Here is a 72089-nt window from a genome sequence, read left to right on the forward strand (position 1 = left end):
TTCTAAACAAAAAGAAAGATAAAATAGCATAAATATGATTCTATTTTTAGAAAACAATGATAAGGTTTTATATCTATGTACACACATACAATGATAAGATTATATGTATATAACTACAGCTATCATATATTATATACACGTAATCCTATCATTGCACATCCTTCTATATATAATACATTTATATTTGGAAGGATGTGACCATAAAGAAAATGTGAATGGTACAATACAAAGTTATTAGCATGCTGTGGAAGAGTTATTTAATCATTATGTCCCCCTTGTTTCTCCCAATTACTTTCTTATGTTTCCTAACATTTCCTATCTTTGGAGTTAGGTTGGGGCCACATGACAATCTTGACCAATGGACCGAGAGGAAAAATGAGGCAGTTCAGAAATGATGTGTTTCCTGCATTTCTCTCTTCCCTTGCCTTGGAAAACTTGGAGGCTACATGTTCCAGATGGCATAGCTACAAGTCTGAGGAAGACTGCCAATCTACATTAAACTTTGCATGAGGAAAGTTAAACTTATTTTGTTAAGCCTTAGAGATTTTGGCATTTTTCTCTTATGGTAGCTACATTAGTTATCTTAATCCAGTGATTAATATTTTGAGATGAGATGTTGCTGAAATTAAAAATCTAAAATATATGCTTCATATTAGTGTGAAGCCAGCAGTGAGAAAATTGACATCAGAGGAAAGAAAGATAGAAATTGATGTTATCCAGTGTCCACCCCCACCCCCAAGAAAAAGAAAAAGAAAAGGTAAAATGATCACTCGTGGTAACTTGGGCATTAGGCCAGACCTCATGCATAGCAGAAGAGATTAGAAAAGACAACAATTAGTAGTGAATATTGGCTACTGCTAATTGCTTTTGTCAGAATCTTATAAGAAAGTGATGAACTCAGAAAAAAAATTGGCCAATTTTCAAGCAGAAGTTAGAAGAATTACAGAGATGAGAAATTTGGGATCATACAAGGTTGGAAAAACTGATTGCTTATCAACCTCAAAAAGTGTAAGATAGTAACAAAAAAAAATTAAGGTCCTTGTTGGCATAAGTGATCACATTCAGATTTCTCACTTTTGAGCCTGAAAGCCTTTAGGTGGCTATTATTAAGTTGAGAAAGACAAGCGTAGAGATAAGAAAGCAAAGACATAAAGCAGATCTGAAAACTATGCCTCAGTAAGATTTACAGTGTGGTTACTGGCACATGAAACTGAGCAAGTGGATGAAAAGCCTACTATATTTTTTAAGTGTTAAGCCAACCAAGATTTTAAGGAACTACATTGCCAAAGAAACCAGTAGCTTAGACCAACTGTGAGATTTTGATCAAGATACGGAGACTTCTACTTACCATCCAAAAAAAATTACCCTCCCACATAAGACAACTAAGAAACCGAGAAAATATATAAAAAATTGATTTTCAAGACATTAGGCATAAGGCAATGAGGAAAACTGATCTTTGAGAAATGGGAGACAGAGTAGGTGAGCCCTACAATTGTTCCAGCTTAAAGCCCAGAAAAAGTTTCCAATCAGGGCACAGATGAAGGATTACAGGTGGAGCATGGCAGTCTCCCTGAGTTGAGAAGACAGAGATGGGAGCCTGGGTAGTGAAAACGTGGCTAGATTTTGTAGGCAGAGTACTAGAGAGAAGAGAGCTGCACAAAGAGAAAATTCTGGACATCTGTAGAGGGTTCTTCTCAAGTATTCAGCTAACTAATGATCAACACATGCATGTAATGAAATACCCAAGACTGAGCAAAAAGGCACCTGAAAGGATTAGAGGGAAAATCCTGTGAGCAAGAGTGAAAAAAACTCATAATGTACAGAGCTTTGATTAGAGTACTCAGAAGGATTTTGTCTCAAGATAAGGAAAAATTAGTCCCTGACTCAACACCACTATGTCTAACAAAGCTTTAAGCAAGATCCAAAGGATTAAACTGCTCCCAAATAATTTAACAATGTCTCAGAATAAAGCTCAAATATATTTATAGGAAAACAAACAAATGAAAAACTCCCTAGCCATCAACAAAGTGAAATTCACAATGTCTGGCATGCAATCAAATATTATCAAGCATGCAACCAATAATGGCTGATAATATGGAAAAAAGATCAATTAATCAAAATCAAATCATAAATGATACAGATGACAGAATGAATAGGCAAGGATATTGAAACAATTATAGGAAAAGAATCTGAAAAAATATATGTATATAAATGAGTCTCTTTGCTCTACAGCAGAAACTAACACAACATTGTAAATCAACTATACTCCAATAAAATTTAATTTAAAAAACACTGTAAATCAACTATACTTCAATAAAAAATAAATTAATTTAAAAAGCAATTATAAGTACATTCTATATGTTCAAGAAGCTAGAGAAAAGCTTGAATATGTAAATCAGAAACATGGAAGATATAAAAGAGAACCAAACTGAACTTCTTAAAATGAAAATTACAGTGTCAAAGATGAAAAATACACTGGACAGGATTAATGGTAGATTAGATATTGCAGAGGAAAGGATTAGCGAATTAGAAGACATAGCAATAGAAACAATTCAAAATGAATCACAGAGAGGAAAAAAAGTTATTGAAAAAAGGATGGACAGAGCTTCATTTAGTTGTGGTATAATTTTAAGCAACCTAATATACACGTGATTCTAGTCCCCAAAAAGAGGAGGGGAGGGACAGAAAATTTTTAAAAGAAATAATGCTAAAAATAATGGTCAAAACAATTACAAATTTGATAAAAATTATGAAAGCAGTGATTATATAAGGCGAATGATACTTTAAGGCAAGAAATATTATTAGAGATAAAGACAATTCATAATGTTAAAAGGTGCTAGAACAATTGAAAATCCATATGTGTGTGTATGGTGGAGGGATAACTTCCATCCATATACATATTAAAATCACTCAAATCGATCATAAACCTAAGTGTAATACCTAAAACTATAAAACACTCAATAAAAGCAATGCATGGAATCTTTATGACCTTCAATTAGGAAAAGATTTATTAGATATAACATCAAAAGCATGATCTAGGAGCTTCCTTGGCGGTCCAGTGGTTAAGACTCCATGCTCCCAATGTAGGGGGCACGGGTTCCATCCCTGGTCAGGAAACTAAGATCCTGCATGCTGCACAGTGCAGCCAAAATTAAAAAAAAAAAAAAAAAAATTAAAGAAAACAAAACAAAAGCATGATCCACAAAAGAAAAAATTGAAAAATTGGACTTCATCAAAATTAAGAATTTCTGCTCTTTGAACGATACTACTATGAAAAGACAAGCCTCTGGCTGAGTGAAAATGATTAAAAATCACATATCTGATAAAGGATTTATATCCAGAATATAGAAGGAACTCTCCAAATTCAATAAAAAAAGAAACAGCCCAATCAAAAAACGCCAAAGTGTATAAATGACACTTCACCAAAGGAGAGATGCTGATGGCAAATAAGTACACAGAAAGAAGTTCAAAGTCATTGGCCATTTTTGAAATATAAGTCCAAACCACAAGAAGTTCATGTTACACACCTACCAGAAAGTTTGAAATTAGAAAGACTGACCATACTAAGTGTTGTGGAAGTGGAGAAATTGAAACTCTCATATACTGCTGGTGGAAGTGTAAAATGGTGCAATTACTTTGGATAACAGCTTGGTGGGATTTTGAAACTTAAAAATACAGCAACCAGGGCTTCCCTGGTGGCGCAGTGGTTGAGAGTCCGCCTGCCGATGCAGGGGACACAGGTTCGTGCCCCGGTCCGGGAAGATCCCACATGCCGCGGAGTGGCTTGGCCCGTGAGCCATGGCTGCTGAGCCTGCGCGTCTGGAGCCTGTGCCCCACAACGGGAGAAGCCACAGCAGTGAGAGGCCCGCGTACCGCAAAAAAAAAAAAAAAAAATACAGCAACCATATGACGTAGTTGCTCTATGCTTAGGTTTTTAAGCAAGACAAATAAATTTATATTCCCATACAAAGACTTGTTCTTGAGTGTCATAGCAGCTGTATTGGTAATATTCAAAAACTAGAAGCAACCCAAATATCTATTAACAGGGGAATATGACGAAATACTACTCAGTAATAAAAAGGAATGAGATGTTCATGCCTGCTGTACAGCATGCATGAATATCGACATAATCATGCTGAGTAAAAGAAAACAGACCAAAAATAAAAAGTACACGCTATACGTAAAGTCCATGTATATAAAATTTTAGAGAATGAAATGGTCTAGAAAGCACATCAGTTATTGCCTAAGGGTGAGGGGGGTAGAAAGGGGAGGTGGAGAAGAATTCTAAGGGGCTTGAGGAAGTTCTTATATGTGATGGATATGTTTATTGTCTGACTATGATGATTTCTCAATGTAAACATATGCCAAAACCTATCAAATTATATTTTAAATATGGGCAACTTATATATCAATTATATCACAATAAATCTGTTAAAAAACCAGGCAGTTAGGGCCTCAAACTTCTGCAAGCAGAAAGTAGACTGAGAAAGGTATATAGTTCCAAGGACAGTATATTCCCTAAACGACTTTTTCAGGTGTAGACAAGGAGGATGTTCAAAAAAGAACTTTCAGATGGAAAAACAAAGGTTATTGAGAACAGTGGACAGAGAAGATTCAGAGAGCAGAACTGGGGGCTGACCAAGGTGCTGTCCTACACACACATCCCCATGCCAGCTAGGAGGACTTCATATTGCCTGCCCAGAGGACTTCAGAACTTCCGAGGACCAGTGACTGCGGTGTATGTTCCATTTTTCCCTTTCAAAATGGGGGGTGTTTACTGTTCCATTATTTATTAACATCTTGAGCAGCAGGGTTGGGGTATGAAGATGACTTGGGTATTTAGTTCAGAGTTCTCCAGTCTTGATGAAGATACTAATCTACATCCTGGACTCTGAGATGGAGGCAGCACCTGAATAGGACTTTTGTTGTCTCTTTTGAGAAGACATTGACTGTGGAAAGGAAGGAGAAAATGGGCTATTTGTCACAATGACAGTGCTCACTACATACTCCATGAGCTGCCTTGATTTTGCAGCCTGTTTTACAGTTTAGCTGGGCTTTGTGACTAATTCAGCTAATGGTCTGTCAGTAGAATTTGTGTGTCACCTGCAAGCCAAAATAGTTAAAAACTCTTTTCTTGTATAGTGATCTTGAAGGTCATATGTTCCAGATGATATAGTTACAAATTGGAAGAGGACCACCTTACCTTCATCAGATTTGAAATAAGTGACAAATTTTTATTGTGTTGTCCCTGGGATTTCAATAGTGAATACTTTTTAGATTATTGGGGTGGGGGTGAGATTGGGACAGAGGAAAGTGGAGGGAGACGTCAAGAAAAAGAGGAAAATAATTAAGAATATCACTTTAAAATGTATAAATATAATCAATCTAATAATTTCTATAAATATCCAAACATTTACATAAATCAAATGTCCTTTGAAAATAATGGGGCTATAGAAATATTATAGAGAAATATCCCGAATATTTCTACACATATAAGTGCTTGTCACTGTGCACTATAGTAAATATATTATTGTTTATTATATTGTATATAATGTACTGTATAACAATGCTACAGAAACTTTGGACAATTGGGAGAAAAAAATTCCTAAACCAATACTCTTGTTAAAGTAACTTTGAAAGTTTCTATGCATTCTTTTCCAATCTTTATTCATCTGTACATACATTTCACCTAGAGTAAAAACAATGTAATGACACTTGTAATTTATTCACTTTATATTATATTACCACTTTTAGTAGTTGTAATAATATTTCACAGTGTGTATGTCAGCATTTAATTATTTATTTTCCCAATTTTGGATAGCTCTAATGTTTTCAAACTTTTGCTATTGTGAATATCTTCCTGCACATAACTCTTCCCTCATAATTTTTTGTTCTAGGCTAGATTCTAAGAAATGTTTATTAGGTCATTTTATATCTTAACTTCCTAGACTCTGTCACCCCACCACTTTACTCACCATCTTTTTTAATCAAATACATGAAGGCTGACTACCACTTTGACCTATCTACCCTCTCTGTTTCCCAGCTTCAACTTGAACGCCAAACTATTTAGCATTTTGGCACATCTGGCACCCACTTTCCTTTCTTACATCCTCTATCTGAAAGCATGGAACAAGATTTTTTCTTTTTTTTAACTACTTAAACTATCCACCATTTAAAGAAAAATGTATCACTTCCTTTAAGAAGACATACTATATGTAAGCAACTAAAATATATAGAATTTAAAAGAAATTTAGATTCCACTGAGGAAAGGAGAGGTGAGAAATAGATTTATCAAGTAGAGAGTAAGTTAGTTTACTCAGGAAGTTTTCATGAAGAAAATAACCTTGAGTTGTGGATTCATATATATTCTGGACCTAACATATTGAGAAAAATAAAATAAGCAACCAAGTGTACATTTGTTTGTTTCCCCGATCTTTCCTTTCTATTTACCCTGTTTGGGACCCAGCAAAGTTGATGAAGAGATGTTGGTTAAGGAGTGAATTGGAGCCCAAGTCAGTGCAGAGAGTCAGATTGTCCAGAATCACATTCCTGACTGTAACACTCACTAGTTATGTGAAGCTGGGCAATTACCTCATTTCTCTAAGCCCTAGTTTCCTCATCTACAAACTGGGAATAATTATACTTACTCCATATGGTTGTAGTAAGAAGTAAAGTGTTTACATCTGTAAATTGCCAGGCCTAGTAGATAGGCAAGCAACAGCAGGAACGGTATCAAACTCTTCTCCTGGTGTAATGTGGGCTGCATATAAAAAATAAAAATGGTTGATGAATGTCATTGGTTATCAGATTTATCATTCACTATGAAGACTCTCTGAATGAATTACATTAGATCAATTAAATTAGATAAATAAAGCATATCTCACCAGTTCATTCTAGGTATTAACAAAGTCACCAGCTTCCACTAATAGTATCTTTGGGGAAATGCTTGACTTTTGCTTAGTGACTACATGAAAAGTATAAACAGGTGAAAGGGACCACTTCTGGTCTACAGAAGAGTTGAATTCATGGTTATTTTGTATTTCTTTGAACAAAAGGGAAAATAATGACATTTTCTAAGAGTTTAAAAAAATCACATGAACAAAGAAAATGATGTCAAGAGTAGCCATCACAAATCACTTTTTAATCACAAGATGCAATTAAATAGTCATTAATGATTCACTTTGGGCCCTTGATTTTTACCTTCTTAAAGATTTCTAGCTAGTATTGAAAAACTGCCCAGCAATCGGGGGGCCTGTCACTTGGACATTAGGAATGTCAACGGCTCCGAGCAGAGTCTGGATCTCATCCAGGTTCAGTGTCACTGAAATGGGAACCTGACCAGTAGGAAAAGTGTGTTCTTCTCCTGCCTCTGTGGATCTCTACCGTGGTTGGTGGGACAGCTGCCAGGAGCTAACTCTGTGTGTCAGATCTTCATCCCGTTGCCTGCAAGGCAACAGGTAGCACCTTACCTGCAGAACTGAACAGACGGACTTCTCTCGGCAGACTTCCAGACTGTAGCCTCCTACTCTGGCTTAAGGCTGAGAACCGACCCTACCGATTTATTTTCAGATTTCGCGAATGAGAATGAAATTCAAAACACTTTTTAAATTGGATTTGATACACACGCATATGTTCAGTTTTAGTCCCAGGGGAAAACCCAGAGCTTGATAGGTTTTGATGCGCAATAACACCATTCTCCTTTGGAACGCTGATTTCTCTGGCCTCCCCTATAAGCATTGCATGCCTTATCCCTGCCACAGAAATTCCATCCAGGCAGGATTGTGAATCTTATAGATTTTGCCTCCCTTCAGCAGCCCAGGAAAATAAACAGCTAAACTAAATCTCACTGTAAGTTGGCTTCTCCTGAACCATGTAAATATAACAATACATATTTTTACCTAGATGCAGTAAATACATAAACATACAAAGGCTTCTAACCTCCTTGTGTTGCTCCCAGAAGCTGAGTAAATGTTTTCCTGGGATCCGTTTTAGGAGTATGTTGTTTTCAGAGATGTCTTATGCTGACCTGTGTTAGTGATGCTTACCTTTCACCTTGTAAGCTATTTCAGTGTTGTGACATCATTTTAAGGGAAAAGAAAACACCAAACGGTTTTAATTTTTTCTCTCTTTTCTCATGTTTCTACTTCTCCATGTCCCACCTACACTAGTATTAAGTTGATTTCCTCCAGAACCCTTGTGAGTGTCTGTCTTCATTCTAAGTTTTCCCCTCCCCTATGCCGGATGGCTCCTTGGTATTGACAAAGTCTGTGTTCAAGCCTTCTCTGCCCTCCTTGGTTTGCTTGTTTGTATTTTCCTTGCCTGAGGCTGGACTGACTGTAGGGCTTTCCACAGAAGAGGTAGGAGTTTGGATAAGCCAGCAGTTTAAGCAGGTTTTATGACCAGCCAGTGTAATAAAATGCATTCAGGGGTCACCCGAGAAACTTTAATCAGCACCAGGGGTCACTGGATAGCACTTCTAGACGGGGGAGACAGAAATGAGGAACAGAGACTCAAAAGAGAGGACGAAGAGTTGGGGGAGGGGGCTAGGGATCGAAGGTTCTCAAGTTATCAGAAATAACTTTTAAAAAAATCAATGTGTTTTGCAATCAGAAATGGTAAGAAGAGACATAATTGCCCAGCGGAAACTAGGGATCTGCTGCAAATTTAGATGAGAATTTTACCCAAAGACCTAATTTTTTTCCCTTGTGCAGTTTGCATGAAAGTTTGGCCTTATGATTGGTCTCGGGATGGATATCAGATATCTCACCCTGAAGGGAGAAACATTCCCACCAAATCCTTCTCCCCTGAAAGGAAAAAAATTTTTCTGCATCCAATAATCAGAGCCTGGGCAGACAAATTGGCACCACCTTTTTTTTGCTCTCCAGCCTCCCTTTTATTTTCTGCTAGAAATAAGACTGCAGACTTGAGTCACAATTCACAAATATTTGGTAGTATTATGTTGTAAGGAACTGGGGCAAAAAAAAAACCCGGAAGAAGGTAATTCTTAAAAGCTTTGCTTTCACTCATGCAAACAAACTTTATGCTTCTCAATAAATCTCCTGTTTTGTAAGTGGCCATTAAAATAACAGATCATTTGATTAAAATTCTGTTTTCACAACAGTCCTTTGGAGTTCTGGGGAACCTCCAAATGTGGTCTTGGCCATGATGCCATTAGCATTTTATTAATGCATTCAAAAGGTTAAAAGCTCTTACTTTTTATAGGACTTTTAAAAGCAAACATTTGATTGTCTCTTGCATAAACTGACTCTGAACCCATTAAAATGTGACAACTTCAGAACCGACCGGATTTAAGGGTAAAAAATTGATCAAGGGTTTGCCACATTTTTAATTGCTTTGAATGAGGTGGAAACTGAACTGAGGCCAATATGTTGGAATGGAAAGAATTAAATCCAGTCCAACACCTTTTGATATAATAATGATATCTTTTAAATTAGGGTTTTTCCCTTTTAGAGTTGAATGATTCTTTATGGCACAAAAATAGTTCATAGTTTGAAAGGTTTATTTTTTCCTCTTTTAGTCCAGTCATAATGCAGTTTGTCATTAGAAATAAGATGGAAATATTTTTTTTTAAATATGTTTCCGGTGGTTTAGCCTAAAAAAAAAAAAAAAAAAAGCTCAGGGCGGCAACTGTAAATCTACCTTTGTTGTTCATTTGGATGAAAAAGCATGTGTGTGTGTGCAGATCTGAAATGATGTTACCAAAAGTTTAGGCTCTTACTTGTAAATTAGGCACTTTTGGGAATTAGGTAATAAACCCACAATAAAATAATAAAACCAGTGGTCCTGAAGCCATTTATTGTTATTTTCCATTTTGTCTCATTCTCATCACATATATTTTTAGGTTGGAATACCCCATTTTATTGAATGATATTTTGTATGCAAAAAAGAAACTTCCTGCTCCCCCAACTTCTCCTCCAAATGAAAATGTCCATTCTTATTATTTCCTACTTTTACATCACTGATTGTGAAGAGTTTTCAACTTACCTTTATTGTTTTATTCCTTTATGTTTTAGTGACTGATCACATTTCTTACTCTAGTACATTCTGTTTTTCCAGAGTACATTAGGTCTTTATTTTTTTCTCCTTCACAAATGAACTACTGAAAAACCATCTCCCTGGGCCTTTCTTTTTTAATTGCTTCTGTGTTCTGAGGCATTGGGGGAGCTACATAACTAGCAGAAGTAGATCAGTAGATAAGCTTGCATAACACGCACTTAATTATACAAACAAGTCTTTCTGGAGAAAGTCTTCTGACAATTACCTCCCGAAATAAATATACCTCAGTGACTGTCAATAGTAATAAAACCCGCACAATCATTTCTTAAAGCTTTTATTGTTTGCCTGTAATTAGCATGCTGATGTGATTAAAGCTACTTTTGACTTTTGATAAACCCCAGACTCCTATAGATAACATTTCCAGCGGTTCGAAGCTGCTTTCATTAGAAGCGATATTTATCTGATTTGTAACCAATCAATTGGAAATAAAACTTTCCTGTGGCATGCCGTTAAAACGCCTGCAGCAGCCCTGGTTTCCCGAATCCCCTCTCCTCGTCTATGTCCTTGAGTGAGATGGATTCCATATGGTTTGGCGCAGGAGAACTGGCAGGGATTGAAAAGGTAGGGAATGCGGCTCTAAGGAGAGCCCCTCTAGACGTCCTGCCTTATTTCTACTTGTTGCTATTCGAAGGCACGGGTAACTGCTGTAACCAATTTTCTTGAAAAATATACTTTTGTGTAGCAGCAGAAAAGCCTGCAGAACTGGGGTTTGTTAAGGGCATTTTGCGATGTTTACTCTGCTTCTATATTTTTAAGTTTATGTTGGATTCTTTTATCAGACCCCTTCAATTCTGATCTTAATTTTGTCCTTTTTGCCCTCCCCCCAAATTATTTCTCCCTCTGTTTCCATACTATTATTCTCATTTTATATCTCCTTTCTTCCTTTCTTTCTGATTTTTGTTTTTGTGTTTGTTTTCTATAACATTTGACTTGCAACCAGTTTAAATTTCCTTGTTCAAAATTACAAAGCACTGAATTTTGAAGTTTTGAAAAGTAGACAAATAATGACTTTCAACAGTTTATCTGACCCAGCAAACATGCTGAATACTTTTTAAATGTTCATAAGCGATAGAGGAACACGGAGCTAATAGTATTTATACATTATCACTGCAGTGGTGTTACAGCCACCATCTCAGTTTCTGTATAATTTCTCCTCTGCACTAAACTACTAATCTATTTATTCTTGTTCTCAATAGGAAGAAGAAAAGAAAGAAAAAGAAAGAAAGAAAGAAAGAAAGAAAGAAAGGGAGAAAGAAAGTGCACCTTCAGAATCTATGTATTTATTTAAAGCATTTCTTCCGTCTTATCCTCCACATTCACCAAACATTTCATACTTTTAGAAATGTAATAGAGAAAGGAAAATATTTTCCAAAATATTTTCTAAAATGGAGCCAGTGTTGACATGCAAACTTTTATGGATTTCCAGTAATGGATCATTAAAATCTGTCTTTAAATATATGGTAAACATGTGCATAAATGCTATATATGCCATGCTTTTCAAGTTGAGTTTTAAAGTGAGTGTACATAAACAAAATATTTTATTGCTATTAAAATGAAAACATGAAATCTATGTCTGTGAAGCCACTTACACCAATCTAGACATGTTCAAAGGTTTTCAATTTTTATTTAATTATGTGGCTTCTCAGTGCCCATTTCAAGTGTTTTCTTGAACAATGTAATTTATAACTTTATAAATAATCCTATACAATTCCAACCTTAATTAAGTACATGTATGTCTTTGCACAGATAATTCAAGTGTATTGTTTTGAAAACACTGATTCTTTCTAATCTTAAGATGACCTCAGTTATGACATTTAATATATTGGAAATGAATGCCATTTCATGTACATATTACCTAGAGGAAGTTGCATTTAAAACTTTAGAAAATAAGATGAGGAATTTTTCCTGTAAAATGAATAACTAAGAAGATAGCAAGATTGGGTGTGACAAGTATGTCTCTACTGGTGGGGGGTTTATGAACGTGCCTTATAGTTAGGAGAATTTCTGGAGACTGGCAGGCTCAGGGAAAAGGTTAGTAGTATGTTATGTGCCTTTTGAAAGCAGCTTTTATCAAACAGCTTAAACATTTTCTTTTCCATTTATTTTAGAAAATGTTTTAGAAATCATTAAATATCCATTTGAAATAAGTCAACTGTAAAGTGGTTCTTCACTTTAAATACATTCCCTTATTTCCCTATCTCCCAATTAAGAGACATTAAGGTAAGTCTGTTGGCAAATACATTATGCTACCAAAACACAAAATATTTATTCTCATCTTGATTTTGAATCCTTTAACGTAAGAATATTAATCATGTGTTCTTTGGATACAATTTTATTTCTGTTGAAAAAACAGTAAGCATATTTTAGAAACTGAAGCTGGGATTTTTTTTTTGCACATAAATTGTCTTGTATTTCAGCAACCATATGATCACTAAAATAACAGAGAGGCTCAGAGCATTCTGGATTTGAGCAGTGCCTTTAAAATATACTCTGCCCATAACTGAAACCACAGTGACAATATTTCAAGTGATAGAAAGAAAAATGGTTTGCAGATTTACAAAGAGAAGTCATGTACTTCTGCAAAGTTTTATTCTCATAGAAGTTGTCTGGTGTATGGACAAATAAGATTGAGATAACATCACAACAAATAACTAAAGGTAGAGGGAAAATCTCACTTAACTGGATTTTTAAAAATTGCTCTTTGAGTGTATGTTTGCACCTGTGCGTGTTATGTGTTTGTCTATAATAAAGACACATAGGTGACCATGGCACGATGATTTAGCTGTTTACTTTATGTATCTTCCCTATAATTTACTTCTCTTGAATTACCTATCATATATATAACTTTCAAACTTTTTTTTCTGGTAAACATACACTTATCTAGCCATTGACTATAGCTACACAATGACAAATATCAGAAGGAAAACTGAAAAATCTGAATTGTTTCCCTTTACAATGCCAAAGAGCTGAGTGTCTGAAAAGCATCAAGGCACTGGTGTAATGGTTTCAGTTTTTACCCAAGTGTTTGGCATCATGTAGACATGGTCACAGGCTCATTCCCTCCCTGATGAGGGTGCTTTCATCTGTAGATAGAGGATATTTCAAAAGTACTCAGTAGAGCAACTGCAGAAGTGATTGAAATGACATTCTCCAGGCTGCATACTCAAAGAGGGTAAGTTTTGAACACTTTTTCTTGCAAGTAGCCAAGTCATTCCAATTCACATCTCTCATTTTGTACCTCAGATGATTTTCTCCCACAACAGTCTTTGCACCTGTGTGTGTTGATCCCTTTATTTTTGTTTCCTGAAATTAACATGATTATTTTTTAAAATCCTATACATGATGGAGATTTAAATTTTGTTCATAAGTCCTATGCACATCATCAACAAATGCCTCTGTGTTTCTATGTCTCTTTGAAAAAACTGCTCCTAGAGAGGGAAAGAATCTTCTTATTTCAAGTTTTACCTGAAGACAGAGTGGGCTTCATGCTTCAGAGTTAATTCTTTCAAAGAAGCTGAATGTCCGTGAACTTGGGAAGGGTAAGACAGGAACAAATAGGCCAATTTCTATTGTCTCATTAGACTACAGTGCTGATTCAAGTTTAAGTAACTCTCAATTTGTTAAAGGCATTGACTTGTCTTTCATTTTTTTAAAAAATTAATTAATTAATTTTTAATTTTTGGCTGCATTGGGTCTTTGTTGCTACGCCCAGGCTTTCTCTAGTTGTGGTGAGCAGGGGCTACTCTGTTGCAGTGCGCAGGCTTCTCATTGCGGTGGCTTCTCTTGTTGCGGAGCACGGGCTCTAGGCACGCGGGCTTCTGCAGTTGTGGCTTGTGGGCTTCCTAGTTGTGGCTTGCGGGCTCTAGAGTGCAGGCTCAGTAGCTGTGGTGCACGGGCTTAGTTGCTCTGTGGCATGTGGGATCTTCCCAGACCAGGGATCGAACCCATGTCCCTTGCATTGGCAGGTGGATTCTTAACCACTGCACCACCAGGGAAGTCCCTTTTTTTTTTTTTTTTTAACATTCCTGAACCAACGCACACTTATGAGTGTGTTCTGATATTGTGTCCTTTCCAAAGGCTGATCACACATTGCTAGAAACAGTAACACCAGCTGAATCCACTCCAGCTCCCCAGACAAAATGAATGAGAACAAAGACGTGCCCTTACAGTGTGTTGCATTTTATATTCTGTGTATTCATGATGCTTTTTAAAACTTACTCCATATTCAAACAAAACTTGTTTGCTTAAACTTAGATTTAAAACAACCATCTTCTTTTCAGGTCTCTATGTGGCTGCATGGCTAGTGTGTTTCTGTTTTTCCACAACTTGAAACATGTTGTGACAAAGCCAGTTAAAAATGAGGTCCAATAAAATGTAATGGAGTTCTGTAAATACATGAATATCGCAACCTCTACACTCTGGGTCTCAAAATCCTAGTTCTTAAAAGCAAAAGCAGCTTGGAGAATTCCTCTGCAGGAAGTCCTCGACACAAAATGGTGCCATTGGGCAAGTCCACTCACAAGAGAAGGTGGCGGGGGAGCTGCAGGCTCTTGCAGAGAAGTGAGTCATGGGCAGCGTGCACGCGTATCATTTGCATTCGTGAACATGTCTCTGTGCCCCTCACTGAGCTGCTCTTTATGTGTAGTAGGAAGGCCTGATGGAGGGGGACAGAGTGGGCTCCAGAGACACATACCTCCTGTTTGCTCTGGTCTTAGTAATTATTGCAGAGTCACTGCAGAGCCCAGGAGAAAGAACACAAAAAAAGAAGTTTTAAAAGGAAACAAAAGAAAAAGAAGAGAGGAAGAAAAGAAGAAAGTACAGGCACTCTCTGCTCCAACGGAAGCTATGCCAAGAAGCAACTAACTAAAAACAGACAGAGCAGAGGGGAGAAATGAGGAAAGAATAAAATGGTTTGGAGTCAGGCTGACAAATGCACGAGAGAAAAATTCACATGGTTTCAGAGCAGTACTTGGCATCTATCTCAGAAATTCATGTGTGTGTATAGTTTTTCATGTTTATTTCTGGAAGAATATTTTGCAATTTCTTTTTACTGAAAAAGATGAGTTATTTTCATTCTTCTAGAATAGTGGAGAGAGCACCCTTATCTTCCCCCCAAAAGGCTACCTCCTCTAACTTAACACATTTTTTAAAAATGGTGTGTGTGTGTGTGTGTGTGTGTGTGTGTGTGTGTGTGCTGACTCACTAGATGACTTCCTACTTTCTATAACCAAATAGAGTGCTAAAACCCAAATGTCTGGGCCTACTGTCTTTCAACTAGTATCCTAACACCCCTTATGAGTAGACAGAGGCTCATTGGCTTGTTTCAAAAGAAGGCAGGGTGTAACTCGGGCCCATTTGACTTTGCATTACTTGAATAGTCTAACCAGCCCCAGGGCTGAGGTCTGCAAGTATTTGGCTTATTCAATCTAATCCACTGATGGCTTGTGTGGTAATGAATGTCTGAAATGCTTGTCTCTGATCAGGAATTTTTAATGCTGTCCTCATGGGCTCTGCTGAGCTTTCCTGCTTGTAAACGGAGGCTTAACACACTCAAATCACCCATGGAACTGTGTGAGCTGGCAACACCCAGAGAGAAAACTTGCCATTGTGATGCTAATTTCCTTCTCACCTTTGACCAGAAGGGGTAATTACATATAATTTGTGGAAACAGTTCCTCTGGAGTAAGAACACCTAAGGGAAACACGGAAGTTTTTTTAAACTAAATTGAATACATTATAGATAAGAAATACAAATGCAGTTTGAACTGGATTGTTCATCTCTGTCCCAGGATCAAAACTGAGGAATTTTGACTCCTCTGAAAATCACAGCCGTACTATGGACATTCCTATTTGGACCTCTCTCTGCAAAGCTACAAAGACTGAACTTGATGAAGCAAAGAACCTTAGAACAGCTGCCAGGGACTTTTGTTCTTTTGTTTTCTTCTATGGCAGACATGTTCTAAAGGCACTGATAGTGATTAACCATAAATGATTGTCTAAAGGGTGGTGTTTAAACATCTATTTTCTTGCCACTCCACTCCGCCCCGCCCCTTTCCCCCCCGACATCAACCTTAAACTAGTTTTATCAGGATAGACACACCTGGAAAGTCATTCTGGAGAAGTGTGTGCATGGCTCCCACCTCTAGGGTGGTCACCAGTGTTGCCCTGAGAACACTGGTGTAGCATGCTCTAAGAGAAGTCTCTTGAAATACGTTTCAACTTATGTGTCCCAATTTCCAGTATTTTTTCCATCAGAAGTGAGCTCCTCAAAGGGGTGAACGTTTCAGTGGTGCAGTAAGAAGCAGTGCCTAAGCAGACTGTGATGTGGATAACAGCGATGATCCACAGGTGCAGCACTAACCCCCTTTCTGGGTAAATGATGGTAGTTGGGGGACATGTATTTTAACCAGCGTCAATTTAGGAGCCAGAATATTTGTATGTTAGTACTGATTGAAATACTGTTTCTATCTGTTTCTACTGTTGACTGACAGTTGCAGATAAGTGAAAGTCAAATCTGGCCATTCCCATGTAGTGGAAATAGCACGAGCTTTAAAGTCGGACGGGTCTGGATGCACATATTAACGCACTACATGTTAACCTTGCACCCTTGACTTCCCAGATCCTCAGTATACTCACCCTTTAAAAAGAACACCACCTCAAGGGATTTTTAAGATAAGATGCAGAAAGTGCTTTGTACGTTTAAAAAACAAACAGGGAAAAAACCAAAAACAAAACCAACAACGCTCAATGAAAGTTCTTTCTTTTCTCCTAAAATTATAACAAAACCACAATTTTTGAAGTGAACCATTTTTGGTACAAATCACTCTGAAGTCTAGTTGTCACCCTCTTTAACAGTTGATGACCTTGCTATAACCATGATAGATTAGAGTAGTTGCAAAAGTTAAAGGAGACACGATACACAATGTCTTAAATGCTTAATATTATGTGTCATCTGTCTTTAGTACCAAATATCCGTAGGCAGTTTTCTTATGCTGTAATAATCATAATCATAATATCGTTTTGAACATTGTGAGAGCTATAGATATATTCTTTCATTTATTTCACATAACAATTTCATGAAGTGGTTATTCCTGTTTTACAAATGGGACAATTAAATCTCATTATGTGCTACCACACAAATAGTGGAGGTGAGATTGTAACCCAGTTCTACTTGGCTCTAAATCCCAAGCTCTTAGCCGCTGTGTATACTACCTTATGCTATTCAGCCACATGGTACAGAATTTCACCATAGCATCACTGCAGACAATCATTTAGATTCTGCTCAAATACTCTGATGACATGAAATCTACTTTTCCATCTAGGTAACTCATTCCACTTTTTAATAGTTCTGTTTTTCTATAGTTATTTACTTGGAATCTGATGACCATCACTGTGAAGCTGAGAAGGACATTCAAACAATCGTATGAAAAGAAATGTGTTGTAATACAGGGTAAAAAAGAGAAGAAGCTGGTGAATTCTCTACAGGTCCCTTGGCCATTATCCAGTTTCTAGTAATATTCCCAGGGTCATTAAATGTTATTTTCCATTTGTTGGAACATTTTCATGATCAACATTTTAGAACTGCACTTGCTACATGTGGGTATTAAAAACTTGAAATGTGGCTAATATGGCTAGTCCAAACAGAGATGTGCTGTGAGTGCAAAATACACATCGAATTTCACATAAAATTTCTCATTAATTGCTTACACATTGATATGATAGTATTTTGGATATTGCTTAAATAAGTACATGATTAAAATTATTTTTACCTGTTTCTCTTTACTTTTGAAAATGTGGCTACTGGAAAATTTCAAATTACATATGCACAGACTTAACATTTGTAGCTTGCATTACATTTCCATTGGACAGCAATTGTTCTGTACCCTCAAGAGGAAATGTACCAGACGTTTGAAATGTATCAAATCCATACCTTGCCCCAAAGAGTCTCAGAGAACAATAAAGGCAAATGCTTATTTATCTTTCACTCTACACTGTTTTAAAGCTCTGAGTACAAGGTACTTTGTATGCACAGAGAGATCATTTATCTTTTGGCATTTAGCTAGTGCTACAGTGAATATCCCTTAATCATCCTTGTTTAAGTTTGACAAGAATTATTTCTTTATTTACACCAGAAATATTGCTCTTTGTGTTGTAGAGAAATGCATGGCCTTAGTTCTTAAAAACCGTGGAGTTAGCATTGGAAAAATTCGGGCATCTGTCCTCAGTTTTGCTGGGTGTGGGAAGGTGGGTATGAAGGGAAGGTGTGGAGCAGAGAACAGATGGAGAGCTCTCCTAACTAGACACCACGATGAACATAAAGGTCTTTCCAAATCCTGAGTCCTCCACTTGAACACAACAGAATATTATCCAGAGTAACCAACCATGGATGAAGACCTGAGTTGACTCTGATAACTGTCCCCTGGGAAATCAAATGGTATTTCCACCCTCCCCACCTAGAAATGGTTTGTTCAAGTCACAAGAGGAGGCTACAGCTGATTTCCATCTTGGAGGAAGGAATTGTTCCTGTCAGCCTGCCTGCCTGGGATTGCAGCTGAGCCATATTTAGCCTCTAAAGCTAGATGTTTTAGTGCCTGGCTCTTTTTAACTGGCATATGTTAAGAGCTTTGAATTAACAGGTGCATAAAAACTGTCAAAACACACTTAAATCTCAAGACAGACCGTCAGTTGTATTAAAAAGTATGGTGTTACAGAAACATGCACTCTCAACGCATCCAGCATATAACAGCTTGGAAAGTCCTTTCTCCCTGCAAGCAACCCAGCAATATTAATCCATCCCATGAAACAAAAGGCCATGGTCCTTTAACCTCTTGATGGAGGATGGTGTGTGTGTCTGTGCACACGCACGCGTACGTATTGGGGGGATCAGAATCAAGCACAAAGTCTTTCCTTCTGCAACTGAATCTTCTTTCAGTTTCCAAGATCCCCATTTATAAACTAATCTAATTGAAAGGAAAAAGAACTCCCAGAGCTCTGGAAGGCACACTTGAAGTTGTTCCTTTTAAGGAAAATAAATTGATCATGTAACATGGTGAAATTTAAATTAAAATTATCACAGGGTGGCAGGGAGAGAAAATGCATCACTTAAAGCTGCGTGAATTATGTGTAAAAGACACTACTTGGTTAAAATAGGCAGAATCAAGTAAGATCCAGTACTTGATCAGAGGATAAGCAGAGGATAATGTTTGCTGCCGTGATATTAAGTTCCTTTATTATATTTGTAAAAGCAATAGTTATGTATCACTAACTCTAAAATTGGCATGAAAGAACCTGACATTTCTCAGTTAATTACTTTCTTGCACATAATATGTACCATAAAGCATTTTAATTTAATCAAATTAGAAGTTTAATATGACCTTGGCTCTGTGTTTCATAGTGACATCTTAGATTCAGCACTAGGCCCTCATCTACCAAATAGCTGGGGGACCATAACCAAGTCAGTTACTTTTTCAAAGCCTCATTTATTTTTTTAAATTGTAATATGATGGTGGATAGAAGTGGGATGGGAGAGAAAGTCTCCTTAACATTCATTTTGGTTCTAAAAAGAGTAAAATCCTATGATTTACAACATTCTTCCTGGATTAAGAGTGTCACTTCTAGATATTCCTGTGTACAATACTAGGGCCACTATACTGAAATGATGAGGCAGGGTATTATTTGTTTGTTTATCTTTTTGTTTTTTCTATGTCCTAGCATTTAAATTGTTTTTGTTTTTTCATTTTTAATATACATTCCAGAAGGCTGTCAAAGATCAGACTTCTCAGAAAATAGAGTCTGGGATGGAGATGTGTGTGCCAAAGTTTATTGGAGAGTATGTTTGAGGACAAGGTCTGTAAGTGGTCAAGGAAGCAGGACTGGGTAGGGAGAGCCTTTGGGTGTGATACAGACACAACAAAGGCCTCAGCCGAGTTCTGGCCCCAGTTCTTCCCAATTGAGGCATGGGGGCCAGTTCTTTGTACCCCCATAACTCTCAGACTTTGGTTCCAGGCTTCCCCCCAGGAAGGGGGCACAAACTTTGGCAAGACCACTCTCTTTAGCCTAGGGCAATTCCTGAAGAAAGAATCTCCAGTGAGCCATTAACAACCAACACTTTTCACAGCTGGTCCTGAAAGGGTCATCTGGGCAGTGCACCACTGTGACCGTTACAAAGACAAATATAGGATCTGTTCTCATCGTTCTTTTGGAAGCTTCTCTCCTACTAGATGTATGACCTTAGACAAGATGGCTAATTTTTGTGCCTCTTAACTCATGCTTTGCTCATTCACAAATCGTGGATAATAACAGAACCAGATAAAGTTATAATGAAGACAAAAAGAAATAAAATTTTCAAGCATCTAGCAGAATGCCTGACATGTAATGGGCTCTCTTTCAAAGTGAGTTTCACCTTCCTCTCTTACCAAATGATAATCCTTTTTTCATGTCTAAGGATAGTTTCAAAAAATAAGGGAGATCTAGCAAATAGCAGATTGTCCTTGAGGTTAATCCACAGATGAAAATGTTGTCATGTTGTAAACTGCCTTGTTCCTGGAGGAGTGTTGACATTTTGGAGCAGGGTTGTGCTTTCTGCCCCTGGAGGATGTCACTCTTGTCAGAGGAAAACAATCAAATGACATAATGCCCTTACCCCACCACCACGTCATCCCATTTCAACACCATCCCTGGTATTAGCATTACTCAGCATTAACTGTTAATGCATTAGGGATTGAGATAGGAAGTATCCTTCAGAAAGGCTATTTCTGCCCTACTTATACATTCATTTGAGAAGCTATCACTAAGCATCCTGCCAAATTCCTCTGACATCAGTTTATTAAGCTGCATAGGGTTTGGATAGGATAGAACAGAGGTAGACAGAAGCATCTAATTATTTTGCCAAATCCCCTTTAAAATATGAAACCAAGCCAAGAGCAGATAGCATGCACAGTTCCCAACACTGTTTTCCCATTGGGAAGGTGTTAACACTATTGTTATTGTTTTATCCTTATTGATTGGCAACGACAAGTTCCTTTCTGTAATGAGTATGGAGGAGAAAGGGTTTTTGCCAAAAAGAACTACATTCTAAGAAAGATCAAAGCGTGGGTGTTTCATCTGATACACGTTTCCTCCGTTTGGATACTCAGCCCTGCAGCCTGTTTTGAAATTCCTGTGTGCACGTCAAATAGTCAGGGATTGTTCCTCTTTCTTGCTCTCTCTCTCCTTCCCTCCTTCTTTGCCCACAGAGGTTTCCTCCTGGCTTTTCCCCGGCTCACCACCAGCCCGTCTGATGAGCTACCCCAGCAGACCGAAGAAGGAGATGCGATGTTGTACAATCAAACCCTGTTGGTAAATATTTTCATTTCAGAAAAGCTAAAAAACAATTGTTATTTCAGAGGTTGAAGGGCCAAGTCCAGGAAGGAAATTCCTGAAAAGGGACCTGGCCCTGGCATTGACAATCACTTTAGCTGGGAGATATTTTTATCTTTGAATATGGAACAGGAAGATCATTTTCTCTAAACGTTAGAATGAAACTGAATCTTGACCAGCCTGCCAGCAACTTATAACAGAAAAGAAGAAAATTACTTGAGTCCTAATCATGGAGAAGTTAAAACCACAACAATAAAACAAACTAAAAAGACGCAAACAAACACAAACCACTTTTCATTCCACTGTGTGAGCTAAACAACCCCATCCCTCAGGGTGTATTGATTTTTATTTTAGTTTATTTACATTTGGACATCCTTTTTGCTTCTCTTCAAAGGAGGCTGAGGTGTCTTAGGGATGCAGATTAGGTTATCTAGGTTATTTATATTAGCAGTTTTCATTGTGTCATGTTGATGATTATATAAGACGTCAGGTTTTTTGTTTTTTTTTTCTTCATCTTTAAAGAAAGTTTGGAACAAGTCCCTGAGAAATAGTATTCAATTAAAACTCTATTCATATCAACTCTTCAGTTCTGCTAAAAAGAGATGATCAGGGGCCTCATAATCGATTCATACCTGACACCTTGTCAAATTTTAATGGACAGTGTTTATATAGCACTAACCTCAAAGAAAACCAAGTCTTGTGCTGAATTAGGTAGCCCTGCGGGGTGGGGTGAACAAAAAGTCTCAAACCTACTTGACCAGTTTACCATGGTATGAAAAAGGACAAAATGACCCTGGTGTCTTTTCTTTGTGTTATTGTTCTATTTCTGATGACACTTGAAGAAGAAAGTCATTTGCTAATAGAAATAAAGCAGTCATTCAAAGGTGAGACCATTATTGATGAGACAGCAATAAAGAATAAAACAATCAAACGTAAGGTAGATAGCTAGTGGGAAGCAGCCGCATAGCACAGGGAGATCAGCTCCGTGCTTTGTGACCGCCTGGAGGGGTGGGATAGGGAGGGTGGGAGGGAGGGAGACGCAAGCGGGAAGAGATATGGGAATATATGTATATATATAACTGATTCATTTTGTTGTGAAGCTGAAACTAACATACCATTGTAAAGCAATTATACTCCAATAAAGATGTTAAAAAAAAAAAAAGAATTGTAAAATAAATAGGAATTTTATTCAAAAAAAAAAAAAGAATAAAACAATCATGAGAAAATATAGTAAGGTCAAAACCCAAGGTTTAATAAAAAACAAATATGAAGATTTTCCATGTATAAACAAGAGTCAACTGAAAAGATGGGCAGCTAGAATTTCCTGCACCAGAAGATTATAGGTCAAAGAGTAAGAGAAGGAGAAAGATGAGGCACATGGGCGCAGTTGTGGAGGCCCTCCGGGACAGCACTGTGGAATGCCAGCTGCCAGGTGATAGCTGTTGCCAGCTCTTGGACATTAGGCTGAAATCTAGGACTTCCATTCCCTGCTGTCTGACGAAAAGCTCTCCTGTATCCAGATTCTGCCTGGTCCTGACCTCCTTGCTAAGACACGTGCAGTCACCTGTGTCCTTGAGTCATCCTGGACTCTTCTATTCTCTTTTAGGGCTGAGTGCAGCATGGTTTTTTAAAAATCCTCATTTTTTCCCCACTTTTCTGGTTGGAAAAAAATGTGAATAGAAGAGAATTAAGAATGGGTGGAAAATGGGGAAGGGTGTTAGACCTGCTTGTAATCACGGGTGCCTTGTTAGGACTGATTTATGTTTGTCCAACTTAGAAAATGTATTTACCAAAACAATCCAGTCCTAATTCATAGAGCCATGAAGTTTTTCACCCTCAATCTGACTTAAACTACTAACATAATTTAAATTCTGAAATGCACACATTGCCCAAGACAAGGATTTAAGATGAGAGTCAAGTTTGCAGTCTTTTACAAAGTATACTTTCTCACCCCCTGTCACTTCTCTAGTTACCAGATCTTTCCCAACCTGTCTGGACCTTCTGGGGCTTGGGCATAAATCAGGAGAAATGTGGTTGGAAATGGCTTCCTTTTCTTCAAAGCAACAGGTACCCACCTCAATGGTGCATTAGAAATCCATAATAGTGCACGTGGTTTCCGTTATGCCAAGGGAAATCCTGTCTTAACTGCTCTAAACTGTCTCTCCAGTGTATGACATCGCAGCCCAAGTTGATTTAAAAAATTCTGAAGTCTTTGGGTTAAAATCAAGAAGGGATCTTCTAGGCTCTCAGATCTAGTTTATTATTCTGAGAGACACAGGGAGCGTGTGCTTGTGATGTATGTATGGTGCCTTGGCATGGTCTCTGAAGAAAAGATCGTGCTATGAGATTTCTGGACTCTAAATACCACTGTCCTTTTGGGACTTTAGAACTCCTCTGAGGCTGTTCCCAGCCTGAGCCAGAATGGTCACGAGAGTCCTGGGAACAAACATAAGACACGCAGCCTTGAGGCAATAGCGATATGTTCACGGCATTTTTTCCTTTCTTTTTTCTTTTTTTCCTCTCTTTCTCTATTTTCCTTCCTCTCCCCCTTCCTTCTCCTTCTCTCCTTCCCTTCCTTCCTTCCTCCTTCAATACCTTCATTATTGATTGTTTAACTTTTATTTTTGAGTTTTATGGTATATTTTTCAGAGGGCTGGACAGGTGGAAAAGGTTAGTAAATGATACGTATTTGTCAAACGCCTTCTTATAGCTTTCTTTTTTTTTCCAAGATGGTTATTATTTTTACTGTGTTGCTGCTTCCAGCAGTGGGGAGTAGCATTGAAGTCCATAGACAAATGGGTTACCTGCCACGATGAATAGATCTTTATGTGCCATTGAGAGTCATCTAGTCATCAAACAGGGAGACCAAGGACTCAGAAGAAAACACTCATCAAAGCTCCTTGAAACACTCATCAAAGCGAGTATACCAAGAGATATATGCACAAGCCCTGTCCTCCAAAAATTACAGGCTAGTGTAAAAAGCAAAAACCCGAGAACCAACACTTACTGCACACTGATTATTCATTAATTCATTTAATACACATTAATTGAGAACATGCTCTGTGCTAGGAACTCTTCTAGGTGCCAAAGATAAAGCAGGGAACAAAAGAGACAAAGCTCTGACTTACTTTGTAGTGTAAGGGACCAGGTACTCTGTATATATGACTTTATTTGATGTTCCTAAGAACTCTGTAAGCTGGATATTATTATTTCCAGGTTACACATGAGAAAATGAAACTGCAGAGGGGTTAAATTACCAGTTCATTAGGGAAAGGTCCCAGATCTCCAACTAAGTCTATTTGATTCCAAACCCTATACACTTTCTATTATCTTTCATGGCCTTCAGAGGCTAATGAAATCATATGAGATATCACAGGGCAACGCAGACTAGCCTAAGTACCAGAGGAATCCAGATGAGAGAGACCTGGGAAAGCCTGGAGCAGCCCGTGAGAGTTTCATGGAGGCATCTAGTCCGAAGGATAGAAAGACAGAGCTTAGACAAGAGAAAAGAGGGGAACCAGAGCACATTGAAGGTGCAGAGGCACATGTGTGCGTAGCCTGGTTAAGGACAAGTAGAAATGGCCTAAATGAAAAGAAAGATTCTCATAGGAAAAAATTTGGAGACAGAGCTAAAGAGACAGAGCCACAGTATATGTCCTCCAGCTCTATTATTGCTCAAAGGTTTTTTACCTTTTCAAAGTTATGATTTCCTTGTCAGTGAGATAGAGGATAATCATGGACATGTTTTTAGATGACTTCAACAATGACCAGCTAATAGGAACATTGGTTAATTGCTGGACAAAGGGTTAGCTCATGATTAGATTTCTACCCTGGATATATTTTTTAATACCCACTCAGATTCTTCTTTGGGCGGGCTTTGTGTTCATATAACTGGATACATGAGTATTTAGCCAATAAAACTGGTTGAAGAATGTGAGAAATTTATCTAGTACATGAAGTCATTGTTTCATATTTGTCTGAAGCTCCCAGCGGACTCTGAACACCAGATTTTCGTTCCCCTCTGCTTTCCACATTGCTCTTTCCCATGAGGAGATTCTTTTGATATCAGCATGGGGTATATGGAATTCTTTGGGGGTGAAAGGTGTTCTTTCTATTATAGTAACTTTTTATTTAACTAGTTCATTTCCATGTAAAAGCTGCTATTGATGCAATAAAATAAGAAGGGGCATATCAGATTTGTTTTTAATTTTCCTCTGGTGGGGCAGAGTTGCTGAGCAAATTTGTTGAGCAGCTGGAATGGCTAAGGTCACACTAACTTTGAAAAAAGAAGGTCCTGACATCAACATAGCCAAAGATCTGAATAATTCTGGGCTGCCTCCAATTCTGAAATCCATTTCTTCAGGCTGTTCATTTCTTCCTTTCTTTCTCCCACATTGGTTTCTGGCTTTTCCCCTTTTTCTAACGAACCCAATACTATGTGGATGTTTTAATTTTGCCTGCTCTAATGCAAACAGTTCCTATGGTATAACCTTTAGGTCAATTTTATCAAGCATTATTTGCTTGGTCGGTTCAGGAAGAAAAAAATCACATTCTTCTGCCCAGATCTCATGTAATTGCATGAATTCTCTGATTTAGTTGGCTCTGCAAATCTATCCCAAGGTGCACTGACTGCAGAAATGGAAGGGGATTCATTATACATTCCCTGTTGAAATAGTGACCTGCAAATAATGATGGGGAAATCAACCTTGATCGCTGTGTTTTCCCTTTAGTCTAATTTCTTCTGAACTTTAGACTGTAACTTGTTTTTTGGCTGGATAGCCCCAGGACATACTGGAGTCTGACCAAGGGGGTGCTGAGACCTGGATTTTCACACCATGAAGCTGGTAACAGTTTTGACTTCAATGCCTTGAAAAGTGGGTGATTTCAATTGCCCTGTTTCCTTTCAGGGGAAAATGCTTTCTTTGCACCTAAACAATCTTCCGGTGCTTTTGACTGACAAGCATATTGTTATGATTATGACTGGACTTCTTGACTCCTGCAGGGATAGCATTTAAAACTGCCTGAGACTGGCACAAATCAAAATATTCATCAACTTAAACTATGTCAGCTAAAATGGAAAAGCCAAAATTTTAGTGTTTTATATCATGTCAGAAGTCCATGAACACGGTGTAAGACTGCTTAACTCTTTCCCTGCCTAAAGAAAATTGTAGCATATAATAGAAGGTATCTGGATACTTTTTCAAAATTATGTCTGTCATTAAATGCCTTATATTTCTCCCCTTATAGTATCCATTGATTTTGGGGGGAGGGCTTATTGGTTCAATTAACTCTTTTTTTTGGTTCCCATTCATTGATTTTTTTTTAAATTTATTTATTTATATTTGGCTGTGTTGGGTCTTCGTTGCTGCGTGTGGGCTTTCTCTAGTTGCAGTGAGCAGGGGCTACTCTTCATTGCTGTAAGTGGGCTTCTCATCACAGTGGCTTCTCTTATTGCGGAGCACGGGCTCCATGTGCGCGGGCTTCAGTAGTTGTGGCGCGCGGGCTTAGCTGCTCCATGGCATGTGGGATCTTCCTGCACCAGAGCTCGAACCCGTGTCCCCTGCACTGGCAGGCAGATTCTTAACCACTGCGCCACCAGGGAAGTCCCCATTGATTCTTCAATGGATGCTTTTGAATCCTGTACTCTGCAGGGCACTGTGTTTGCCTTTGTGGGGAGGAGAAACAAAGTTCTTGCCCATGGTTGCTTGTCCCATTAGAAGAGAGACATATCCCTAAATAGCTATGAAGTGAGTAGTCTGGTAGGTAGGTAGAGATAAGCTGCCAAGATAGCTTTGGAAAGGCGAAGTTCCACCCAGAGAACAGTAAACTAGACATCTAAAGCACTATCTGTCTAACCTCTTATTTTTCAAGAATTTTCCTTTCTTCTGTTGGGCATGGGCACTTGGCAGTCTTTGTAAAATGGGATTCTGCCCTCCCTTCAAGTGCTCTCTCAGCTATTGTTGCTTGATCATTGACCACGCTGATCGATCCGTTCCATTAGAATTCATATATTAGAACAAGAAGATTTCAGTCTCAGCACAGTAGCAGGAGGAGTTCAAATGCAGGCCCTATCTACAGAGGGGCCAGAGCGCGCCATGGCGTACACAGAGCCAAGATGAAAACAGAGAAAGCTTGGTTCTGGTAGAAATTTACGTCCCTGGTGGCTTCGTGAAGCATGATTACTTTTCTGTCTCAAATCCTTCCCGCTCCTTCTCTCAGCACCTGCATTTCATTCAGGGAGCGGGTGGGCAAAAATGGGTTGACTTCTATTACTTACGTCCCAAAGACCCCTTTCTAATGCAAAAGACTGTAAGAAAGGAGAAAGATGGGTTTGTCATGGAACAAAGAATGAGAAAGAGAATAGGAATCCTAGTGTAGCAGGATAATATTTTTATATATTAACAAATGTGTTTTTCCCCGTGATTTCCTGTTACCCTTGACCCTCCCCCACCGGGCAGCCAGACCATGAGTCATTCCTTGCCTCAAGGGAGGGCTGTCACAGCAGAACCAGAGAACAAAAGAGACAAATTCTTGGCTTTCAGAGTTTAAAAAGCTGAGCTTCAGGCTTCAGACAAAAAAGATTTGGAAGAATATTTGATCAACTTGAGCCAATATTTTCCTGCCCACGTAAAATAAAAATTCCCCTGGCTGGGAGACAAGAGGCCATTCTAAAGCAAAGCAAGAGGGTTAGATACTGGTGACTCGCTGAAAGGGACTCTTGCACTCTACTCTTGCCCCCCTCCACAGGCTGAACCCTAGCTTAAGTGTGGGTTTTTCAGGTTCTGAGAACAAGGAGACCTATGCCTTATTTCCAGGTTGGAAGCCAAAAGATGGCAAACTTCCCAAAGATCCCCTCTACCCAGCATTGTGCCAGAGACACTGCCTGGTACACCTAGAGCAAAAGGGTATGGGTTGCCTCAGAGAATTATCCATGGTCCTAGAGTGGCAAAGGAGTTGTGAGCCTAAAATTTTCTTTGGTCCTGAGAGGTATAGAAATGGCCAAGAGGAAGCCAGATGTGGAAGAATCCCACAGTCTGGTCCAAGAGATGTTGAAGATGTAATCCACATGAATGGAATACGAGGGACAAGTGGTACCATATACGACTTAAGAGGATGCCAGCCTGGACAGATAACCAAGAACCAGACCCTAAGACAGGCAAGGGCAATTCTGGGAAAGTAGCTCAGCTTCCCTTTGGGTAGTGATCTGAATTTAACCCACAATTCTTTGCTCTCTGCACCGAATACTACCTCAAATGAAGGCTCTGATCAGGTCGTTTAGGCATCATTTAGATATGGCACACACCTCCTTAGATGGGACAGAGTTTCTGCTAATCACCTTAAGGGAGGCTGACCTCCCTCATGGCCAACTTGTATTTTGTTGCCTCATATAAAAGCAAGAGCTCCTGATTCAATCTACTGCACCATATCAATTATTTATTGCTGTGTAAAAAACCATCCCTAAAACTTAATCCCTTTAAAACAAAAATCATTTTATTTGCTTCTGATGCTGTGTATAGAACATAAAAACTGCCCCTCTGATCCTAGTCCGAATTGCTGACCCACAGAATGGTGAGAAAATAAAATAGTTGTTTTAAGTCACTATTTTTTTCTCAAAGGCTTATTTGTTGAGTGAGGCATGTGTATATAGAGTGAAATTCACCCTTTTTTTTTTTTTTTTTTTTTTTTTGCGGTACACAGGCCTCTCACGTTGTGGCCTCTCCCGTTGCGGAGCACAGGCTCCGGACGCGCAGGCTCAGCGGCCATGACTCACAGGCCCAGCCGCTCCGCGGCATGTGGGATCTTCCCGGACCGGGGCACGAACCCGTGTCCCCCGCATCGGCAGGCAGACTCTCAACCACAGCGCCACCAGGGAAGCCCGAAATTCACCCTTTTTAAGTGTATAGTTTTATGTAAGCCATACCTGATTTAGATGATATTTAGATGAGACTGGACGTTAGACTTCAGATGCTGGAATAAGTTAAGGGTTTTGGAGCTGCTGGGATGGAATTTGTTTTAACAGCATCCCAGTTCTTGCTACATATATGTGTATTAGTCAGCTTGGGTTGCCATAACAAAACATGATAGGCTAGATAGCTCAAACATTAGAAATGTATTTCTCATAGTTCTGGAGGCTGCAATACCAAGATCAAGGTTCCAGCTGATTCGATTTCTCGTGAGCATTCTCTTCCTGGCTTGCAGATGGCCATCTACTTGCTGTGTCCTCATATGAGGGAGAGGGAGAGAGAGAGAGAAAGAGAGAAAGAGGCAAAAAGAGAGAGAAAGAGGGAGAGAAAGAGAATATGAGGGCTTTCTGTTGTCTCTTATGAGGACACTAATCCTATCAGATCAGGGGCCCACCCTTACGACCTCATTTAACCTTAGCTACCTCCTTATAAGCCCTATCTCCAAATACAGTTATGCTGGAGGTTAGAGTTTCAACATACATATTTTGGGAGGACATAATTCAATCCACAGTAGAGACATGGGGTCACAGCTCCCTGACATATACAAGAGAATTGAATTGACAAAAGCACCACCAGTTCGAACTAAAAGAGACTAAGACTTTCCAAAATGAAAAGAGACCTCTGGATCCTCAAGTTTCTATGGACAGGAAGCAGGCTGAGAAAGCTACTCATTTGCAAACATGGGTCATTTCTTCTGGAAAAGAGAAGAGATGTCCGAGTGTGTAGGCTAGAATTGTGAACTAGGGAGCCACTCCCAGAGAGCAGAACTAGGCTCTCATTACATTCCCTGGCCCCAGAAGAGGGAGACCTGACAACATACCTCCGGCTAGATTTCAGAATGCCTTCAGTTTGCCTCATGTTCCTCTTCTTTTTAAAAGGGAATGCCTACTGAAGCTATCCTGTTCTGTCTCACCACTGTACGTTGATACGTGGTCAGGACAGGTAACTTTTCATTTTAGTTCATAGGTCTTTAGATTAAGAGGAGCCACACTGGAGGAGTTACACCTGAGGAGCCTCATTGTGTGGCTGAACCACGTTGACTCCATTCTGTCAGCTCCATCTTAGGCCCGCAGTCCTACCCTCTCCCCTTTCTGCATCACTGAGCTTTAGCCTCCTCACAAGCAATGCACCCCAGCCAGATAAGTTCCCCATCAACTTTTACTCTTGCCTTCATTTAATACGAAAACTGGAAGAACGCCTTTTGCTGATGCAGATGATTAGTGATCATGAGACCCCCCCCAGGGGTGGAGGCAAGGAAAACCTCCTGGTTCCTGTCAACGCAGACATACTTCTCCCTAGTAGTCAGATTCTGTTTTTAGCTTTGACCCCCTTAAATTCCCCTGTGCCCTTTTTGATGGTACAGAGGGAAGCTGTGAATGTCTCTGGATCATCATCAGCTTGATCCTGCCTGTATGGAAGTTACCATAATAAACTCCATAATTGCACTTTATGGTGTCACCTACTTCAGTTCTTGGTCTCAAACTTTCTTAGTTTGCAGGATATTGTTCAATATTTCAGCCTTGCAATACTCATCCATATCTGGACTTGATCAAAGGATGAGATCCTGGACTCCATGCCTGAAACCAGACTAGGAAGGGACTTTTAGGGGAGGCAGTGAGTACATTTTGCATGTGAAATGGCTGTGACTTATAGTAGCGAGGGGGAGGGTGCAGACTGTGGCTAAATTGTTTGCAAAGATGCCTACAACAGTTCCTCCCTTTTCTGTATGATTAATCCTTTTCAGAGTGCCTTTCTGTTCCTCCCTTCAAGATGTAGAGTACATTTTGCCACCACTCAAATCTGGGCTAATTTAGTGGTTTGCTTTGCAGTGGAATGCAGAAGTAAGGTATGTGACTGCTAAGCCTGGGTCTCAAGAAGCTTTGCAGCTTACACCCTTGCCATCTTAGAACCCCGGGACGTCCATAAATAGAAATTCATGCTACCCTCTTGAGGATAAGAGACTAAATGGAGAAAAAAGCCCAGGTGACAGACGTCGCCAATTGCCAGAATGTGAGTGGGGCTTTCTTAGGTCATCTAGCCCTGGGAAGTTACCAAATTACTGCAACCACATGAGTGTTCCCCAGCAATCACAGTGAACTTCTCTGCACAGCCTAGACCAAAGTATTGACCCACAGAATCATAAGCAAATAAAAGTGGTTGCTGTTTTAAGACACTAAGTTTTGGGATGGCTTACTATGCAGCTACAAATAACTGGTATATATAGCCCGAATGGCAGACTTGGTTTCTTTTCGGGTTGGAGTAATTTTCCTCAAATGAGGATTATTCCAGCATGAGCAATAAAGGCTTCAGGGACTCATTTCTCAGCTCATGCAGTAGGGTATGATTTCAGGATTTCCTCAAGTCCTCTCCAGGCAGTAGCACTATTCTCACACCTGCTCTCTGATGCTTGAAATTCCTTTAGCTGGAGGTTAAGATTTCCACTACACAAATTAAAATACATTACTTTAAAATATTCCACTATATTAAAATGCAGACACCTTTGGGAAAAGTAACCTACTGACTTAAAGTTTCCCCAAGATATAAGTAACCGTTGTCTTGGTCTGTCTGGGCTGCTATAATAGAAACTTGAAGGACATTTGGTCCAGTCCAAAATGTCCATAAGAGACACTTGGTCCATAAGATATTTGGTCCCATCCAAAACCATTTGGCATGGACCAAATATGCTCATAGAAGTTTTGGACAGGACCAAATGTCTGAAAAATGAACAGAATAGCATAGACTGGGTGACTCATAAACGAGTCACTTGAGATATTTATTTCTCAAGTTCTGGAGGCTGGGAAGTCCAAGATCAAGGTGTTGGCCGATTCTGGGTCTAGTGAGGACCTGCTTCCTGGTTCAGAGATGACTGTCTTCTTGCCGTGCCCACACATGGTGGAAGGGGTCAGAAAGTTTTCTGGAGTCTCTTATAAGGGCACAAATACCATTCGTGAGGGCTCTACCCTCTTCACCTAATCACTTCCAAAAGGCCTTGCCTCCTGATGCCATCACATTGGGGGTTATGGCTCAACATATGAATTTTGGAGGGACACAAGCATTCAGTCTCTAGCAACTGTATTCAGATCTTTTCTCAAGAACAGATTTTGAGTGAGAACATTGGTTACAAAAGGGACTAGACTATCTAAGATAAATTGTTTGCATAGCATTTTGTCCAGGGTACAACAGCCTGAGAAAATTCACTGGTATAGGGAGACATTAAAGTCCACAAAAAATCTTGTCCTCTGACTTTGGTTCAGATTTTTAACTATCTTCCAAAGTGATAAAGAATCATAGAAACATGGAGAGACATCTGGCAGTAAGATACCTACCTCTGTCTGCTGGGCTTTTCAGGGCATCCGTCAGAGTCTGGAAATTGTTTACCCCACTTGACGGCTACTGGGTATTGCACTTCTCATCCTAGTGAAAGGCTCACCTCCACCGTACTGTGGGGTTCAGTTAGTCACTAGCTCTAGAGTTGTCCCCATCTTCCACCAGCAGCATAGCAGTAGGGAAAGGAAAGCTGACTAGAAAGCTGGAAACGTTTCTGGACCTATGGGGCACTGGGGCCATGTCTACTGGTAGTTTCTGAGGGAAATGCATATGAGATAAATGAGCCAAGATAATAAAAATAACTCAGTGTGGTTGCTTCAGTTATTTTTCAGTTATAAAAGCCAGGTCTGAGCAACTGTAATTATAGTTCTACCAGACTGTAGTTCCATATATACGGCTATGAACTTTCAAGTCTGTTTGTGTCTTAATTACTTGTTTTTTGCTTGGCTAAGAAAATTTGAAATGGAAGATTCTGGGTTTTAAATTAGGTGAAGGCTCTGGTGTAAATACACAGCTTCAGGATGCGGGGTACAACTAATGGTTACATGTAATGTACATATGGCAGTGTAACCCTACAACTGAAATAAGAGTTCGTGAAATGACTCTTCTAACTCCCATTATTCATTTGCTTCTTTTCCCTCTAAGAGCGCGATACCATACATTGCAAGGTTATTATTTCACTCCTCATGTGAACCTTTGGCCTAGTGACTTATCCCTTGAGGCATGCTATAATCACTGAGAAATGTGCTCTCTGTCACGTCTTATTGCTTAATTATGGCTCTATTTTAGATGCCTAGAGTCATTTGGCTTGAAAAGACCTCTCTTATGTGTGTGATCTTTGAACATGCATCCACACTGTCATCCTTGAGTTCACACCAGTCTGTTCCATTTCCATCTTGTTCTGGCTTGGGCAATAATTATTGCCCCTTGGTTCAGCAACACCTTGAATTACTGTAACGAGATATTATATTTATGCTCTTCTCCACATAAGATACCATCAACCCTTTGTCAGAAAGGTATGTGCTTAAAGTTCATTTTACCAAGCTTGATTTTTTTTTTTTAACTTATAAATCCCAGTGGGCCCCCTGTTTTACATCATGTCATGCAAAAACTTCCTTTCACTCTTGTTCTGGTGACTACAATTTTTTAGCTTAAAATCTGGACATGTTGTCTAGCAGTTTTTTTTTTGTTGTTTTTTTAGTTGTGTATGTGTTGCTCCTCAGTGCTAAAGGCAAACGGAGATATGGCAGGTCCTAAATACACTCAGAGGTCGCAGAACAACTGTATAGACCCTCTAAAATTAGAACTGTTCTAAAAATTTGGGACTTCTGGAGAATGCATCACTGGTCACTTATTTTGCTTCCCATTAATAATACATTACGTTCTTTTATCAGCGTTTGTTTTATGCATGTAAATCTTAGTCCTTCAAGCAGACTACAAGCTTCTTAAGGACAAAAGGCAGACTGTATACCTCTTATATAGCTCTGCATGTATGTAGTTACACACAGCTGTTTTTTTGATCAACTGCGTGAAGAGATGATGTTGTATTTTCAAGACAACTGTTTGGGATTAGGAGCTTGCCAAAGTAGCCTGACATTAAGGTAAAGGCAGACTGGAGAATCGTGTCCTGCTTCATCCCTCCAGAGAGCAGTTCAAGTCTGGCCTGGGATAGATCTATGTTGAGAAGGGGTATAATTACCCTGGTACAGAGTGGCCCCAGGTCTTGTCTGGCAGACTGAGTTATATCTATCAAGGACTTTTAAAATGCTGACTTAGCTCTTAGAAATACAAAACCCAAAACATCATTTATAAAGGTCACTGGGAATGGCCTGGGTCAGAATAACTTGAGTTCATTTTGTGCCAATGCCTCAGAAGAGGAAGCTGCTGAATACTTAAAGCTCCTTGAGAATACTACGTTGCCAAATCCAAACAAAGAATGAGAGAGGTTTATAGCTGACTTTTTACTCTATAATTCAAATGCCAATCTAGCAATGAAATATGTTCTAGGAATTCCAATCAGAGATTTGTATCAGCTGACTTGGAAACCAGCTGTGCTCTCAGTGAGTACAAAAATTTACCACCTGCAATTGCTATAATTCTGTAGAATTATGCAGAGGTGAAAAACTTGAGAAAAACTTTTTATTTTAAATGTATTGAGAACCATGCTTTAGGAAATTTTGCTTCTCTGAAACCTATAAAAATGGCTCTAATTTAAAGAAAGTAGTAGAGTCTCAAGTTATAACTCTTAAATTCTGGAATTCATGTTTACCCTTCAAAGTATGCCTTTTTAAGATAATGAGTGAAAATTACTACAATTTGGTAAACCCTATCTTTTAAATAGAACAAGTGAGATAACAAAGCAGTTAACTCCTAAATTACATATCACATCATTAAGAGCCTTGATAACATTAAGCTCTAACTATCTGAGAAGAGGGAGGAAGAGAAGAGGAGTTAAACACCAGAGAGGAACAGTTCTATGAAGCATCCCAGTAAACTCATGGCAGTAATTTTGAACCAGTAATTTTGTTCATAACATTTCATAAATTGTTCATAAAATAATTATTGGGGCTTCCCTGGTGGTTAAGAATCCGCCTGCCAATGCAGGGAACACGGGTTGGAGCTCTGGTCTGGGAAGATCCCACATGCCGCGGAGCAACTAAGCCCATGCGCCACAACTACTGAGCCTGCACTCTAGAGCCTGCGAGCCACAACTGAGCCTGTGCTCTAGAGCCCATGCACCACAACTACTGAGCCTGCGCTCTAGAGCCCGCATGCTGCACCTACTGAAGCCCGTGCACCTAGAACCCATGCTCTGCAACAAGAGAAGCCACCGCAATGAGAAGCATGCCCACCACAATGAAGAGCAGCCCCTGCTCACCGCAACTAGAAGAAAGCCTGTGTGCAGCAACGAAGACCCAAAGCAGCCAAAAAGAAATAAATAAAATAAAATATTAAAAAAAGAAAATAATTATTGTGGATTTCTGAATCCATATATCAAAAGTCTTTCAAGTGTATTTTATGATTTTAAAAGACATCAGGGCTATCCTGGAAAAACCAGTGCATATGGTCCTCATACCAATGAGCCTCCATTCTCACTCATTTGCTCTGTTCCTCTCACACATGGGAGACAGCTGCCTTGTACAAAACGGATGCAATATAACTTTGTCACTTATATCATCACCTGAGCACTTGGATACCACCCTGGGAAAGCCAAGTAAGGTAAGTTTTTCAAAATAATGGTTTCAGTGGACCTTTTATAGACATTTGAAATCATTTCACATGTACAAACCCTGAATGAGTTATAAAGCAAAATTTTCAAGTGGAAAAACGCAGTGAACTTCATGGCCTAATATATGTATGAGATATATTGAGTTTAGAACTGCAACTTTACTAGCACTTTAACATAAGCCAGTCGGCCAACCTGCCATAAGTGAAATCTCTGGCTCTCAAATTCCTCAACTGTAAAATAAGATGATTAAATCGAATCATCTCTGAGTTCCCATCCAATTCATTTATTTCATGGTTCTCAATTCTCCTTGTACCTTATAAGTACTTAAAGTATAGACTGAGAATTAGATTGTACCTACCTGCATTTAGCCAATATTATAGAAGCTGAATTGATGGATTTTCCCTAAAAGAGGCTTATAAAAAGGAGGTAAGTGTATCTACCACACGGAGATACAGGATACATTATTGCCACATAGTGCTTAAGAATACACACTAAACTGCTTAAAACTTTGAAAGGCAACATTATAAATGCATTAGAATCATTTATTCCTTAGAAAAACAAGTGTATTAGACAACGAAGCTTTCCGTTTTTATGTATGTAATTCATGAATAAAAAAACAACTATCTGTATAAAAGCCTCTGTTTAGAGAAGGCAGTAATGGAAAGCTATAAATTCAACTCAAATTACATAATATAAAAATACAAAGTTCATCTGCATTACTAAAAGGTAATACCCTCAAAGAAACTCATTTAAAAATAGTATGTCCCCAACTTTTCAGAAGTTATTATGGATACAATGTTACATTTGTCCTTATCTTCTTTTATAATAGTTCTTTAAGACTTAAAATGTAGTATTTGTACTTTTGGAATTTCTGATAAATAGATCATAATTTAATGTGATATTCATAGATTTTTGTGACGAAACTACAATATTTATTTACACATTCACATATAGCACAATGTAGGGGTCAAGTATTAGTGACAGTAACAAACTATTGAAGTAATAAGAAAACCATCATTTTAACAATTTAAATGTTTCATGACAGGATAATTTATATCCAACATATAAAACACATACCTTAGAGGTAACTTTAAGAAAATATATCAACTTTTTTAGATAATCCAAAGTAGCAATAAGATTTTTTATATTATTTTCAGCCTGCAGAAGGGTAAATTTAATCAATGTGCCAATTAAAGAGACAATATATTAATAGTGAAATTATTTATATACCATGGTATGTGTATATCTATCTGTGTGTGTGTGTGTGTGCACGTGCGCTCATGTGTATCAACTAACCAAAACTCAGGTTGTAAACTAAAGCCGTTTAAAAGGCAAATTGAAAACAAAAGTGATGCTGGTTTAAGTTTTCTGGTTCTTTTCATAAACTACAACTTCCAAGTTGTGTTTTACAACTCTAGTGAGATCCAAATAGATAATTCAACCTACTACTTTTGTTGGTTGTTCCTCATTCTTTTTCACATGTTAGCTTTTATGTCTCTTTACTGATTACATAAAATAGTACTCTCATTCTCAACATTTCTCCCAGGAGAAGTTAAATGAGTTCAATTAGGTACTGAGTTCATTTTTCACTTTACTTTTCAGTATTCACCTGGTCTAAAACCACTATTAACCGTGTAGTTTTTCTTCCATCCTTTTAAATCACTTGTTTGTAAGCGTACAATGAAGGAACTGGATCAAAATCAAGGTGAACTATGCCCCCATATAAAAAATTATCATAATCTCAGATTTTCTAGAATGTTCAAACGTTATACTAAAACTAATGGATTTAAAAATTAATACTGCTTTGAAGAGGCATTTATCAGAGGTCATGGCATGATCTACAACAGAAAGTTTAGTTTACTGAATGTTAGTTGTAAAGAACAAACACTGGCGCCTCATGTGGCCAGAGCAGCTGAAATGTCTTTTACGGTAGTTTCGACTTCTTGATTTGGCTGGTCTGGATCAAGAAGGGCAATGCTACTGGAGCTTTCACACTGTTCATCTACCTTTGGGGAAGCAGCCTGGTCTTGATGCTTTTTGTTCTCTTTAGCAAACCCTAAGGTCATATTCTCCCCAGAAGGCTGAAATGGCCTCTCTGAATGAACCACTTGTTTCCCTACTTCTGCTTCTTGTTCACACAGCAGTCTCTCCACCTCCACCTCGAGCTCCAAAGTCTCCTCATCAGCGTGCACATCTAGTTGTTGCATCAACTCCTCCAACTTCTTGGCCTTGCGGAGCTCGTTTTGCTGTATGATCGTACAAAGGTGTTCAGTGAGTTGCTCTTTAAGCTCAGTCTTGCGCTGTAGATCTAGCTTTGCTGTAACATACTCTGCTTCAGCCCTGTCAAACCGCTTCCTGCAGGGACAGGTACAAAGACTGGTCCATTAGTTTTCCATTGAAGAAGACAGTCAAAGGAGGGCCTAGAAATAATAATTAAACTCCAAAATTGGGAAATATATATATATATATATATATGATGAAAATATGGCTATTAATACTTTACGGACACTTATCTACACGTTAGACAAAGTAGGCTATTGCTGCTGAAACTTCCACAACATGCACATTTGGACTCTCCTAACCTAACAACATTCTTCGACATCCATTTCCTCTTTCCAAGGCTGTGCTTGAATGAAAGCAGGCTGAGAGGTTAATTCGGTGGTGTGCTAGCTCCAGTGGGGGAGAGCCCTAATTTGTAGTGTTTATCAATTTCTGTAGTAAAAATACTATTACTATGGCCAATTTCAAGCTATCAGTGAGACATCACTGAATACAGAATTGGGAAGAGATACACAAAATCTCTCTCGTGAACCAGGGCGAGCCAGCTCCAGCACTCAACTGGTTAGATTTATGAGACAAAATAATAAGAGATGGAGAAAGTAGAAAATCTGTATCTTTTGATTAATGGAGTAGAAAAGGAAGAAAAATTTTGGTGGAGAAGGACATGGACAGTGGTTCAGAAATGACAGAGCACAGCCAGCCCAATGATACTAGGTGAGAGTAAGAAGTAAACACCAAGTAGAAGAGAAAACTTCAGGATACATTTAAGCAGGGTTTCTCAACCTCAGCATTACTGACAACTTGGGCCATGTAATTCTTTGTTGTGGGGCGCTGTCCCGTACATTGCAGGATGTGCAGAACATCACTGGCTTTCTCTCCTTAGTTGTCAGTAGCACCCACTGGTTGTGAGAACCAAAAATGTCTCCAGACATTACCAAATGTCTCCTAAGGGGCAAAGCTGCCCCCAGTTGAGAATCCCCAGGTTAAGTTGTTTTCACCCTCTCCACTCTGTAACAGACTACTGTTAGACTTCTATTAAGAAAAGTTTATTACTTTTATATATATAGAAACTCCATAGGTAGGTAATGCCAGACTTATTTGAAGTAGGGTAATTCTACTTGGGGAAGTCACTTTGCAATCTTCCTTTTTCTTTTTTTCTTCTTTTTTGCCTTTTCCATATAATGTGTTGCTTTTCTTTTTGCCCAGAAAAGAGGATGACCCCTACCTACCAACTAATTATTCTATTTAGTTACCACTAACAGTTGTGAAGGCCATGACGCCTTACCTGTTATGACTGCCTTACCTTACTCAACATAATAAATAATTTCTAATACTAGAGTTATAGCAAAAAAGAAACAGGTATATCTCCTTATGCAAGATTCTCTGTCTTGGAGGGAAATATAGTGAAAAAATAAAAGGCCTTGCTTTTAGAGAACCCAGGGTTCAAAACCTGCCTTTGCCATTTACTATGTGTGTACCTCCTTTGTTGAAGGCTTTTTCTGGATGTAAAGAGCAGATATTCAGTCATACTCACTCAGGTAAAAAATGGGTTTTATTGTAGGATACAAGAGGCAATCTCACAGGCATGTCATTGGAATCAAAGGCTATTGCTCATGCTAATGCTGAGAAACCACAGTTTCTCTCATTTAGGCTTTCCTATCATATTCACAGCCCAATATGGCCACCAGCTGTGCCTTGACATCAAATTCACTCCACTCAATCCCTCAGTGTTCCAATCCCAAAATTCCAGAGGGAGGACCTGGGTTGGCTTGGCTTGACTCGTATCAGTTTAAACAGAACTCTTAGTGCCAGGCCATGCCATGCACCCCAGTTTAGTCTATGGATTAAATGTTTTGGAGTTCCCATCTTTGTTCTTATCAGGTGTGTCCCAGGCTCAATATCATGAATACAAAACACAGCCAGGTTCCTGTGGAAGAGGCTGGAGAAAAGGCATGCAGTGACTGAAAATTCCAGTATGGTGACCAGGGGTGGTTTCTTGAACTAAGTCTTGGTTTATCTGTAGAATGGTGATGATAATAACATCTCATAGGAGTGTTAATTAAGCATTAAACACAATAAACAGGGCAAGTGTCTAGCCCAGTGCCTGGTAGGCATTCAAGAAACAGAACTACTTCTTCAGAGCACCAGAATAAAAAAGCGCACTGTTAGTATACCACTAAACATGTATCTAAAATTAAAATTATGTACAATTTAAGGACTTGGTGTTTATATTTGAAAACTTATTTATATTATGTTCATTTCTCATATTTCATTTTTTTACTGTCATCTAGTAAATATAAGAATGAGAACTAGATGTTTTTCAATTACCCCTATGTTAAAAGAATTGTTGTAAAGGAGCTGTGTTGGGTATCTGGATCCCTTATTTCCATACTTTATAACATATCCTGTTTATGAATGTTCTTTCATCCAGCTTAAGAGCTCTGACAACATTCTCTACAGGTACACATATCTTGTCTCTCCCCCCAGCTCAAACCTCCCTTCTCTGCAAGTCTGTGGTCTCCCTCAGCCAAAGTCAGTTAGTAAAGATTTACTGACTGGGCTCATGAATGCTGAATTGAAATTAAAATTTGCAAATAGGTCCCTAGGTTTCCAATGATCTTTCACCCTGGATAAATCACTGAAGATTCTGCATTTTGTTTATTTATTTAAAGTCCTTCTGGCCAGAAACACGCATATATATATATTTTTTACAGAGTGATTTATGTGCAAAATATTGATTAGTTTCACAAACTGCACTATGAGTCTGGGGGTCAGGAGGATAATACCAAATCAGAGTATGAAGACATACTTTGGAACAGAATAATAAGAGCATTATACATAACACAGTAAGACAAATTGAACTGGAAATGTAATTATAGAATTGTTTTATTATTTTAAAGGAATGTTGAATGATTTAATGAATCTTATTTAAAGGATTCTAGAAACTGTCTCTTGGTTTTGGTTCCCTGAAATTTTTTTAAAACACCATTAACCCTTGGCATGTCATTAGGTTCCAATGAAATACTTAGTTCTTCAGTTTCTTTCCTGAGCAGTTCTATTTGTAAGGATCAACATATCATTATTTTTATCCTTTCTTAGAAGTGTTCCAGAGAACAAAGAGAAAATTTACTTATATTTTGAAAAATAGACTTTAATTATAGTTTGCAATTACTATTATATGGGTCCACTTTTATAAACCTAAGATATATTATGGGATTGTTGAAATATATTTTTTCCTATATCTTGAAACATTTTGCCATTTCATCACCCTAGGAATTATTTACTCATTACTCATCAATTATTCACATTTATGCTAAAAAAATTAAAATAATAAGAAAACAGAGAATGATGGAATGACCTAAAAGGATGATACTATAATGAAATAAATCATCATCGCTTAGTTTCCTTACTGTTTTGCCAAAGTATTACATCACCTTTAAATAAGGTATAAAAGAAGACTGGAAATAGCACACTTGTAATCTGCTCTTAGCTTTCACTGTTCAGATGAGAATTATTACTTTTCGTTTTCTACCCAGAATGACAAAGAAAATTGACAGATGAAGACATTTTGCAGTTATTAGACAAATCAAAAGATGCATGTTGTGGAGGCTAAAAAATGACCACCCCACCCCGGCCCCGAAAGATAGTCATTTCTTAATCCCAAGAACCTGTGAACATTTCCTTAAATGGCAAAAGATGTGACTAAGTTAAAGATTTTGAGAGGAGTCTATTCTGGACTATCCAGCTGGGCCCTAAATACAATCACATGTATCCTTTTAAGAAAAAGGCAGAGAAACTTTTGAGAGAAAACAGGAGGAATCAATGAGACTATGGAGACCCAGAACTGAGTAGTGTGGCCACAAGCCAAGGAATGTCTCCAGCCACCAGAAGAAGCTGGAATAGGCAAGGAATGTATTCTTCCCTAGAGTCTCTGAAGGAATAACAACCCCATTGACACCTTGATTTCAGACTTCTGGTTTCCAAAAGCATAAGAGAATAAATTTTTGTTGTTTTGAGCTACCCAGTTTTTGGTAATTTGTTATGGTAGCCCTAGCAAATCAATATAAATGCAGAGACAGGCTAGATTCTAGATGGTGAAACTGACCATGTAAGTGAAATCTCAGAGTATGAGTCTTCAGAAAAACACATCTTAGATGAATTTTCTCAAACTTAAGAATCAATGAGTGAAAAATATATTTCTGAGGATAAAAAGGAAATACGTTATTCTCTGAGAGTTAATAATTTCAAGAGGAAGAATTTTATCATACAATATTTTACAAGTACCTGGACCATCCTGTGTGGCTGAAAGGATATAACGATATTCTTTTAGCTTTTTATAATGTTTGCAGTCAAACGTTACTTGATACAAAATTTTTTAACAAAGGTGTTTTCCACAATCCTTTATTCTTACTTCTTTAAATTATTCATAAAATGACTTAAGATATTTATGTATATATGTTTACACGTGTATGTGTGCATGTGCGTATGGGAGCGTCTATTAAACATTGATGGCAAATGGTGATCATTGTTTTTCCTGGTATACTGAGGGTTAAAGAAATGTTCTACAGGCAGGCACTCTAGTTTTACAAGCTGCCTGCGCAGCACATGGCAGCACTGTAATCACAGCTGTGAACAGCAGCAGCAGTGACAACTCTCTCCACTGGGACACTCCAAGCACCATCTCCTCAGAGGTGGATACCCTGACACTGCTCTACAGAAACCAATTTTAGGATGAATTCTGGCCTATTCGTATACAAGAACATTTTGTGGACACAGCACCATGCCAGCCACTACAGAACTACAATGTTTTTATTAAAAAAAAAAAAACCAAGGAAATCTCCCACAGAACCACAGAAACTGCCCTGCGGATTACCTTCTAGTAGAAATCTAGTCCATAATACTATATCACCAATCTATACTTTCTTAATAACCACAGAAGTAAATTTAGAAAATACTGTCTTAATCTTATGCATGAACAAGATACAACCCTGGTTCTAGTCTAAATTGTCAGTGGCTTCTCTTTGACTTAACTCAAGAGCTTATGTTTTTAAAAATAACCTCACACATACGATAAGGATACTCACATACATCTATGTCAATACTAGTATCATGATAAACTGTCATCTTTAGCTTAAGAGATGTAAAAATTTACCATATAAAATCTTTTTACTATATAAAAGTGTACTAAAATGTCATTAAAAATATTCATATACTATGGGATGTCTTCTCTTTTAACCAGAATCCCACCTTCTTTGTGGTTCTCAGAAGGCTAAAACTATGACATTTCTTACATAATTTTCAATGTACAAAGGCATCCTCTTCAGCCTCCCCTAGGACTGAACTAAAACATGATCAAATGATTTTTCTGTGGAGATATCCAGAATAATCAGAATTATTCATTTAAGGAGCTACAAAGGCATAAAAATGTTCCTCTGGCAAACTTAAGTTACAGAGAATAAAATGTGCTAAAAATCTACGCTTAGTTTAATCTTAATAAAATCTTGGTTACCTCCTTAATGACCTTATTAATAGAAATGGAACCACCAGTTATCAGCTACTGATGGCATTAATTTACACAGTTAATTAATAAAAGCAACCCATTAGGTCTAAGAGCATATGGTCAAACAACAATTACAAAAATCACAAGGACACCACAAACCTCTTTCTTAAACAATAAACAGTGAATTAAAAACCACAATCAAGCATTTCCGCTTTATTAAATTGTTACATAAACATTCTGATGCTGTGGTTTACCCTGGACTAATGCGGCACTCTGATTGATTTCTAGTGTTACAGAGAAAGATGCAAAACCGAGTCATTAACACAGCATTCCCTTGTGAAAAAAAGACAATCCAGGATGATTAAAGCAATGTTGAAAGGACTGATAACCCTGAAATTGGGCTTAATTTTTTGCTTTTATCTGTTTGCAAAGCTCATGTAATTCTTTACATGTGTTAGTTTGTTTTGAGAATATGCAATGATGATTTTTTCTCTTTAAAAAAATGCCAATCATTAAAACCAAGGAAACACATGATAGCAAGCCATTTTATATACAGTATAATTGCAAAAAAAAAAAGAAAAAACTTCAAGCTTTCAAGACAGAGTGGTATTTTCTTTCAAATACTCAAAGGTTTTAAAAAATAAACTAGATCTCCTTTCTTTGATGAAAACTGAAATGAGAAATAGGCTAGTCCCTATACCATCTCACATAATCAAAATTTCTAAAAGAAAGAGCACAGACTTGGTGTTAGAATAATATATAGAGTTCTGGGGCAAGTCATTTAGACATTTAAAGAGTCTCAAACATTAAACAGCTGATGGTTTAGCAGGAAAGACTAAAATGTAAATAAATAATGCAAGAAATGCTCTAACAGGGATATAAACAAGGTTAATGGGTAGGGCAGAGTTAAGGAAGACTTCAAAAAGGAGATACTTGATTTAGTATAAAACTGGAATAAATACAGCGCCTAATAGGGTCATTATGAGGCTTAATGATGATATCTATAAATGCCCTGGCCTAGCCAGCAATAAACGTTAACTAAATTAAACTCCTTGTTCAGAGTTCCATTTCCCCAACTTACCAAGCATATGAATAGTCAAGGCTGGCCTGATCAATCCGGTTCCTGAGGATTCCAATGTCAGCTGACACCATGTCATCTAAAGCCTGTAGCTCCTTCTGGATCCTCTTTAGTTTCATGGTTTCTGCCTGAGTTCTTTTAGATCTATAAAGTGAGGAATACGAGTGGAAAAATAAAAACATTATAAAATCATGTATCCATACACAATATAAGTGAAAAAAGCAAGCTACTGTATATACAATATGATTGTAATGTGTAAGTTTTAAGAATTAAAAAAAAAACTAGAAAAACTGAGATAAAACAAATGCTGGTAACATTTTGGTATATCTCTAAAACTGCATTTGCACTTTTCCTCCTTATTAGGCCAAATTATATATTAGTACATACTTTTTTATACACAAGGAAAAAAAGTAATTAAAAAAAATACCAATAGAGAGTTCACTCATAGGCCTATATTCATTCCATAAGGATGAGAATAAGCACTAAAAGGATGTATCTGTATAGAGAACTGGATATGCTGGAATACTGAACACAGCTTTCCAAATTCCAGCCTTAAACTCTTCTTGCTAAGCCTACTTTCATTTGCCTGATACTTAGTGGACGCCAAGAACAGCTGCCTACATTAAACACCATTCCTTTATAAGTCTGAGAACATCTATTTGGTTTTATTATTTTTTAAAATAATTTTTATTGGGGTATAGTTGATTTACAATGTTGTGTTACTTTCAGATATACAGCAAAGTGAATCAGTTATACATATACACATATTCACTCTTTTTTAGATTCTTTTCCCATATAGGCCATTACAGAGTATTGAGTAGAGTTCCCTGTGCCATACCGTAGGTTCTTATTAGTTATCTATTTTATATATAGTAGCGTGTATATGTCAATCGGTTTTAATTTTCTTAAGATTCATTTCCCCAAACTTCTTTGATTCCTCTTCCTTAGGAAAACTACAGGTCCTCAAAATTCTTCTTTCTGGGGCTCAAAACCAAACACTCTTTTTGTTCCTTTGTTTAGAAGCAACCTCAGCCTTCTCTCCAACCCCAAGTACATCATCTACTTAAGAAACAGAATAAACAAATACAAAAGCCAACCTTTAATCACAATTCCACTCATTGTGAAATTTCATACACATTCTCACAGGAGAATAAAACTCTCAATAACACCACTATACTGCAACTTACATTCTCCTGATTTCTACTCCATTATGCATTTACCCTTATTTTCTGCCTACAAAAGTTAACCACGTGATCTTTTTACTTCAAGTGATTCACTATCCATTTAGTAATAATCTAATCAGGTTATATTTCCTTACACTTCTGTCTACAGTAATACTTTCTGTCTTAAATCAAAAGCACGTAGAGAAGAGTAAGTGCTGAGCCTGTAAATCTTTTTGTAAAATCCCGAGTAAACAGCCTCCCCAACCTCTTCCAAACTGAAGACTACTAAAATGCTTTTCAATAATCATGTTTCAATAATCACATTGTTTTTCTTCTTGAAACATAAGTTCAGTAAGTTGAGTATTTCCTATGCTTCATGAAAGATCAAGGTGTACCAGGAAGAAAAAAAAAATCATTATTTTCAAATACATACATCCCTTTGGCAGATAAAATCCTGAATTACTCTTATACCCACGTGCCTTTCTCTCCATCCCTATTCCTTCCTCTCCCCCTGACACATACACCAGCTTTAATGAGTAATAGTTGTGCCAGACTTTTCTGGAGATCTAAAAAGAAAATGCCTCTGAATACTTGCTTGCCTTTAATTCTCACTATTCTCAATCATTGCTTTATTGACTGAGCTTGGTTTCCTAAGGCCACAGCACACTAGAAACTACAAAGAGGGAAGAGTGGGTGAGGGATGGGAAAAGTGGCTCAAATAGGAATGTTGTTGTTCAAGGCTTGTACAGTGCAGTAAAGGAAAAGGGATCGCTGACAAGCTCACTCTGGAAGGTGAGAGAAAAACTGAATTGTATACAGTATGGGACAATGCTCATAATGGTGACCCACAGTCAAGGATAAAAAGTTAAATTATATCATGTACCTTTTATCAGTGGGGGCAGGATACATTATTTAAGAAAAATGGCCATAGGAAATACAATTAGGATTTGTGGGTGTATAAGTCACTTATGTGGAATAATCTTATTCCTCTACATGTCAGATGATTAAGGCCTATGTGAAAATTAAAACTTGCATTTGTTGCTAATTTACTTATGTTGATAGCTATTTACTGCTCCCTTATGAATGTGTAGATGGTTAAAACTAAAAACACTGATGATGATCCTTAAGTTTTAATTGCCCCTGTATTCATAAATACATTATAATCTATGCTTAAAAAGCCCTCCTTAATAAATTAAGACTGTAATTTCAGTATCATTTGTAACGCATAATTTGTTTAGTAGGTCTTAAAAGTAATGGTTGTAGAGAAAACGCCATTTATTAGAACAGACATAGGAAAATAAATATAAAACATGACAAAACTAATTACAGATTACAAACAAGCTCTCCTGGTTCAGGTGCCTCACCTTTCTGCAATAGCTTTAGCCAAAAGAGCTTTCTTACGTTTATTTTTCTCTTCCATTAGCCGTTGTTCTTGTTGGAGGACTTCCCAACGAGATTTTTCTTGCCTAGGGAGCAAAAGTATAAAAATGAGTTTCTGAAACCCTGCTCCACCTTACCAGTCTCAGTTCCTAAGTATAAAATTTAATCAACCAGATTATATATTTTTTCTTTCAAAAGTCCTCTTAGGGTTTCCCTGGTGGCACAGTGGTTGAGAGTCTGCCTGCCAACGCAGGGGACACGGGTTCGTGCCCAGGTCCGGGAAGATCCCACATGCCGCGGAGCGGCTAGGCCCGTGAGCCATGGCCGCTGAGCCTGCATGTCCGGAGCCTGTGCTCCGCAAGGGGAGAGGCCACAATGGTGAGAGGCCTGCATACCGCAAAAAAAAAAAAAAAAAAAGTCCTCTTAAAAGGAACCCGTCTGTAGCTCATTATTTTGTTCTAATAGGAACAAAGACTATGATTTGAAGTAAAGAAGGCTTATATAAATTGGCTCTCTGAAATCCATTATACATATATAACCTAGGAACCCAAACTGGAAGCCAGAGTACTATGGCATTTTTTTGGAGTACAAAGAAACTTGTTTAAGTTAATCATGTGTTATATGCAAAATAGAAAGCAAAATAAGTTGTTCTGTAACTAATTTCATATCTTTTATAGTTTTCTATAATACACATCTTCACCATGTAATAACCCTTAGCACAGTAACCAATGTTTATTTCATACATTCTCTACAATTTGCTCACTTCTTTCTAGCTCTTAAACATTTTAAACAGAGTGAAACACTATGAACTAAGACTTGAATGTTGGGCTAAAGAAAAACTCCAAAGATCTGAAAACATGAATTGTCTTCCCATCTTTCCAATTCTAAAAGAAATATATTAAAATTTCCTGTAAATTCATGAACTTAATGTCAACTCAAATTAAACAAGGTAATGACAAAGCTTTTTGCTCCTATTACTGTCATTTCTCACAGTCATTATATCAAAAATCTCTATTCCCAGACCTAGTAACCACTTGGAAAATTATCCTTTTCTCTCCGTTCCTACAGCCTCCACCTTAGTGCTGGCATTGGTCCTTTCTCATTTTTACTACCTGCAGGTACCTCCTCCCCAGATACCTTAGTTCCAGCTCACCCAGCACCCAAATGGTGTGCAACAGTGACACCTGGATTTTCTCTAACCATTATTTTTATCAGGGCATCTCTCCTTCAGGGGTCTTGGTGGGGTATTACAGCATCAAGGAACTCATTGGCAAGCATCTTCTGCTTCCAAGTCCTTCTTCACTTCCTTAATTCTCTATTTTCTGGCTTATCTTGTGCCTCTTTCAGAAAAGTGAAATGTCATCTCTGACCTTCTCTAGTATATACTTTTCCTTTCCCCCTCTTAGAGCCTCAGACTTTCTCCGTTTTAACAAAAGTTCCTGAGACTACATGTCTTCTATGAATATTTTCTCAACCTAAAAAGAGAATAATTTTCCTAATGACATTCAGTCTAAATTCTCCAGCTCAATTTACACACCCCCGCAACAACTTGTCTCAGGACTTTGCTGGTAAACTACACTTAAGACATTAAAAGTATGCACTTCTTTAATTTGGGTCTCATACTTCATGTGGCTTTCTGTCTCTTGTCAAAATGATTTCTTGGCTGTAAACCCCTGGTGGGCAGGAAACACTTAAAACTCAGTACAGAATCTGGATTAGCAGAGATTGGAAAAATAGGTGAGATAAGAAAAAACATAAGACACTTTGAAAAAGAAAGACTCAGAAAATGGAAAAAAGAAACAAATACCATTCTTTCTTCCCTGTGAGTGATAAATCAGGAGGAAATAAAGAGTGGATATTCAAACATAAACTATATAATAAAAAAAAATTCTGATTATAAGAATTCACAAGTCATAGAATGGTAATTTCCACAAAAATGTGCCTAAACCAAATTCTGCAGGTGGTTTCTAATACAAACACATTAAAAAAAGAAATCTAATGATGCAGCTGAATTATTTAATTAGTCCTCTCAATTTCCAATACTTTTTCCTTTGACCATCCCTTCACGTCTCTTCAGAAGTACCCTTTTCTGGGCCAATGGAGATGCAATCTGGAAGTTGAAAGAATGGGTTCAATTTGGGGAGGAGTACCATGCATATAAGAACTGGTTCTGGTGAGTGTAAAGGGCATAGACTCTGGATCCAGAGAGTCCTGTATGTGAACCCCAACTCTGCTACTTATTAGTGGTGTATTCACTTTGGGAATACAGTATCTTTGAGTCCAAGATATCTCATCTATAAAGTGAAAATAATGAACATGCATTGTAAGACTATTGTAAAGACTAAATAACATAAAACATAAGAAGTGTGTAACACTGCTACTTATATTTAGGTGGTAGCTATTTTTCAATAGTTTATTCATTACATTTCTACGTTAGAATATAAAACAAACAAAATGCATTTCTTCAAAGCCCAATGGGAAAAAAACGTTAAAATGGAAAAAAGTCGCATGGATATACAGACTTACTAACAATTCCACTTTCTTTTTTTCCAATTTGCAATCTGGTTTTGGAGGTAGAACCTCAGCATTTTTGTGACCTTCATGGGAATTCTTAAGTCCTAGTTTCCCTGGTTGACTTTCAATACCCTGTGGTTTTCCATCACCAATAGGAGAGGTGAGTGTGGGGGGAGTGGGGGGAGAAGAACATGGTCTTTGAGTATTAAATCTTTGTTTTGGTGCAGAAAGCAGCTGCTCTGGAGGTAATGAGGTTGATCCATCTTGAAGTCCAAGTTTTTGGCTTTGCTCTTGAAGGGCTTTTTCTCGCTGAAGTTGTTGTCGACTTTTCTTCACAGGGAGAAGACGCCGCTGTGGTTCAAATGGATCTATATAAAAAAGAGAATGGAGAAAAATTCCTTTGTGTGAGCAGCAAATAATTATAATTTCTCTAAGAAAATAAAGCTTTAACATTAAACTCTGATAATTTTGCAGGGTTTTTCTCCCCTTCTCTTTCTTAAAATCCCAGAGAAAAACAGCCATCTTCTTGCAGAGTTTTGACAGTTCTCCGATCATACCGTTAATATTTAACAAAAACTTCCTTAGTTCTCAATTATCTTTGAGGAAGTCCATTTGTCTGTGAGTTAGGCCTTAGAATACAAAGCAAGGTTTCAACTTGATTTGCTAACTGCCAAAAGAATCTAATATGACCAAAGTAGGTAGACAAATGAATTCTCTGATATGCCTTAAATTTGATTTATGGTTCTGTCTGTTCTTCTGAAATAAAATGGTGGTTGTTTTCAAATAGGCTTCACCTTTCTTAAATTTTAACAGATCTTAGGGTAATTTGATACATAGGTAGACATGATACACGAAGTAGAGCTGAATGAAGTCTCTTAATTTTAGGAATGCTAGTTAACCCTAAATTGTTTTCTTTCATCTTCCAAACAGTCCAGGGCTGTGTTCCCCAGAGTGTAGTTAGCCTTTAATCAATGTATGCAAGTTAATTTTAATAGCAGCCTGAGCAAAGCAATAGAGGAAGATAAAACAATCGGGAGAAATTTTTCTTAAAAGCATTACAAACTAAATGATAACACTTCTATTGTACTTTCTGGATTGTCCATACCAGTGTTAACCTTGTAGGTCAGACAACTGGAGAATCTTGACTCACATTCATACTATACTACATAAGATCTGTAAGAGGTATTCTTTACTAAATGCCTGAGAAATGAAACTATGATAAGTGCTAATAAATGAACTAAGTGTGTTTTTTAAATCCTGCATATTGACCTTTGAAACAACATAAGCTTAATATTTAAATTTCCCAAAGGAGAGTTAAAAGCTTTGGAGTCAAAGTTCTGGTGCTGCTTTTCTCCACACCTCAGTAACCTTAGGCAAGTCAATTAATTATTCCATACCTCAGTTTCTTCATCTGTCAAACTGGTTGAAAATTTACTTGCTCTACTTATCTCATGGAGTTGGTGTAAGAATTAAAGAAAATATTTTCAAAGACATACAATCAAAAGTAAAATGTTATTGTTGACTTTAGACAGAAACACAAAGTAGAGTCCTACATCTTGCAACAGAAACTTATTCTTGGCTACTGATCTTTATTCACACCATCAGAAAATGTCACTGAGCCTGCTTACCTTTCAGTTACACTTGTTAGCTGAATTATTAATATCCCTCTGAAAGTCAGTAATACAGCTTCCACTTTATTTTGCATTTTCACAGAACCTACCTATGAGATTAAAAATGCTAACTTTTAAACTCCCAAACAACAAATCAGGTCACTTAAGGATTAAACATATGACAAAAAACCTCTTGGAACTAATAAGTCATTATAGCAAGGTTACAGAATACAAGATTAATATACAAAAATCAATTACTTTCCTAGCAGCAATGAACAAGTGGAATTTGATATAAAAAACACAGTAACGTTTACATTAGCACTCAAAAAAAAAAAGAATTACTTAGGTATAAATCTAACAAAATATGTACAAGATCTGTGAGGAAAACTACAAAACTCGAATGAAATCAGGGAACTAAATAAATGGAGAGATATCCCATATTCATTGGTAAGAAGACTTAGCATTGTCAAGATGTCAATGTCAGTTCATCCTAACTTGATCTATAGATTCACCACAACACCAATCAAAATCCCAGCAAGTTATTTTATGGATATTGACAAAATGATTCTCAAGTTTATATAGAGAGGCAAAAGACCCAAAACAACCAACATAATATTGAAGAACAAAGCTGGACTGGCACTACTTGACTTTAATGCTTACTATAAAGCTACAGTGGGTATCAGCAGAAGAACAGAATAGAGATCAATGGAATAGAACAGAGAGCCCAGAGCCCATATTAATACAGTCAACTGATCTTTGGCAAGGGTGCAAAGGCAATACAATGGAATAAAAATATTCTTTTCAACAACTGGGCTGGAACAACTGGACATCCTCCAGCAAAAAATAAATAAATCTAGACACAGACCTTATGCCTTTCACTCAAAATGGATTATAGACCTAATGCAAAACTCCAAACTATAAAACTCCTAGAAGACAACACAGGAGAAAATCTAGATGATCTCAGGCAATGACTTTTTAGATATAACACCAAAAGGCACTATTCATAAAAGAGATAACTGATAAACTGAATATCATTAAAATTAAAAACTTCTGCTCTGTGGAAGACAATGTCAAAGGAATGAGAAGACAAGTCACAAACTGGGAGAAAACATTTGCAACAGACACATCTGATAAAAAAGGACTGTTATCTAAAATACACAAAAAACTCTAAAAACTCAATAGCAAGAAAACAACCTGATTAAAAAATGGGCCAAAGACCTTTAACAGACACCTTGTCACCAAAGAAGATATACATACAGCAAATATGCATATGAAAAGATTCCAAATCACATGCCATCAGGGAAACGCAAATTAAAACAAGATACCACTACACAACTATTAGAATGGCCAAAAATCTGTAACACTGACAACACCAAATGCTGGTGAGGTTGTGGAGCAACCAGAACTCTTTCGTTGTTGGTGGGAATGCAAAATGGTAGTCACTTTGGAAGACAGTTTGGTGGTTTCTCACAAAACTAAACATACTCAGGCTTCCCTGGTGGCGCAGTGGTTGAGAGTCTGCCTGCCGATGCAGGGGACACGGGTTCGTGCCCCGGTCCGGAAAGATCTCACATGCCGCGTAGGGGCTAGACCCGTGAGCCATGGCCGCTAAGCCTGCATGTCCGGAGCCTGTGCTCCGTAACGGAAGAGGCCGCAACAGTGAGAGGCCTGCGTACCGCAAAAAAAAAAAAAAACAAAAAACAAAAAACTAAACATACCCTTACCATAGGATATAGCAATCGTGCTCACTGGTATTTTATTTTATTTTATTATTTTATTATTTTTTTTTGGCGGTATGCGGGCCTCTCACTGTTGTGGCCTCTCCCGTTGTGGAGCACAGGCTCCGGACACGCAGGCTCAGCGGCCATGGCTCACGGGCCCAGCCGCTCCGCGGCATGTGGGATCTTCCCGGACCGGGGCACGAACCCGTGTCCCCTGCATCGGCAGGCAGACTCTCAACCACTGCGCCACTAGGGAAGCCCCTCATTGGTATTTTAAAGGCAATAAAAACTCATGTCCACATGAAAACCTGAACATGGATGTTTACAGAAACTTTACTCGTAATTGCCAAAACCTGGAAGCAACCAAGATGTCCTTCAGTAGGTGAATGGATAAACTGTGGTACACACAGACAATGGAATATTATTGAATGCTAAAAATAAAAGAAATAAGCTGTCAAGCCACATAGAGCATGGAGGAACCTTAACTGCATACTACTAAGTGAGAGAAAACAATCTGAAAAGGCTATATACTGTATGATTCCAACTATATGACGTTCTGGAAAAGGCAAAACTATGGAACAGTAAAAACATCAGTGACTGCTAAGGACTGAGGAGAGAAGGGATGAATAGGCAGAGAAAAGAGGATGTTTAGGGCAGTGAAAATACTCCGTATACTATGACAGATACATGACATTATGCATTTGTCCAAACCCATAGCATGTACAACACCAAGAGTGAACCCTAATGTAAACTATAGACTTGGGTGATAATGATGGGTCAATGTAGGTTATAATGAATGTGCCACTCTGGTGGAAGATGTTGATAATGGGGGTGGCTATGTACATGTGGGGTCAGGGAGTAAATGGGAAACCTCTGTATCTTCCTCATAATTTTGCCATGAACCTAAAACTGGTCTTAAAAAAAATTAGGTTTTTAGGAAGAACTGGAAAAAAAAGGAACATACTGTTTTACATACTTATATTGGGGGCTGCAAGCATCCAGAAGACTGTGGTAAACTGGGAGCACAAGCACAGTTTAAAGGGGGCAATCCACAGCCACCTCTAGACATTAAAAATGGCAGCTGTCACTAAAAAATTTAGGTCAGTGTTATCAGACATTTTGATTTTTCACCAGAAAAATTCAGATTTTTATGTAAAATATAGGGAATTGCATCAATCAAGAAAATCCAGGTTATGCTGTAGAGGCAAAGAACCCTGGAATCTTTGTGGTTTTAAACAACAAAGGTTTATTTCTCATTAATGCCACGTGCCAACTGAAGGCCAGCAGCATCTTTCTGCTAATCAGTCTCTTAGGGCACCAGGCCGACTGCACAGCCATTTAGTGTTGCTAGCCCCCATGGCAGGTGAGAAGAGAGCTCAGGAAGGTCCTGGTTCAGCAATTAATTGCTCTGACCCAGGAGTGACATAACACTTCTGCTCACAATTCAATGCTGAACTAGCACTTGGTCTGATCCAAAAACAACGGCAATAGGAATATACTGGGAAGAGAAGTGAACTAGAAGTATTTTCACCACTATTAATTTAAAAAGAAATTTAAAGATTAGATAACCCAAAAAAGGAAAAATAGAAAGACAAACACATTTCTGGGTTAAATCGATCCAAGAGGCTGAGTTTAAGCTCTACTTTCTCCTACCAAGACAACCACCATTTGAATCATGTGTTGATCATTCCCTTCCTTTGCTTTTTATGTCATACTGCATCTACAAATATTTCTTTAAAATTTTATTTTGTTTTAACTTTATATAAAAAGTGTCATGGTGGATGTAATCTTCTTTAACTTAATATGATATTGCCAATATTCATCCATATTGTTCATGTTGCTTTAGCCATTCAATTTTAATGCTAATTTAATTTTAATGTCTCCTCTTGTATAGGTACAAGAATTTACCTTAGATACCATCTAAGAACTGTTGTGTCATAAAGTATAACTTTAGGAGAAACGTCAAGTTGCTTTCCAAAGTGCATTCCCTCTGGCAACGTACAAGATCCTGTGGATGCACTTTCTCGTCAATATATAATAGTATCAAACTTTGATTTTTGTCAATCAAATGGGTATGAAGTAGTATCTCACGGTGGTCCTGATTTGTAATTCTGATTGTTGATGGTGATAAGCATCTCTTCATATTTCCTTTACTAAGAAATATATATTCATATCTTTTGTTGATTCTTTTGGCTTGTTTGTATTCTTCATATGTCAGCAGCAATTGGAAAATATAATTAAAGAGAAGATATTTCAATACTAGAAATTATCAAGTATCTAGGAACAAATCTAGCAAGAGGGTGTTCAAAACCTCTACAGGAAAAATTCTAAAATTTTATTAGAAGATATTAAAGAAGACCTAAATAAATGAAGACACATACTGTGTTAGTGGTAGTGTTCACAATGTGAAAATGTGAAACCTCCCCAAGTTGATCTAAAGACTCAATGCAATTCCAATAAAAATTTCAACTGGGTTTTCCATGAAATTTGGTAAAATCACAAAATTTTTATATGAAGGGGTAAAAGTTCAAGAATAGCAAGGAAACTTCCAAAGAAAAAGAACAAGGGGACTAGACTACTAGCTATCAGGAATATTGCAAAACTTTAAAACACTGTGGTATCAGTGCAGGAATAGATAAGCGACCAATGGATTAGAATAAAGAACAGAGAAACAAGCTCATACATGTTTGAAGCACTGGTATACAACAGAGGTAGCATAGCAGATCAACAACAAAAGGTGGGATCTCTTCAATAAATGAACCCGGGAGAAAACTGGTTATCTATATGGAAAAGATGAAATCAGCTCTATCCTTCATACCATATAAAAACAAACAAAACACTCACCAAATGGATTAAGGACTTAAATGTCAAATCAACACTTTAAAACACATCAGAAACACATTTCTTTATGCAATATTTTGAATCTGCTACAGCTTATAATAAAAACGATTTTTAAAAACTTTTAATTGAAAATAGGGATTAATATCTTTTAGAACTTATAGTAGGGTGCTAATTTCTTAAAATACAGAAAACGTTGGCTATAAAAGAAGAACTAACAACTTTGTCCATATTAAAATTAAATACTTTCTTCATTAAAAGATAAAAGTTAAAAGATAAATTACATACTGTGAGAAGATATTCATAATTTAACTGGCAAAGAACTAGTATCTAGAAAAAAGAACTCAGGACTTCCTTTGGGACACAGTGGTTAAGAATCTGCCTGCCAATGCAGGGGACATAGGTTCGATCCCTGGCCCAGGAAGATCCCACATGCCATGGAACAACTAAGATAGTGTGCCGCAACTACTGAGCCTGCTCTCCACAACTAGAGAGCTGCATGCCACAACTACTGAGCCCATGTGCTGCAACTACTGAATCCTGCGCGCCTAGAGCCCGTGCTCTGCAACGAGAGAAGCCAGCACAATGAGAAGCCCGTGCACCACGATGAAGAGTAGGCCCTACTTGCCACAACTAGAGGAAGCCCGCACACAGCAACGAAGACCCGATGCAGCCAAAAATAAATAAAATTAAAAAAAAAAAAGAATTCGTGAATATTTTCTTTAATTAGAAATTGACAGCACTGTTTATTTACAATTTTTTCATTACAAAATAAACTATACATTAAATAATATGTATGTCTCTGTTACATATACACATCCAACTTGTACGAAGTATAAAAACTCATAACACAGTTTTATAAAACATGACTACAGTAGACGTAACTGATGTTCAAGGACTGACACATTACCCCTCTTTTGGAACACACAAGATAATTTTACTTCCTGTCCTCCAAGTCATATGACTTACTTTTGCTAAATGAAACATAAGTAGGAGTGACACATTCCCAATGCTCAATTCTCAATCTTCTCCTGCCATGGTGAACTCCTATGACAATACCAAATCATGGTGTGTAGTGACCATGTCAACCCATGGAAGACATGAAACTAGAGTGGAAAAGAGATCTTTATTATTTCAAACAACTGATACTTTAGGGATATGTGTTACTGCAGCTTAAATTGGCTTAACCTGATTTCATAATTTTCAGTACTTCTGAAAGTGTATTTGCCCCTTCTTGTTCATATTCCCTTGCCTTCCCACCACCCTGAATTTTGTGTTTCATTCCTTTGATTTTCTTTATATATCTCCTATATTCCTAAAAGAATATACCTGCTTTGTATGATTTTGAACTTCTATACATGGTATCAGACTGTATATATTCTTCTGCAATTTGTTCTTTTCATATATTAAGTTTATGAAATTTATACATGTTAATACATGTGACTATAGTTCATATATTCCCACTAGCTGTATAGTAGCCCAGTGGATGATTATACCACAATTTATTTATCCACTCCCTTGTTAATGAACACTTGGGTTGTTTCCAGCTTTTTAATATTATAAACAATATAAACAAGATTATTAAGAACTTTTTGACTTTCCCAAATGCCCATATGGGTTTCTCTAGAGTAGTCTTGTCTTTATTTTTGCTGGCAACCAACCCCATCTTCATAGGTTATTTAAATATATATATATATATATATATATATATATATATATATATATTTTTTTTTTTTCTTTGCGTACACGGGTCTCTCTGTTGTGGCCTCTGCCGTTGCGGAGCACAGGCTCCGGATGCGCAGGCTCAGCGGCCATGGCTCACGGGCCCAGCCGCTCCGCGGCATGTGTCTTCCCGGACCTGGGCACGAACCCGCGTTCCCTGCATCGGCAGGCGGACTCTCAATCACTGCGCCACCAGGGAAGCCCTAAATATATTTTTAAGGCTGGAGAACAGCTGGAAGGAGCCTTAAAAATTAAAGATTCAGCTGTTCTAGTCTTATAAATAAGAACTTCAAGACAAAAAGATTTAGAGGCAGAGCTGGGAGATCTTCTATATACCAATCAGCGTTTGGCTATGAGTATACAAAGATGCTGAGATGTTTTCTTAAGGTGATCAAAGACTAGTGAGTTGACCTCTATGCTCTAACCTCTCACTGAAATGATAGGTCTTTAAGTTAAGGTCCTTAACGTACGAAACGTTACTTCCACATAATGAACCCAATGTTTAATTTAGCCTTCTACGTTAAGTCTTCTTTCCCCTGGCAAACTCACCTCTGCTAACACATAATTTCTGTGAAATTTTGCCAAGCTCCACCTAACCACCAGCACAGTAAAGTTCCTGCTAATTCTGTAGCAAGCTCTTGTACAACATCTACTATCACATTATATTATAGTTTGTCTCCTCATTAGACTATAAGCTCTTCGAAGGCAGGGATGAGGCCTTGTTCATATCAGCATCCCTAATTGCAGAAGCTGATACCCGTAACTTCTGGTCAGACCAGAAGCAGGGGTACTAGTACTCCATACATCTGAACATGGGAATGTCAGTTAATTACAAACTGTAGTCTAACTTTTATGATTTAGTTTTAAAAGGTCTCTGGACCAGTCAAAATTTCCTCGATCTACATAATCTACACTGGCCTTACATTACAAATTTACTTCCTTTTCCACTTGTCAGCCCTAGATTATTTTCACAACCATGCTAAAAATGCACAAGCTTACCTGAGAAAACATCCAGTTTTCTCACATACTCTAACTAAAGGCATGGCAGAGCTTATTTAATTTTCTCCCAGAATGTATAAGTTATGGCACCAAGAATGGTGTAAGCTCACAGAAGAGGTGTGCACTACCAGGATCACTGTACAGAACTTTACGAAATTTCAACCACAATCAAAGCACCGTTTATATTACCAAGAGTTTCTCACAAAGTATCAGCAAACTTAATTTCTTCATTGAAAGATAACAAAATAGTACAAGTCCATTCAATGATTACGTTATAAAGCTGGAGAAGGAAGCACAAAATTTTAGCTTACACTAAAGTCAGTAGATATGGATGGATGGATAGACAGAGGCGTAGATAGGTAGCTAGCTATTTCACATCTATCTTCTCAAAGACCCTTTTGGTTTGCTGACTCTCAAGAGTTGGAAAGAACTGCAAAAATCACCTGGCAAGTGAAAGCAAGACTCCAGATGTCTTATGAAAAGCACCAACTTTTTGCATTTATTCAGACCCCTGTGATCCTTTTTCCCAATCATTGCCTGCTTCTATAAATTCATCACAAACCTAATATGGTGTGTGCCCCTTCTCCTTCCTTTACTCAGACCCCAACCCTCCAACCACTGATCTATGCAGCAATCCCCCTAACAGGTCACTTCCTCTCCCAAGTCCCCTTCCTTTCACCGGAAAAAGTCAAATCCCTGAAATAAATGCCTGAAGTCTCTTTTCTAAAAGTAGACCCCAGTCCTCTGTGCCTGCCCCCCTCCCCCAGCCGTGGCTCCAAGCACATCCACTTCTGGCGCCCTCTCAAGCCTCTCCTCCCACTTATAGCTCCTTCCCCTAACACAGATAACCCTTTTCCCCGCCCCCTTCCCCTCAAAAACTGCAACCCCGCCCCTTCCCCTTAACAGACCCAAGAATTAAATCTGTGCAGACCCGTCCCTTTACCTTTAGTCTGCTTTAGTCGCCTCAGCTCCTCCTCAGAGAAGCCAGCCCAACCCCGCGCCATCCGCCTCGACTTGCCAGCGCGCCCAGAACGCCCAAACCTCAGAACCCCAATTGCCAACACACCTACCCAGGCACATCCGGGTTCTTCCCCGGCCGCGGCTGACCAACCAATCAGCGCATCGAGCTCTGGACGCAAGGCCCCCTCTCCCGTGCAGCAGGACCCGGCTCTCTTCGAGGCTCTCTCCGTCAGTGCCGGACAAACTGCGTGAAGAAATCGTGGCCTCGCAGACATTCATTTCCCCTGACCTGGCTGCTCTTTCTCCCTGTCTCCTATGCTTGTTGGGTTATCGCTTCAAGAGGTAAAGGGGGAAATAGCAATGGAAATAAATGTGGAGATAAACAGGCAGTGAGGAAGTGACTACGAGTCGGTGGCGGAAAAGGGAGGACAGAGCTGCCACTTGGCGCCCTCCAATTTACTGGGGCGGAGCACTCTACGTGTTGGTGGTGGAGGGTTTTGATGCGTGGCTTGTAGTGGCTTCTTCCAAAACTGCGCTGAAATCATCCCGCAAGTTGACTCAAGAATGTTCAGATTTAGGCTTTTAATTATAAAGAATCATTTCAGAGGACTGGGGTATAATAGTGGAAAAGGAACAAGACACGTTTAACAGCGTAGCCAGGTCTCCCCCAGGCTGTAGCGACTCCTAGATTTCTGTTGATTGGGAGTTGGTTCTTCGATTTTGTGAAAGATTCTCGCTAATCTGTAACCTTTCTCCTAAGGGATGTCTAAATCCCTCCTCTTAAAAATGATCTGTCCTCTGTTTTTATGTTCAGAGAAGACAATGTAAAAACGTCGGCGCTGGGGGGATGGGAAAACACTTCCTAGGCTTCTCCCGCCTGGAGTCCTGATTTCAATGTTCTGGTACTACCTTGAACACGTTACCACTCTGGGCTTCCATTTTCTCATTTTAAGCAAGATTTTGGAGATTAAAAGATGCAAACGTTGTCAAAGTACATATAGATCAGGATGATTTAAATGAGACCACTTAATTTTTCGTGTTTCTCTTTTCACTGTTTTGCATTTTTAAAACGAGTTATTTTGGCTTGTATTTAAAAATCACATGTGTGGCTTTTGGTTTTAGTGTGTCAATATTTTTAAACAAATTGAAATAAAGAAGTAGACTAAAACTAAAATACTACACCAAGAAAAGAGTTGGAATGAATATTTCAAGCTTAAACAGGTGATTAGAAGGTGAAGGGTGTTTGGAATTCTCTTTGTAACCTTTAAGCTTTTAAACTTAAAAGCGATTTCTTAAATTTAGGTGTGCACAAACTCTTCATTTTAAACGTGGACTCATTTTTCCTAACATTTAAAAAAATGCTATCCAAAAGGATTGGAGGAGCCAGATTCATCCAGTTTTTGAAGCTAGACTAAATACGTTAAAGTATACAGATAATCTAGCTTCAAAATAGTAGATGGGGCTCGGTACATTCTGGTAGTTAATTCAGTTTGCCATTTACAGGCATCAGCTATCTAGTTCCATCTAATAAAAATGAACGACCTTGTATGCCCCATGTTAAATTTTATACACAAACTTTCTTTAGCTCACTTTGGGTAGATTTCAAGAAGTGTCGTAATCATAATAGAGATGAAAATTAAGGTATTTTAAAAAGTTTTGCATTAACCCTGGATGAGAACCAAAGCACGAGCAAGATTATAGTAAAAGACAACATCTGTATAAAGTTATAATTTCCAATTTGCAAGCTTCTGAATCTACTGTTTGTTGTTTCTGTTAGCTCTCCCTCATGGTGACTGGTTTCTTCAAATAATGTATATTTTATTGGGAGTTTATCTTCAAAAAAGTCCTGTGAGAGCCCTTTATATCTTGGATTGAGAGACTACAGATTGGTTTTGCTGGTCCCTAGAAGTTTCATTTGCTTTAAACCAGATTTAAGGTAATTTTTTAAACTTGTAATATAAATTTAGATCTAACCCCCACTGTATGATACAGGCCTCAAGTATCTGTAGATGCCCTTTAAAATATATATATATATATATATATATATATATATATACACATATATATATATAAAACTCAGAGATAACAGTCTTCCTTACTGCTTTTACAAAGCAGTAGGCTGAGTTTTCTCTAATCCTCTGTTACCATGTGGACCATGGTAATTAATTTAGGAGTTGTAAATTAATTTAGGAGTTTCCACACTCTGAACTTTATTTCGGTGATCTTGTCTCCATATGTGTTTAGGAATCAAATCCCCAGCACACATTCAGGTAGAGTACCCCTTGGATTTGCTTTCTACATCTCTTTTTGCTTTCTTTTAAGTTCTGTGATGTATGTTTTCTTTTAAATAAAAACATGTTGTGTAGTGTACAGCATTTTTGTGTTTGTAGCAAAAGGGGACCATCTGTGACAACTTAGACTATTATATTGGCTCCAGTTGATTCTCCAACAGAGAAGCTAGAGTAATTTTTTAGAAAAGAAAAATCTAATGTCTATAGCCTGCCTAAAACTGTAAAACAGCTTCCCATTGCCCTTTGAATAAAATCCCAGTTCCTACATGAGCCTGCATGATCCGATCCCTGCCTACCTCTTACGTGACCATTGTGCTGTCTTTCCCTTTATTCCACATTCCCTACACTCCAGCCAGGTTGGCTTTCTTTGGAGTTTTAGAACATGCCAGTCTCTCCTGGCATCCCCTACTGCCCTACCCAAGGCGTTCCCAACTCCTGTTCCATTTGGCTGTAATGATCTTTACTTTATCTGGCTGGCTCTTTCTGCTTCAGGTTTTGATCTGAATGTCCACTTAGACTTCAATGACTACCCTATTCTATCCAAATAGCACCCCAGTTTTTTACATTTCTGTGTTCTTTATTATTTTCACTTAGCACTAATTACAACTTCTAAATTATTTGCATTTGTTTATTTTCTGTTTCCCTTTACTAGTTAATATCTCCACAAGTTCAGGTGATGCATCTTTTATTTACTCAGTGTATAAGTGTTTGACACTTACTGAGCACTCACATAAATATTGAAAGAAGAAACCTTTCAAAGTTAAGTACTGAAACATTTCCACATCTTATATATTCTGAGATTCCTTTCCAGTATGAGTTTCTATGAACCCCATTTGTTACTTATTGCTAGTTGCAGCCATGGCCTCATGGTTTAGTAAATAAAAAACATTAAAAATAGGCTGAAAAAGGACTTCCCTGGTGGCACAGTGGTTAAGAATCTGCCTGCCAATGCAGGGGACATGGGTTTGATCCCTGATCTGGGAAGATCCCACATGCTGTGGAGCAACTAAGCCCGTGCGCCACAACTACTGAGTCTGCGTTCTAGAGATCGTGAGCCACAACTACTGAAGCCAACGCACCTAGAGCCCATGCTCCACCACCACAATGAGAAGCCTGTGCACTACAACGAAGAGTAGCCTCCGCTCACAACAACTAGAGAAAGACTGCATGCAGCAACCAAGACCCAGTGCAGCCAAAAATAAATAAATAAAATATAAATAAATTTATTTAAAAAATAGGCTGAAAAGAAGATGCCATTTTATAAAGCCTTTAAAATAGCATTTCAGCAGTATCCCATAATTTTCAATATATGTCTTGCACATCTATCAGATTTATCCGTAAGTAATTAATAACATGCTATTGTAAATAGCAATTTTATTCAATTTTTAATATTTTGTGTCTACTATATAGAAATAAAATCAATTTTTGTTGATCAACCATGATAAACACACTTTATTTTTTTTTTAATTTTGTATTTATTTGTTTTTATTTTTGGCTGTGTTGTGTCTTCGTTTCTGCACATGGTCTTTCTCTAGTTGCGGTGAGTGGGGGCTCCTCTTTGTTGCGGTGCGTGGGCTTCTCATTGTCATGGGTTCTCTTGTTACGGAGCACGGGCTTTATGCACATGGGCTTCAGTAGTTGTGCATGGGCTTAGTTGCTCTGCAGCGTGTGGGATCTTCCCGGACCAGGGCTCGAACCTGTGTCCCCTGCATTGGCAGGCAGAATCTTAACCATTGTGCCATCAGGGAAGCCCAACACACTTAATAGTTGTAGCAGCATTTTTTAAAGTAGATTTCATTGGATTTTCTACCTGGATGATCATGTTGTCTGCAAACGACAGTTTTACTTCTTTCTTTCTTCTAATCTACATGCCTTTTCTTCTTTTCTTGCCTTATTGCACTGGCTAGACCCACCAGTATAATGTTGAATAGAAAAATGAGATTGGGTATCTTTTCTTGTTTCTGATCTTAGGGGAAAAGCATAAAGTCTTTCACCATTAAGTGTGGTGCTAGCTTTAGGTTTTTTTGGTAGATGTCCTTTATTAGGTTGATGTCCTTTCTATTCCTAGTTTTCTAAGAGTTTTTATCAGAAATGGATAATGGATTTTCTTGCATGTGTTTTCTGGGCCTATTGACATGATAATATGATTTTTCTTGATCAGATTCTTAATATGGTGAATTGCATTGATCAGCTGGCCAATGTTACACCAATCTTGCATCCTGGGATAAACTCTACTTAGATGTAGTATAGTACATTATGCTTTTTGTATATTGGATTTGATTGGCTAAAATTTTTGCATATATTCATGAGAGCTATTGGTCTAAAGTTTAATTTTGTGTAATGTTTCCCTTGTTTTGGGGTCAGGGTAATACTGGTTTCACCAAATGAGAAATGTTTTCTTCTCTTTGATTTTCTGAAAGACTTGTGTAGCATTGGTATTAATTCTTCCTTCTATACTTGGTAGAATTTACCAGTGAAGCCATCTGAATTTTCCTTTTTGGGAAACTTTTTAACTACAAATTGAATTTTTTTAATAGATAAAGGCCTACTTAGATTATTTATTCTTGAGTGATTTTGGTAGTTTTTCCTTCAAGATATTTATTTGTTTCATCTAAGTTGTTGAATGTATTGGCATAAAATTGTTCATAATGTGCTTATTGTTCAGGAAAGGGTTAGCTCAGAGGGTTTGTGTTGTTCAAACTCTGCACATTCCAAAGAAATAACTGGCTCTTGACTGGCTCCTGGGAGAAAACCTCTAAGCATCCTTCACGATAAGATTGTCTTTATATGCCTAGGGTCTTTGTGCTTGTCAGATAGTTTATGCTAACAATGTGATTTATGGTGAATGCCTATTTTTGTTTACCTGGATTTCTGGGCAATACTTTATCAGTTTGATCTCTGGAGGGGCTGGAGACTGGATAGCTAAAGTCAGTGATGTTGGTGTTCCATGCCTGCATGACTTGACTCCCAATAAGAACCCTAGACAACAAGGTTTACATGAGCTTCCCTGGTGGCAATACTTCATATGTATTCATATGTATGTATCTCCCAACATCATTGATGGGAGAATTAAGACCTGTCCATACAACTACATTGGGAGAGGACAACTCGAAGTTTATATCTGATTTCTTCTGGGCTCCTCTCTGTGTGTTTTGCCTTTTCTGATATTAATATGTATCTGTTCACTGTAATAAACTGCAATTGTAAGTATAACAGTTTTTCTGAGTTCTTTGAGCCTTTCTAGTGCTAATCATCAAAACTTAGGGTGGTATGGGGATCGCCAACACTTATTATCCTTTTAATATCTGTAGATTTTACAGTGTTATCACTTCTCTAATTCCTGATATTGGTAATTTGTATCTTGTCTCTTTTTATCTGATCACTCTCCTTAGAGGTTTATCAATTCAATTTTCTCAGACAATCAGCTTTTGGTGTTACTAAATTTCTCTATTGTTTAGTAGTTTTCCACTTTGTTGATTTCTGCTCTAATCTTTAGAATTTTATTTCTTCTGCTTACTTCATGTTTTATTTACTCTTCTTTTCCTAGTTTCTTAAGATAGAAATTGAGGTTGTTGATTTAAAATGTTTCTCTTTTCAAAATAGGTGTTTAGTGCAATAAGTTTTCTCCTAAGTACTACTTTGGCAGAATCCCATGAATTTTGATGTGCTGTGTTTTTTCATTCAATTCTAATTTCGCTTTTGATTTTATCTTTGAGTCATTGATTAAAGTTCTGTTGTTTAGTTTTAAATATCAATATTTGGAGATTTCTAGAGTCCTCTCTTACTACTGATTCCTAGTTTAATTTCATTGTGATCAGGTAAGTAGTATATATAATTTGAGTCCTTTTATATTTATTGAGATATGTTTTATGCCCCACAATGTAGTCTCTCTTGGAAAATATTCTGTGTGCAAATGAAAGGAACATGTATTCTGTTGTTGTTGGATAGAGTGTTCTATTAGTGCCAATCAGGTCAATTTTGTTTGATTGTGGTTTTTAAGTCCCCCATATTATTACTGGCTTTCTGTCTACTTATTCTATTTATTGAGAGATGAGAAATGAAATATCCTACTATAACTCTGGATTTGTCCATTTCTTCTTGCTGTTCTTTCAGTATTGCATTAATGTCTTGAAGCCTATTATTAGGTGCATGAACACTTAGGATTGTATGTCTTCTTGATTATTAGACCCACTTATAAAATTTGTCCTCCTTTTGCCTGATAATATTTGTCTTAAATCTATTTAGTCTGATATTAATATGCAACTCTAGTTTTCTTTTGAATAATGTTAGGATGGTATATCTTTTTTTTTTTCTTTTAACATACTTGTACCTTTCTTTTAGGCAGCATTGGTCTTGCTTTTCTATCCAATATAGCAACCTCTGCCTTTTAATTAGTGTGTTTATACCATTTATATTTAATGTGATTATTATGTTTGGGTCTTAAACCTCTAAGCTAAACCTTAAACCTTAAACCAAAATATTCCAGTCTTTGATTTCTCTTTGTCTTTGTTGTTTGTTCCCCTTCCCCATCTTCTTTTTCATTAAAATTTTTAAATGATTCTGTTTCCTTTGGTAACTTATTATCTATAACTCTGTTTTATTATTTCAGTGGTTGCTTTAGAAAGATAGTATATAGCTTTAACTTTTCACAGTTGACATTCACATAATATTATAACACTTCACATATAATATAAGAAACTTACAAATACATATTCTACTTCTCTTCTGCCCTTTATGTTATTATTTTCATGCATTTAACTTATACATGTTATAAACCTCACAATATATTGTTATTATTTTTGTTTAAACATTTATTTAAAAGATTTAAATAAAAAAGTCTTATATATTTACTCATATAGATACAGATTTCTATGCTCTTCATTCCTGTGTGCAGATCCATATTTTCATCAGGTATAATTTTCCTTCTGCCTAAAAGGCTTAACATTTCTTCTAGTACTGTTAAGGTCTACTGTTGATGAATTCTTTCAGCTTTTATATATGTAAAAAAGTCTTTATTTTGCCTTTGGTTTTCTTTGTTTTTGTTTTTTATACTTGAATATACAAAAAAGTTTTATTCATATCAGGCAAAATACTGGGAACAAAAAAAAAAGAACAAAAAAAAAAATACTGGGAACAATCCCAATGTCTATTGCTTAATAACTGGACAAACAAATTGTGTTTTACTCATGTGATGGAATACTATTCAGTAATAAAAAGGAATAGACTGCTATTATTTCTTCAAATATATTTTCTGTCCTCCCTGCTGTCTTCTTCTGGGGCTTCCATTACACATTTGTTAGCCACTTGAAGTTTTCCTGCAGTTCACTGATGCTCTTTTTATTTTTTAACATGTTTTGTTTTTCCTCTTTTTGCTTCATTTTGTATACTTTCTATTGTTGTGTCTTCAGATTCACAAATATTTTATCCAATGTCTAACCTTCTACTAATCCCATCAAGTGTATTTTTTCAACACAGACATTGTAGTTTCTTCCTATAGATGTTCTGTTTGGATCTTTTTATATCTTTGGTATCTCTCCTTAAGTTTCTGAACATATGGAATACAGTAGTGATAAATATTAATGTCATTGTCTGATGATTTTAACATCTGTGTTAGTTCTGGGTCAGTTTTAATTGATTAATTATTTTCTTCAATATGATTTATATTTTCTGGCTTCTTTGCATGCCTGGTAACCTTTAATTTGATTCAAGATGTGAATTTTATCATGTTGGGTGTTAGCTATTTTTGTTTTCCTATAGATATTTTTGAGCTTTTTTCTGAGATGCAGTTAAGTTACTTGGAGATAGTTTTATCTTTTTGAGAATTGTAACTTTTAAAATTTGTTAGACGTGACCAGAGAAATGTTTACTCAAGACTAATTATTTCCTACTACTGAGGCAAGAATCTGTTGAATACTCTACCAAACGCTCTGTAAATTACGAGGTTTTCCAGTCTGACTGGTGGCAATAGCCCCTATTCCTGGTCCTGTGTGGGTGCTGTGTACTGTATTCTCTGGTGCTTTGGGATAGTTCTTTCCCTGTCCTCACACAGTTTCCTCACGTGCATGTGCTGATCACTATTCTGCTGCATATTTGAGGGGACCCTCTGCTGATCTCCATCATTCCTTTCCTGTGCAGCTCTTTCCTTTCTGGTACTCTGTCTTGCAAATCCTGACCCCCTTGTTTTCCTGGTACTCTGAACTTCATCTCCTCAACCTAGGGAGTCCAGCAGGCTTTGCCTGGATTCTTCCCTCTCCCCCACCCCATTTGGTGGCCTAGGAACTGTCTCAAGGCATTAAATTGGGGCAATCATAGGGCTTCTTTCGTTTTTTCCCCATGTCTCAGGGATAACTATTTTACATTGCCTATGTCTTGAAAATCATTGTTTTATATATTCTATTTGCTTTTTTGTTTGTGGTTGTTTTAGGAGGGAACATAAATTCAATCCCTCTTACTCCATTTTGGTCAACAGTGCAAGTCCCAGCACTGTTTTAAGTGCTTTACGTATATTAACTAAGCCTTTCAACACTGTGGAATACTTTCAACTGATATTCCTGTTGTGTAGATGAGGAAACTGAGGCACCAAGAGACTGTGAGTTGCCCAAACTTGCATAGCTTGTTAGTAATAGAGCTAAGACTCAAACTCAGACAGTATGACTCCAGAAGCTATTATCTTACCTACCTGCCATTCTGATTTTGTAGTATTCCTCAGTTTATAAAGAACTGTGGCATACATTTCATTAACTTCTTATGTAGCTGAGTTCTTAATCCCATGTTACTTGCATTTTCAAAACAGTATGCTTATTCATCCAGAAGAATCTTTAGTAAGTGAAATACCATGTGTCCTGACAAAGAGAAAGGAGAAATATTTGTGAAGTGTAGCAGAAACACTTTTTAGTCATTAACTCTCCCAATTTCACTCAACCTTGGAATTTTCTGACTTGGTTTCCCTTAGCTGGTCTTGATTTTTGCCAACTTCTCTTACTTCATTCTTTAGACTGTTACAGATTGCCCAAAAGTTTCCCTTGTTTTAACCTTTGTATTCATGGCATCAGGTACTAGGAAAGATGGTGGTTATTTGTAAGCAAGAGGCTTTTAAAAATGAAGTACTACAAGTAATTTAACAGTTTGCATTTTCCTTTGGGAAGCATTCAAAGCTCTTTCCATTTTTGAATTCTAATTTATTACTTTGTGTTTGAACTGTTGTCTGTCTCCAAGTGTATAACCATTAGGCAGCTAGGAGAGGTATGTGGGAAAGTATTTCTGTTTATGGCTACATTACAAGTAACATTACAAGTCACTTGAGATGGTGACTCAATGAATGAATGGATGGATGGGTGAATCAGAATATGCTGGTGGCCAATTGGAGGGGCCAAAGGGAGACCGGAGGGCAATATGCTGCAGACAGCATATTCCCTATGAAGTGAATATCTAGCACAGAGACAATTGAGTCTTGACCACGTGATGTCCTGGCTTTGGGATGTCTATTCTATTTGCATTTGAATCCAGTTGTTTTTTGATTTCAGAATTCCTCACACTTAAAATAAGAAATCATACTGAGTTTCTCTTTCCTTTTCCATATGCTGTCTTCACTGGAATATTTTAAATATATTTCTCAATGGAGAGGCAATGCCTTTTCATTACACTGGTATTTCAAGCATATTTAAGAAATGAAAATGCATTAAAAGCATTAACTAGAACTTCTGGGCAAAACAGGTCTCCTGTTTAGTCTTCAGTTTAATTACTGTGTTATTCTGCCAGCTTTCGCCAGAAATAGTTGACTGAATGAAGTAATTTCCTTGGATATTTACAAACACTATGACTTGTAAAGGTCTGTGAAGTCCCATTTGGCTTGGAACTGGGACTGAGGATGACCTGGCAGTGCACAACTGTTATTTTGGGCTTAGCATATTTTCATAGTCACCAACTCAGGAAGATAATAGGAAGCAAAGAGAGGAAGGTAAAATGTTTGGCCTTTATACACAGTCCTAGTTTTGTAATTTTAGCTGTAAGTTTACTTAAAAAATGAGAGAGTGAAGCATTGATTTAGTCTAAGACACAAGTGGTTGGATAGTGATTTCTGTGTGTGTGGTTGTTAGAATATCGTGTTAAATTATGAATAGTCTAGAAGAAATTTACAAAGCTTTGACTATCAATAGTCAAAGCTTAAACATTGGCTTATCAGTCATAGTATAAATGAATCACCAAGGTCAGTCTGTTAATGTTATTGATTTACTATTCTGTAATAAAGTATTTTTGTTTTGTGTTAAATAATAAGATCTGATTTTGAAGGCATAATGTCAAACTAGAGAGCAGACAAGAGGAAGATTAGACTGGAAATTATTTTATCTGAGGCAGCCTACAGGAAATTCCAGAAGACAAGATAAGTATAAATGAAGCTTTTAAAGAATTGAAGTGGAATGCCAGATTGCAGTACTGTGGGTTCAAGTTTAAAGATGTCAGTCCCTACTCAAGGAAAAAAAATGATACAGAAACTTCAGATGGTCTTCAGAAGGAATTTCAACTGTGGTAATATTTACAATGTGATGATTTCAAAGTGGCTATTCATGGTCTTAAAATATTGAGAAGTAGGGAGAGTAGAAGTAATACTATTGGGTAAGGTGTTTTAAAAAACAAAAACAAAACAAAACAAACAAAAACAAAAACAAAAACAGAATAATAGAGGTGATGAATGTTCTAAGAGGAATTCTAAAAAGTGAGATGGTTGAAGCTAATGTTCTTATGGAGCATATAGAGGGAATGAATCTACTTTTAGTTCTTATTTGGATCTACATTTTACCTGCACAGAAGGATGAATACCTGTCTCTCAAAGGTGACCTGAGAGTAATCTAAAGTGAATTTTAGTCTGTCATATCATGAGTAATTTAAGTTCAGCTATCTCAATCATAACTTACAAATTTGGTGACAAGCTATTGAGTCATTTTCATCTTATATGGTAACAGCAGGTTTTGTAGGACATGAAGATTATACAGTTTCGTAGGGCCTCCTTAAGAGATAAAGATTACAATATTGTAAGTGCACACTTACTTTCAGGGACTTGGAAGCCTCAAGCAAGTGGAAGGCCCTCAAGCTTGAGCTGTAGTAGCCTCAGGGGGTCAATCTGCTTCTAGTAAACAAATTTCATTTAATTTATACAGGATAAAAAGATTCATGTAAGTGAAGGGTAACTAGAATATCAGTGTGGTCGAAAGAGGAGTGGATTGGGATTTAAGATTTGTTTTCTAGCTTAGACTGATTCATACATTTCATTGTTTATTTACTGAGTGCAGCATCTTATTGGGTTGGCCAAAAAGTTTGTTCTGGTTTTTCCGGACGATACTACCAAAAACCCGAATGAACTTTTTGGCTAACCCAATAAATGGCATTATGGAAGTGGCTGTGAATTCAAAGAACCTGTACTTAAGGAATAAAGCCTTCCATGCTCAATTTGAATTTGGGAAAGAGTGTACACACCACCCCTTTTAGTGAGACACAACAGACTTTAGCATATTAATGGCTCTGAGAGGTGTTACTGTTAACAAACACATCATGTACATACACACAAGGTGAAGCTTCGTTTATTCCAGTTTTTAGCTCTTTTCTTTTTTAGTATGTGTAACACATAGTAACATCACCTGGAAGACATTTTGGGAAATAATGCTATGAGGAATTATCTCTTTCAGCCTCCTTAACTGTTACAGGTGTTCTTAGATTTTCCTCTTTGGCCAAGTGGGAACTGTCATTCTTGAAGGACTCAACATTCCCAGCAGTGTATTTTAGGCAGACTTGCACACTTGGACTCAGTCAGCAGCTCTTATTAAATGGTACCACCCATCGAGCAGAGATTGGCAATGGGGTGTGAATAGGTGCTTAACAGGGGTGGAGGGACTGGCCCGTCACAGCCCAGCCTTGTTCTTCATGATTCCCAAGACTTTCCTTTAAGCATCCTTCAGCCTTCTTAAGTGAGCTCTCTGCTTTGGTAGTTTTCCTTCTGTGCTTGTTTGTAGAAGTCATTACACTTAAGTGGGAATATCACCCAAGCAGCCTGTGCAGTGGGTCAGGGGCCCAAATAAGAGGGAGGT

General features: G+C 37.7%; 1 protein-coding gene across 5 annotated transcripts; it reads right to left on the bottom strand.

The window, feature by feature from the left end:
• Window positions 1-6647: 6647 nt before the first annotated feature.
• Window positions 6648-59871, bottom strand: GORAB (golgin, RAB6 interacting). Of its 5 annotated transcripts, none has more exons than XM_049715886.1 (5): window positions 59703-59870; window positions 49886-50237; window positions 47340-47441; window positions 44816-44956; window positions 6648-6760 (listed from the first exon to the last, which is right to left on the bottom strand). In XM_049715886.1, the coding sequence occupies exons 1-5, from the start codon at window positions 59761-59763 to the stop codon at window positions 6733-6735; spliced, it is 684 nt and encodes a 227-aa protein (XP_049571843.1). In that variant the 5' UTR covers window positions 59764-59870; the 3' UTR covers window positions 6648-6732. The 5 variants fall into 5 exon arrangements, with proteins under 5 accessions (XP_049571843.1, XP_004269795.2, XP_033283956.1 ...); XM_004269747.3 differs by lacking the exon at window positions 6648-6760 and adding an exon at window positions 36473-38309 and having other exon boundaries at window positions 59703-59866; XM_033428063.2 differs by lacking the exon at window positions 6648-6760 and adding an exon at window positions 38114-38374.
• Window positions 59872-72089: the final 12218 nt, after the last annotated feature.

Source organism: Orcinus orca, chromosome 1 (assembly GCF_937001465.1).
Source record: "Orcinus orca chromosome 1, mOrcOrc1.1, whole genome shotgun sequence".
In the NCBI taxonomy this organism is placed as follows: Eukaryota; Metazoa; Chordata; class Mammalia; order Artiodactyla; family Delphinidae; genus Orcinus; species Orcinus orca.

Excerpts from the sequence above, each read along its gene's own strand:
- GORAB (XM_004269747.3), bottom strand. The coding sequence starts at position 59,763 with ATGGCGCGGGGTTGGGCTGGCTTCTCTGAGGAGGAGCTGAGGCGACTA. Across the intron at positions 50,238-59,702 it reads GCGACTAAAGCAGACTAAAG|ATCCATTTGAACCACAGCGG; the intron begins GTAAAGGGACGG and ends TTTTTTATATAG. Across the intron at positions 44,957-47,339 it reads GCTAAAGCTATTGCAGAAAG|ATCTAAAAGAACTCAGGCAG; the intron begins GTGAGGCACCTG and ends CTCACTTTATAG.